The sequence below is a fragment of the Pseudophryne corroboree genome, chromosome 2 (genome assembly GCF_028390025.1).
Source record: "Pseudophryne corroboree isolate aPseCor3 chromosome 2, aPseCor3.hap2, whole genome shotgun sequence".
NCBI lineage: Eukaryota > Metazoa > Chordata > Amphibia > Anura > Myobatrachidae > Pseudophryne > Pseudophryne corroboree.
In genome coordinates, this window is record NC_086445.1 from 78703304 (window position 1) to 78775392 (window position 72089).

The 72089-nt window shown below is 47.2% G+C and overlaps 1 protein-coding gene across 1 annotated transcript; it reads right to left on the reverse strand.

The window, feature by feature from the left end:
• Nucleotides 1–4228: 4228 nt before the first annotated feature.
• LOC134999799 (chymotrypsin-like elastase family member 1) lies at nt 4229–58088 on the reverse strand. The gene is made up of 8 exons (XM_063951451.1): nt 57910–58088; nt 35226–35323; nt 31922–32022; nt 26640–26765; nt 24408–24544; nt 20169–20314; nt 5230–5379; nt 4229–4338 (listed from the first exon to the last, which is right to left on the reverse strand). The coding sequence occupies exons 1-8, from the start codon at nt 57947–57949 to the stop codon at nt 4330–4332; spliced, it is 807 nt and encodes a 268-aa protein (XP_063807521.1). The 5' UTR covers nt 57950–58088; the 3' UTR covers nt 4229–4329.
• Nucleotides 58089–72089: the final 14001 nt, after the last annotated feature.

Here is a 72089-nt window from a genome sequence, read left to right on the forward strand (position 1 = left end):
GGGGATATCGGGAGACCGACTCTACCTCTCTGCCTGCAAAAACACATATCTCCAAACAGCTACATGGAGGGGGCCTCTTTCCGATGGCGTTAATATCGTAAGCCTATCTCTGGTATATTTTAACACTTTGATTTTAGTACAGTTGAGCAGATCGCATTTCCCATTATAGATATGGGAAATGTGATCTGCTTCCAAAATAAAATGTATATTAAGGGCTTGGAGGGAGAATTTTGCTAATTCTCCTCCAATTGCTCATAAGTACATTTAACTGATATTAAAATAATGTGAAAAGGGTGTTAAAACACCCCTTTTCACCTTATTTTAGTAAAAGTAATATTGATAAATATGCCGGCAAGGCATAGTACATAGACCACTGTGTTTGAAAGATGACAGGAGCTGATTGGTTGGCGCTTTATCTTTCTCCAAGCTTTGACAATTCTGCATCATGATTGTATAGGTACTTTAGGGATCTATTTATTAAGCCTTGGATGGAGGTAAAGTGGACGGAGATGAAGTACCAGCCAATCATTTTCCAAACCCAGCCTGTGACATGGCAGTTAGGAGCTGATTGGCTGGTACTTTATCTCCGTCCACTTTATCTTCATCCAAGGCTTAATAAATAAACCCCTTTGTTAGTACATAGGTCCCAACTTGATTCCACTTGTAGACCTGTCCCGGCAGTGCCTAATATTACATATCAGAATACGTGACAAGTTGGTATCAGTATCTGGTTTCTAAATGGCCAGGTATATTGTATATTGGCCCTCATTCCGAGTTGATCGCTCGCAAGGCGATTTTAGCAGAGTTACACACGCTAAGCCGCCGCCTACTGGGAGTGAATCTTAGCTTCTTAAAATTGCGACCGATGTATTCGCAATATTGCGATTACTAACTACTTAGCAGTTTCAGAGTAGCTTCAGACTTACTCTGCCTGTGCGATCAGTTCAGTGCTTGTCGTTCCTGTTTTGACGTCACAAACACACCCAGCGTTCGCCCAGACACTCCCCCGTTTCCCCGGCCACTCCTGCGTTTTTTCCGGAAACGGTAGCGTTTTTTCCCGCACGCCCATAAAACGGCCTGTTTCCGCCCAGTAACACCCATTTCCTGTCAATCACATTACGATCGCCGGAGCGATGAAAAAGCCGTGAGTAAAAATACTATCTCCATTGTAAAATTACTTGGCGCAGTCGCAGTGCGAATATTGCGCATGCGTACTAAGCGGAATTTCACTGCGATGCGATGAAAAATACCGAGCGATCAACTCGGAATGAGGGCCATTGTGTCACACCGCTGACAAGGCAAACAATGTAGACTGGCACACAAGTGCATAAATGCTTGTAAAAGCGATATTACTTATGGCTGGTGCAAATACACTGCATTCCATGAGACTCCTAGGGCTGACTCTCAGGTAGGCTGATTCTCAATTTGGGTGCATTTCTGTATGTGCCTTTATCACGAGGCCTTACAATAGACAATTACATGGCCCAGAGTGGGTACTGTTATTATGCAGTGTAGGGACCACCAGTGTCAGAGAAGCTGTGAAGTGGCCTGGTGGCTTACCATGTATTTGCAAATGCATTGCAACCAAAATCTCTGTATTTGTATTACCGTATAGTTTTCAAGTCTTGTCGCAGGTACAACTCAGAGTGCTGGGGGATACCCCCCCCTTTCTGTTTTCTGTTTAGAATAACCCCTCTCTTCCATGCACCTAATAGTTTTACCAAATTGATTTGAGCAGCTTCCAATTTATAGATTATTTACTGTGAAATTGCTGTGAATGTTACAGTACTGTAGACATTATACCATTGGGCGTATTACATGTTGTTCATGTAATATAGCGATTTATTGGGACTATATCTTACTAGTTAGTCACTGGATATATTACATGTTGCTGGGATGTTTCTAAAAATGTACATACTTTAGTCCCGATTGGCAATTACTGGGAATGTTACATTTTATTAAACAATTACTGGTACTTTTACAACTTGATAAAAAATAGATGATTGATTGGCTGATGATTGGCAGATAGATTGGACATGGGGTACCATGTTGGATTACCACTCAAAGCCCAATGTTATTTTAACCAGCCACTCAGCAAGCAGGATTCTGTTTATTGGCATTTATTTTATTAGCCTACATCAGGCTTTTTCAACCAGTGTGCCGTAGCACACTAGTGTGCCGCGACCAGTTGCAAGGTGTGCCGCTGAGCCAGAGCAGCTTCCTGCACCTTCAGAGTGAACTGTTGGCCCAGGCTCTTCTTAGACGATCAGTCATGCCCCGGCTGTGACCTATGCCTTGAAGACACGGCGGTGTGATATCATAGGTCACGGTTGCCGCATATCACCAGCCAGCCCGCCCGCCTGCATACACATCTTCCAGTTCCCGCCTGCATCCACTGCTTTCCTTGCCCACCCACACCTGCCCGACCGCTGCTCAGTGTTCGCACCACTCCACTATGAACAACCCCCACCACTGAGGGACAGGAAGGAGGACAGCTTACAGGAAGGGGCTAATATTTGCTATGTTATTTCTCCTTTGTGGAGCAATAGGATTTATGGATTTATGGGGGGAACAATGTGAGTTCATGTGGGGAGCAATGTGATTGGCCTATACAAAAAAAAAACAATATATGTGTGGATTATTATTTTTTTACTGTGAGGGCTAATGTGTGTTTTTTGTTTTGTTTTTCTGTGGAGAACTGATGGTGTGCCTTCGCAATTTTAAAATAGTGTTTGGTGTGCCGCGAGTAAAAAGGTTGAAAATCACTGGCCTACATCATTTTGCACTGCAACATGTTATGGTATATGCATATTGGGGGTCATTCCGAGTTGATCGTAGCTGTGTTAAATTTAGCACAGCTACGATCAGGCACTCAGACATGCGGTGGGACGCCCAGCACAGGGCTAGCCCGTCCCGCATGTCAGTGGCTGCCCCCATCCCCCGCAGAAGTGCAAAAGCATCACACAGCGGTGATGCTTTTGCATTTCAGGAGTACCTCCCGGCCAGCGCAGCTCCTGCGGTTGGCTGGGAGAACCTCTTCGCTGCCCGGGTCGCAGTGGCTGTGTGTGACGGCACGCAGCCGCCGCGGCCCGCCCCCCCAATGGTCCAGCCACGCCTGCATTGGCCAGACTGCGCCCCCTAAATGGCGCATTAACGCCGCCGTACAGCCCCCTCCCGCCCATCAACCGCCTCTGCCTGTCAATCAGGCAGAGGCGATCGCTAGGCAAATACGGCCTTCGGCCGTCTGGCATGCGCAGTACTGAACCGATCGCACCGCTGCGATAAACTGCACCGTGCAATCGGGTCAGAATGATCCCCATTGCCTTTAGGAGCATGCATCACAACCATTCTTCTTAATATGGGATTATTTGGGAGAGCTAAATTTATTGAATGTAGTGGAGTCAGTCTATATTTATTTACCTGAACCAACCAGTTTTCTAGTAACTTGTGACATCACTGGGTAATGCAACATTTTTTGCCACTTAATACTGTCTAGTAACAACTGTGAATTGCCAGGCATAGGTTTCATGCATATCATGTATACCAACTGTATTGCTGCTTCCACTTTGTGTACGTTGGTGAAGGTAGCTACATATTTGTGTGCAGGCTTCTTTGAGCAATGGCGGGATTATGGGGGAAGGTAAGAGCCAATGTCCCGGATGGAGAGTATCAACTGGTGTACTAGTAGCCATCAGTGTCGGACTGGGGCATGTAGGGCCCACCGGGGGAATGCAGTGGTAGGGGCCCATGTTAGGGGTGTGGCCAGTCTGCAGAGGGGTGTGGCCTGCCACCTCATTGGTTTGACTAACCATTAGAGAGTGCAACGTCTGGGCCTCTTCATAAATATATACAGTAAATTCAGCTGCTGAATGCATGATAATGTACCAGATTAATAACAACAATGCACTGTAGAAAATACACCATAGTCCTGTATATGGTAACATCTGTATGATGTAAATATAATTCAAGTGCACAGTCTGAAACCTGGTCCTTAGAGCAGGAGGTGGGCCCCCATGCAGTAGGGCCCACCAGTGATTTCCCCTGTACCCCTGTGGGCCAGTCCAAGCCTGGTAGCCATTGTTATATATTGTTGTATACTATTTTAGATCTTTGCTTTAGATTTTATCCTATTCTGTCCATCTCTCCTTTATCATTTTGATATTTTCCCTTTAAAAAGTAAAATAAATGATACACATCTGAAATGAAGCACATATAATAATATTGTCTTTATTGTATCTTTGATTTCATAAAGAGAAATTGAATATTTTCCCTACAGATACTGTATCTTTGATGTTTCCAAATCTTCACTCTGTATCACATCAGGCAAGTTTAGATGTTCTGTGAGATAGACAACATAAAAAATTAATTAAACTTAGATCATAGTTTATTGGCATTGTTGAAATGTTTAACATGGAGCCATATTTCACACATATTATATTTATGCTGTGAACTACTTATGTTGATTCGCCTCTTGCCTTAAGTCAAGTTTAAATATTCTGACTGTAATGCAGTTCTCCACAATTTGTGTCTAGAGCGGTCATGAATACACGCCACGTACAGTATGTCTCTTTTCTCATATTTTCTTGCACCCCATAGAGGCGTGCAGGAAAATGGACAAAGATTGCTCACTGTTGTAAGTGGTAACGGGCTCAGCTAGACATTGCGGTGGCATATCACAGAGAATTCAAATTGCCAATACTGGTTGACAGCATCTTATTCTTGCCTTCTAAATGTTCTAATTATCTAAAGAAAGTAGAATGTTCTAATGGTATAACTGGCTATAGGTTAGTCTAATTCAATGAATTAACTAAGTGTTCGTATTGCCTACAAGTTGGCCTAACTACTGTATGTGAAGGCTCTTTACAGATGGTATTGCTCTCCATCTTTGGTATGCTGCCAAAGGACAATTAGTTGTATTTTGCATACAGTATGAGCTGTGTTGCGGACGCTGATAAACACAGAACGTAGCATACTGCAGATGGAGAGCAATGTCTTTTGTACACATTCTGATACTTCAGCGGGTTATATAGGTTGTGTCTAGTGACTGTACATTCTCCTATATACAGTATAAACACAACCAAATAGGCACTGGCATCCCAAGTAAACTAAACGTTTATGAAGTGACTTCTCCTGTGGGGTTTGTGAGCACATATAAATGAAAATATACATGTAGAACAGGAAATTAATTGCTATGTTCCAGAAACAAGTTATCTATAAGTAAATACTTACACTGTTGATCCAGGAAGTGTAGGCAGATACTCTAGTGAACACTGTTGGTTTAAGGTAGGCGTTGCATCCAAGGGAGGACACGAAGCTAGTCACACCATGGACTTCATATCCACTACCGGCTACACAGTTCAGGGGTCCACCAGAATCTCCCTGAAAAAAAAAAAAATATATATATATATATATATATATATATGAAAAAAAATGTGTTCGTGACATCTGATAATAATTCCATAACTTTTCATTCAATTATTTAATTCAAAGGTATTTTAAACAGTATTGAAATGTATCTAAACTTCATACCTTGCAGTAATCCAGTGACAATAGCTAACTCTTCCAATACTTAATTCAGAACTGTCCAGCTACAGTATTTGAACCTATATCACCTCCCTTCTTAAGGGTGACATTTTTCTACTCTCTATTCCTGGACCTAATGGCCTGGAACCAAAGCCCATATGAACTACTGCCCATTACTTATGAACTATCAAACCATAACACTTCTTTCTGAGCTTAGTAAACTACTGAAAAAAACTGGTAGTCAACCCAATCTGTTGAATATCGCCAGCACTTCATTGTTTAATCATGATCACAACATGGGTTCCACAAAGGCTACACAGTGCCACTACTGCCCTCCTAAAATGAACCAATGCTATCTAGATTGATATGGACTCTTATAGGAGATATTTTTCTAGATGTAACAAAGTCTTCTGCTTTGGTAATCCACACGTTTGTTTTTAAGAAAAAAACGACACTTCACTGGTTTGTCTGCAGGTGCAACAGCATAGTTTAAATACGTGGATATAGGTGTACAGTAGTTTGATGTTTTAACTGTGGACCATCCAATTCAGGGGTGTCCTAAGTGTTGAGGGAGCCCGTGTGCAGTCTCCTTCTGGGTTCCCCCCTCTCTAGCCGACCATCAGCATATTTGTGTTTGGACTGTGACTGTGTGAGGCCGAGTTCTAGCAGACTCTAGCGCTGTGCTAGAGTCTACTGTGCATGTCTCTGGCAAAATGGCAATGCACCAGTTTCTTAGTGCTTTGCAGTGGTGCTGATGCCAGTGCGTGATATGTGCATCACACACACTGCACCCAGTATAAATACACCACTGATCCAATTACACCTTTATAGCTCAGTCACATTCGTCTCAGTCTCTGAATCTTCCCTTCATACACTGTATGGGACAGAGCCTGTAATGCAATGTGCCACGATGCCTCCTCATCCTCAACAGTTTAAGCTTTATTACCAACTCTATTCTGATTTAAACTGGTTTAACTGCTCTAGCTATTGATTCCTAGGGGTAAATTTACTAAGATGGGAGTTCTATTTAATATGGGATGTTGCCGATAGCAACCAATCAGATTCCAGGTATTATCTTCTAGAAGGTGCTAGATAAATGAGAAGTAGAATCTGATTGGTTGCTATGGGCAACATCCCATCTTAAATAGAACTCCCATCTTAGTAAATTTACCCCCTAGTGTTTAGTCCTCTAATTGAAAGTGTCATCAGAGCAGGTCTGTCACTGAGCATTATCTCTCTGTAGCCCTCATATTCTTCTTTTGCAGATTATCATCCACATAACAAACAACTTTTCACATTTCTAAATGCAGAAACAACATGCAGAGCAAGCCTTCTCATATATGATGAGGGTGATTTATCAAAGCTTGGAGAGAGATAAAATACTAACCAATCGTCTTCTGCAATCACACGCAGTCTGTAAAATGACACGAGCTGATTGGTTGGTACTTTATCTCTCTCCAAACCTTGATAAAGTTCCCCCGGGATGTCTCAAGATTGGAACTCTGTGGCTTGCTCAATAAAACATCCAACCAGGTCCATTTTAATATGTGTCCCTGCACCTGTGTGACCTAACATGAACCACTGCCAGTCCAACACAAACTAAACCATGCCCGTTTTATAGGATATAATTTCCTATTTCACCCTTTATATCTTCTCTCCATATGAATGCCATTGTTTCACAATGTCTGGTTTATTTTACACATTTCTATTTCAGATATGGTTTCTTTTAAAAATTTTATTTTATTTAACAAACTCATTTTCTCTAACGTCCTAGTGGATGCTGGGGACTCCGTCAGGACCATGGGGAATAGCGGCTCCGCAGGAGACTGGGCACAAAGTAAAAGCTTTAGGACTAGCTGGTGTGCACTGGCTCCTCCCCCTATGACCCTCCTCCAAGCCTCAGTTAAGATTTTGTGCCCGAACGAGAAGGGTGCAATCTAGGTGGCTCTCCTGAGCTGCTTAGAGTAAAAGTTTAAATAGGTTTTTTATTTTCAGTGAGACCTGCTGGCAACAGGCTCACTGCATCGAGGGACTAAGGGGAGAGAAACGAACTCACCTGCGTGCAGAGTGGATTGGGTTTCTTAGGCTACTGGACATTAGCTCCAGAGGGACGATCACAGGCCCAGCCATGGATGGGTCCCGGAGCTGCGCCGCCGGCCCCCTTACAGATGCTGAAGCAAGAAGAGGTCCATAAATCGGTGGCAGAAGACTTTCCTGTCTTCATAAGGTAGCGTACAGCACTGCAGCTGTGCGCCATTGCTCTCAGCACACTTCACACTCCGGTCACTGAGGGTGCAGGACGCTGGGGGGGGGGCGTCCTGGGAAGCAATGAATTTACCTTAGTTGGCAAAAAATACATCACATATAGCTCCTGGGCTATATGGATGTATTTAACCCCTGCCAGTTTTCCAGAAAAAAGCGGGAGAAGAGCCCGCCGTGAAGGGGGCGGGCCCTATCTCCTCAGCACACAGCGCCATTTTTCCCACACAGCTCCGCTGGTAGGAAGGCTCCCAGAATCTCCCCTGCATCCTGCAACTACAGAAACAGGGTAAAAAAGAGAGGGGGGCACTTATTTGGCAAAATAACAGATATAAGCAGCTATAAGGGATAGACACTTATTGTAAGGTTGTCCCTATACATATATAGCGCTCTGGTGTGTGCTGGCAAACTCTCCCTCTGTCTCCCCAAGGGGCTAAGTGGGTCCTGTCCTCTATCAGAGCATTCCCTGTGTGTGTGCTGGGTGTCGGTACGTGTGTGTCGACATGTATGAGGAGGAAAATGATGTGGAGGCGGAGCAGAGTGTCTGTAACAGTGATGTCACCCCCTAGGGGGTCGACACCTGAGTGGATGTACTGTTGAAAATTACGTGACAGTGTCAGCTCTATATAAAAAAACAGTGGTTGACATGAGACAGCCGGCTACTCAGCTTGTGCCTGTCCAGACGTCTCATAGGCCGTCAGGCAGATGGCAGATACAGACGCCGACACGGATACTGACTCCTGTGTCGACGGTGAAGAGACAACCGTGATTTCCAGTAGGGCCACACGTTACATGATTGAGACAATGGAAAATGTTTTATACATTTCTGATAATACGAGTACCACCAAAAAAGGGGTATTATGTTCGGTGAGGGAAAAACTACCTGTAGTTTTCCTGAATCTGAGAAATAAAATGTGTGATGATGCGTGGGTTTCCCCCCGATAACAATTAATAATTTCTTAAAAAGTATTGGCTGCATACCCTTTCCCGCCAGAGGTTAGGATGCATTGGGAAACACCCCCTAGGGGGGATAAGGCGCTCACACGCTTGTAAGAACAAGGGCTCTACCCTCTCATGAGAGGGCCGCCCTTAAGGATCCTGCTGATAGAAAGCAGGAGGGTATCCAAAAAAAGGTATTTACACACATACTGGTGTTATACTGCGACCAGCTATCGCCTCAGCCTGGAGGTGCAGTGCTGGGTTGGCATGGTCGGATTCCCTGACTGGAAATATTGATATCCTAGATAAGGATAGTATATTATTGCCTATAGAGCATTTAAAAGATGCATTTCTATATATGCATGATGCACAGCGGAATAATTGCCGACTGGCATCAAGTATAAGTGCGTTGTCCAATTCTACCAGTAAAATGGTCAGGTGATGCGGATTCCAAACGTCATTTGGAAGTATTGCCTTTGAAAGGGGACATTTGGGGTCGGTCTTTTAGACCTGGTGGCCACCGCAACAGCTGGGAAATCCACGTTTGTACCCCAGGTCGCCTCTCAAAATAAGACGCCGTATTATCAGGCGCAGTCCTTTGTTGGCAAGCGGACAAAAGGTTCCTCTTTTCTGCTCGTGACAGAGGGAGAGGAAAAAGGCTGCAGAGATCAGCCAGTTCCCAGGAACAGAAACCCTTTCCAGCCTCTGCCAAGCCCTCAGTATGACGCTAGGGCTTTACAAGCTCAGGCACGGTGGGGGCCCGTTCTCAATGAATTTCAGTGCGCAGTGGGCTCACTCGCAAGTAGACCCCTGGATCCTTCAGGTAATATCTCAGGGGTACATATTGGAATTCGAGACGTCTCCCCCTCGCCGTTTCCAAACGACGTCTCCCTCTGACAGGGAGGCAGTTTTGGAAGCCATTCACAAGCTGTATTCCCAGCAGGTGATAATCAAGGTACCCCTCCTGCAACAGGGAACGGGGTATTATTCCACACTATTGTGGTACCGAAGCCAGACGGCTCGGTGAGACCGATTCTAAAATCTAAAATCTTTGAACACTTACATACAGAGGTTCAAATTCAAGATTGAGTCACTCAGAGCAGTGATTGCGAACCTGGAAGAAGGGGACTACATGATGTCTCGGGACATCAAGGATGCTTACCTTCATGTCAAAATTTACCCTTCTCACCAAGGGTACCTCAGGTTTATGGTACAGAACTGTCACTATCAGTTCAGACGCTGCCGTAGGGATGGTCCACGGCACCCCGGGTCTTTACCAAGGTAATGGCCGAAATGATGATATTCCTTCGAAGGAAGGGAATTTTAGTTACCCCTTACTTGGACGATTCCCTGATAAGGGTAAGATCCAGGGAACAGTTGGAGGTCGGTGTAGCACTATCTCAGATAGTGTTGCGGCAGCACGATTGGATTCTCAATATTCCAAAATCGCAGCTGGTTCCGTCGACGTGTCTTCTGTTCCTAGGGATGATCCTGGACACAGTCCAGAAAAAGGTGTTTCTCCCGGAGGAGAAAGCCAGGGAGTTATCCGAGCTAGTCAGGAACCTCCTCAAACCGAGCCAAGTCTCAGTGCATCAATGCACAAGGGTTCTGGGTAAAATGGGGGCTTCCTACGAAGCAATCCCATTCGGCAGATTCCACGCAAGAACTTTCCAGTGGGACCTGCTGGACAAATGGTCCGGGTCGCATCTTCAGATGCATCAGCGGATAACCCTGTCACCAAGGACAAGGGTGTCCCTCCTGTGGTGGTTGCAGAGTGCTCATCTTCTAGAGGGCCGCAGATTCGGCATTCAGGACTGGGTCCTGGTAACCACGGATGCCAGCCTGCGAGGCTGGGGAGCAGTCACACAGGGAAGGAATATCCAGGACTTATGGTCAAGCCTGGAGACATCACTTCACATAAATATCCTGAAGCTAAGGGACATTTACAATGCTCTAAGCTTAGCAAGACCTCTGCTTCAAGGACAGCCGGTGTTGATCCAGTCGGACAACATCACGGCAGTCACCCACGTAAACAGACAGGGTGGCACAAGAAGCAGAAGGGCAATGGCAGAAGCTGCAAGGATTCTTCGCTGGGCGGAAAATCATGGGATAGCACTGTCAGCAGTATTAATTCCGGGAGTGGACAACTGGGAAGCAGACTTCCTCAGCACGACCTCCACCCGGGGAGAGTGGGGACTTCACCCAGAAGTCTTCCACATGATTATAAACCGTGGGGAAAAACTCGACAGGTATTGCGCCAGGTCCAGGGACCCTCAGGCAATAGCTGTAGACGCTCTGGTAACACCGTGGGTGTACCAGTCAGGGTATGTGTTCCCTCCTCTGCCTCTCATACCCAAGGTACTGAGATTGATAAGATGGTGAGGAGTAAGCACTATATTCGTGGCTCCGGATTGGCCAAGAAGGACTTGGTAACCGGAACTTCAAGAGATGCTCACGGAGGATCCGTGGCCTCTACCTCTAAGAAGGGACCTGCTCCAGCAAGGACCCTGTCTGTTCCAAGACTTACCGCGGCTGCGTTTGACGGCATGGCGGTTGAACGCCGGATCCTGAAGGAAAAAGGGCATTCCGGATGAAGTCATCCCTATCCTGATCAAAGCCAGGAAGGATGTAACCGCAAAAACATTATCACCGCAATTGGCGAAAATATGTTGCGTGGTGCGAGGCCAGTAAGGCCCGACGGTGGAAATTCGACTGGGTCGATTCCTACATTTCCTGCAAACAGGAGTGTCTATGGGCCTGAAATTGGGGTCCATTAAGGTTCAAATTTCGGCCCTGTCAATTTTCTTCCAAAAAGAACTAGCTTCAGTCCCTGAAGTTCAGACGTTTGTAAAAGGGGTACTGCATATACAGCCTCCTTTTGTGCCTCCAGTGGCACTTGGGATCTCAATGTAGTTTTTTTGGATTCCAAAAGTCACATTGGTTTGAACCACTTAAATCTGTGGAGTTAAAATATCTCACATGGAAAGTGGTCATGCTGTTGGCCCTGGCCTGGGCCAGGCGCGTGTCAGAATTGGCGGCTTTATTCTGTAAAAGCCCTTATCTGATTTTCCATTCGGACAGGGCGGAATTGAGGACTCGTCCTCAATTTCTCCCTAAGGTGTTTTCAGCATTTCACTTAAACCAACCTATTGTGGTGCCTGCGGCTACTAGGGACTTGGAGGATTCCAAGTTGCTGGACGTAGTCAGGGCCCTAAAAATATATGTTTCCAGGACGGCTGGAGTCAGAAAATCTGACTCGCTGTTTATCCTGTATGCACCCAACAAGCTGGGTGCTCCTGCTTCTAAGCAGACGATTGCTCGTTGGATTTGTAGTACAATTCAGCTTGCACATTCTGTGGCAGGCCTGCCACAGCCAAAATCTGTAAAAGCCCATTCCACACGGAAAGTGGGCTCATCTTGGGCGGCTGCCCGAGGGGTCTCGGCTTTACAACTTTGCTGAGCAGCTACTTGGTCAGGGGCAAACACGTTTGCTAAATTCTACAAATTTGATACCCTGGCTGAGGAGGACCTGGAGTTCTCTCATTCGGTGCTGCAGAGTCATCCGCACTCTCCCGCCCGTTTGGGAGCTTTGGTATAATCCCCATGGTCCTGACGGAGTCCCCAGCATCCACGTTAGGACTAGAGATGAGCGCCTGAAATTTTTCGGGTTTTGTGTTTTGGTTTTGGGTTCGGTTCCGCGGCCGTGTTTTGGGTTCGAACGCGTTTTGGCAAAACCTCACCGAATTTTTTTTGTCGGATTCGGGTGTGTTTTGGATTCGGGTGTTTTTTTCAAAAAACACTAAAAAACAGCTTAAATCATAGAATTTGGGGGTCATTTTAATCCCAAAGTATTATTAACCTCAAAAACCATAATTTACACTCATTTTCAGTCTATTCTGAATACCTCACACCTCACAATATTATTTTTAGTCCTAAAATTTGCACCGAGGTCGCTGTGTGTGTAAGATAAGCGACCCTAGTGGCCGACACAAACACCGGGCCCATCTAGGAGTGGCACTGCAGTGTCACGCAGGATGTCCCTTCCAAAAAACCCTCCCCAAACAGCACATGACGCAAAGAAAAAAAGAGGCGCAATGAGGTAGCTGTGTGAGTAAGATTAGCGACCCTAGTGGCCGACACAAACACCGGGCCCATCTAGGAGTGGCACTGCAGTGTCACGCAGGATGGCCCTTCCAAAAAACCCTCCCCAAACAGCACATGACGCAAAGAAAAAAAGAGGCGCAATGAGGTAGCTGTGTGAGTAAGATTAGCGACCCTAGTGGCCGACACAAACACCGGGCCCATCTAGGAGTGGCACTGCAGTGTCACGCAGGATGTCCCTTCCAAAAAACCCTCCCCAAACAGCACATGACGCAAAGAAAAAAAGAGGCGCAATGAGGTAGCTGTGTGAGTAAGATTAGCGACCCTAGTGGCCGACACAAACACCGGGCCCATCTAGGAGTGGCACTGCAGTGTCACGCAGGATGGCCCTTCCAAAAAACCCTCCCCAAACAGCACATGACGCAAAGAAAAAAAGAGGCGCAATGAGGTAGCTGTGTGAGTAAGATTAGCGACCCTAGTGGCCGACACAAACACCGGGCCCATCTAGGAGTGGCACTGCAGTGTCACGCAGGATGTCCCTTCCAAAAAACCCTCCCCAAACAGCACATGACGCAAAGAAAAAAAGAGGCGCAATGAGGTAGCTGTGTGAGTAAGATTAGCGACCCTAGTGGCCGACACAAACACCGGGCCCATCTAGGAGTGGCACTGCAGTGTCACGCAGGATGTCCCTTCCAAAAAACCCTCCCCAAACAGCACATGACGCAAAGAAAAAAAGAGGCGCAATGAGGTAGCTGACTGTGTGAGTAAGATTAGCGACCCTAGTGGCCGACACAAACACCGGGCCCATTTAGGAGTGGCACTGCAGTGTCACGCAGGATGTCCCTTCCAAAAAACCCTCCCCAATCAGCACATGATGCAAAGAAAAAGAAAAGAAAAAAGAGGTGCAAGATGGAATTGTCCTTGGGCCCTCCCACCCACCCTTATGTTGTATAAACAAAACAGGACATGCACACTTTAACCAACCCATCATTTCAGTGACAGGGTCTGCCACACGACTGTGACTGATATGACGGGTTGGTTTGGACCCCCCCAAAAAAAGAAGCAATTAATCTCTCCTTGCACAAACTGGCTCTACAGAGGCAAGATGTCCACCTCATCATCACCCTCCGATATATCACCGTGTACATCCCCCTCCTCACAGATTATCAATTCGTCCCCACTGGAATCCACCATCTCAGCTCCCTGTGTACTTTGTGGAGGCAATTGCTGCTGGTCAATGTCTCCGCGGAGGAATTGATTATAATTCATTTTAATGAACATCATCTTCTCCACATTTTCTGGATGTAACCTCGTACGCCGATTGCTGACAAGGTGAGCGGCGGCACTAAACACTCTTTCGGAGTACACACTTGTGGGAGGGCAACTTAGGTAGAATAAAGCCAGTTTGTGCAAGGGCCTCCAAATTGCCTCTTTTTCCTGCCAGTATAAGTACGGACTGTGTGACGTGCCTACTTGGATGCGGTCACTCATATAATCCTCCACCATTCTATCAATGTTGAGAGAATCATATGCAGTGACAGTAGACGACATGTCCGTAATCGTTGTCAGGTCCTTCAGTCCGGACCAGATGTCAGCATCAGCAGTCGCTCCAGACTGCCCTGCATCACCGCCAGCGGGTGGGCTCGGAATTCTGAGCCTTTTCCTCGCAGCCCCAGTTGCGGGAGAATGTGAAGGAGGAGATGTTGACAGGTCGCGTTCCGCTTGACTTGACAATTTTGTCACCAGCAGGTCTTTCAACCCCAGCAGACTTGTGTCTGCCGGAAAGAGAGATCCAAGGTAGGCTTTAAATCTAGGATCGAGCACGGTGGCCAAAATGTAGTGCTCTGATTTCAACAGATTGACCACCCGTGAATCCTTGTTAAGCGAATTAAGGGCTCCATCCACAAGTCCCACATGCCTAGCGGAATCGCTCCGTGTTAGCTCCTCCTTCAATGTCTCCAGCTTCTTCTGCAAAAGCCTGATGAGGGGAATGACCTGACTCAGGCTGGCAGTGTCTGAACTGACTTCACGTGTGGCAAGTTCAAAGGGCATCAGAACCTTGCACAACGTTGAAATCATTCTCCACTGCGCTTGAGACAGGTGCATTCCACCTACTATATCGTGCTCAATTGTATAGGCTTGAATGGCCTTTTGCTGCTCCTCCAACCTCTGAAGCATATAGAGGGTTGAATTCCACCTCGTTACCACTTCTTGCTTCAGATGATGGCAGGGCAGGTTCAGTAGTTTTTGGTGGTGCTCCAGTCTTCTGTACGTGGTGCCTGTACGCCGAAAGTGTCCCGCAATTCTTCTGGCCACCGACAGCATCTCTTGCACGCCCCTGTCGTTTTTTAAAAAATTCTGCACCACCAAATTCAAGGTATGTGCAAAACATGGGACGTGCTGGAATTTGCCCATATTTAATGCACACACAATATTGCTGGCGTTGTCCGATGCCACAAATCCACAGGAGAGTCCAATTGGGGTAAGCCATTCCGCGATGATCTTCCTCAGTTGCCGTAAGAGGTTTTCAGCTGTGTGCGTATTCTGGAAAGCGGTGATACAAAGCGTAGCCTGCCTAGGAAAGAGTTGGCGTTTGCGAGATGCTGCTACTGGTGCCGCCGCTGCTGTTCTTGCGGCGGGAGTCCATACATCTACCCAGTGGGCTGTCACAGTCATATAGTCCTGACCCTGCCCTGCTCCACTTGTCCACATGTCCGTGGTTAAGTGGACATTGGGTACAACTGCATTTTTTAGGACACTGGTGAGTCTTTTTCTGACGTCCGTGTACATTCTCGGTATCGCCTGCCTAGAGAAGTGGAACCTAGATGGTATTTGGTAACGGGGGCACACTGCCTCAATAAATTGTCTAGTTCCCTGTGAACTAACGGCGGATACCGGACGCACGTCTAACACCAACATAGTTGTCAAGGCCTCAGTTATCCGCTTTGCAGCAGGATGACTGCTGTGATATTTCATCTTCCTCGCAAAGGACTGTTGAACAGTCAATTGCTTACTGGAAGTAGTACAAGTGGGCTTACGACTTCCCCTCTGGGATGACCATCGACTCCCAGCAGCAACAACAGCAGCGCCAGCAGCAGTAGGCGTTACACGCAAGGATGCATCGGAGGAATCCCAGGCAGGAGAGGAATCGTCAGAATTGCCAGTGACATGGCCTGCAGGACTATTGGCATTCCTGGGGAAGGAGGAAATTGACACTGAGGGAGTTGGTGGGGTGGTTTGCGTGAGCTTGGTTACAAGAGGAAGGGATTTACTGGTCAGTGGACTGCTTCCGCTGTCACCCAAAGTTTTTGAACTTGTCACTGACTTATTATGAATGCGCTGCAGGTGACGTATAAGGGAGGATGTTCCGAGGTGGTTAACGTCCTTACCCCTACTTATTACAGCTTGACAAAGGGAACACACGGCTTGACACCTGTTGTCCGCATTTCTGGTGAAATACCTCCACACCGAAGAGCTGATTTTTTTGGTATTTTCACCAGGCATGTCAACGGCCATATTCCTCCCACGGACAACAGGTGTCTCCCCGGGTGCCTGACTTAAACAAACCACCTCACCATCAGAATCCTCCTGGTCAATTTCCTCCCCAGCGCCAGCAACACCCATATCCTCCTCATCCTGGTGTACTTGAACACTGACATCTTCAATCTGACTATCAGGAACTGGACTGCGGGTGCTCCTTCCAGCACTTGCAGGGGGCGTGCAAATGGTGGAAGGCGCATGCTCTTCACGTCCAGTGTTGGGAAGGTCAGGCATCGCAACCGACACAATTGGACTCTCCTTGTGGATTTGGGATTTCGAAGAATGCACAGTTCTTTGCTGTGCTGCTTTTGCCAGCTTGAGTCTTTTCATTTTTCTAGCGAGAGGCTGAGTGCTTCCATCCTCATGTGAAGCTGAACCACTAGCCATGAACATAGGCCAGGGCCTCAGCCGTTCCTTGCCACTCCGTGTCGTAAATGGCATATTGGCAAGTTTACGCTTCTCCTCCGACAATTTTATTTTAGGTTTTGGAGTCCTTTTTTTTCTGATATTTGGTGTTTTGGATTTGACATGCTCTGTACTATGACATTGGGCATCGGCCTTGGCAGACGACGTTGCTGGCATTTCATCGTCTCAGCCATGACTAGTGGCAGCAGCTTCAGCACGAGGTGGAAGTGGATCTTGATCTTTCCCTAATTTTGGAACCTCAACATTTTTGTTCTCCATATTTTAATAGGCACAACTAAAAGGCACCTCAGGTAAACAATGGAGATGGATACTAGTATACAATTATGGACTGCCTGCCGAGTGCAGACACAGAGGTAGCCACAGCCGTGAACTACCGTACTGTACTGTGTCTGCTGCTAATATAGACTGGTTGATAAAGAGATGTCTATGTAACTATGTATGTATAAAGAAGAAAGAAAAAAAAACCACGGTTAGGTGGTATACAATTATGGACGGACTGCCTGCCGAGTGCAGACACAGAGGTAGCCACAGCCGTGAACTACCGTACTGTACTGTGTCTGCTGCTAATATAGACTGGTTGATAAAGAGATGTCTATGTAACTATGTATGTATAAAGAAGAAAGAAAAAAAAACCACGGTTAGGTGGTATACAATTATGGACGGACTGCCTGCCGAGTGCAGACACAGAGGTAGCCACAGCCGTGAACTACCGTACTGTACTGTGTCTGCTGCTAATATAGACTGGTTGATAAAGAGATGTCTATGTAACTATGTATGTATAAAGAAGAAAGAAAAAAAAACCACGGTTAGGTGGTATACAATTATGGACGGACTGCCTGCCGAGTGCAGACACAGAGGTAGCCACAGCCGTGAACTACCGTACTGTACTGTGTCTGCTGCTAATATAGACTGGTTGATAAAGAGATGTCTATGTAACTATGTATGTATAAAGAAGAAAGAAAAAAAAAAACCACGGTTAGGTGGTATACAATTATGGACGGACTGCCTGCCGAGTGCAGACACAGAGGTAGCCACAGCCGTGAACTACCGTACTGTACTGTGTCTGCTGCTAATATAGATTGGTTGATAAAGAGATGTCTATGTAACTATGTATGTATAAAGACGAAAGAAAAAAAAACCACGGTTAGGTGGTATACAATTATGGACGGACTGCCTGCCGAGTGCAGACACAGAGGTAGCCACAGCCGTGAACTACCGTACTGTACTGTGTCTGCTGCTAATATAGACTGGTTGATAAAGAGATGTCTATGTAACTATGTATGTATAAAGAAGAAAGAAAAAAAAACCACGGTTAGGTGGTATACAATTATGGACGGACTGCCTGCCGAGTGCAGACACAGAGGTAGCCACAGCCGTGAACTACCGTACTGTACTGTGTCTGCTGCTAATATAGACTGGTTGATAAAGAGATGTCGTAGTAGTATGTATGTATAAAGAAGAAAAAAAACCACGGTTAGGTGGTATACAATTATGGACGGACTGCCTGCCGAGTGCAGACACAGAGGTAGCCACAGCCGTGAACTACCGTACTGTGTCTGCTGCGACTGGATGATAAATGATATAAAAAATATATATATATCACTACTGCAGCCGGACAGGTATATATTATATATTATATAATGACGGACCTGCTGGACACTGTCTGTCAGCAGAATTAGTTTTATTTTTATAGAATAAAAAAAAAAACAACACACAAGTGAAGTCACACGACGAGTGTTTAACTTTTTCAGGCAATCACAATATAAGTATACTACTAACTATACTGGTGGTCAGTGTGGTCAGGTCACTGGTCAGTCACACTGGCAGTGGCACTCCTGCAGCAAAAGTGTGCACTGTTTAATTTTAATATAATATTATGTACTCCTGGCTCCTGCTATAACCTATAACTGGCACTGCAGTGCTCCCCAGTCTCCCCCACAATTATAAGCTGTGTGAGCTGAGCAGTCAGACAGATATATAATATATATAGATGATGCAGCACACTGGGCTGAGCCTGAGCAGTGCACACAGATATGGTATGTGACTGAGTCACTGTGTGTATCGCTTTTTTCAGGCAGAGAACGGATATATTAAATAAACTGCACTGTCTGGTGGTCACTCACTATATAATATTATGTACTCCTGGCTCCTGCTATAACCTATAACTGGCACTGCAGTGCTCCCCAGTCTCCCCCACAATTATAAGCTGTGTGAGCTGAGCAGTCAGACAGATATATAATATATATAGATGATGCAGCACACTGGGCTGAGCCTGAGCAGTGCACACAGATATGGTATGTGACTGAGTCACTGTGTGTATCGCTTTTTTCAGGCAGAGAACGGATATATTAAATAAACTGCACTGTCTGGTGGTCACTCACTAGTAAACTCTCTGCACTCTCTACACTTCTACAGTACTCCTCCTAGTCCTAAACTCCAGTAAATCTCTCTCTCTTATAATCTAAATGGAGAGGACGCCAGCCACGTCCTCTCACTATCAATCTCAATGCACGTGTGAAAATGGCGGCGACGCGCGGCTCCTTATATAGAATCGGAGTCTCGCGATAGAATCCGAGCCTCGCGAGAATCCGACAGCGTCATGATGACGTTCGGGCGCGCTCGGGTTAACCGAGCAAGGCGGGAAGATCCGAGTCTGCTCGGACCCGTGAAAAAAACCATGAAGTTCGGGCGGGTTCGGATTCAGAGAAACCGAACCCGCTCATCTCTAGTTAGGACGTTAGAGAAAATAAGAATTTACTTACCGATAATTCTATTTCTCATAGTCCGTAGTGGATGCTGGGCGCCCATCCCAAGTGCGGATTGTCTGCATTACTTGTACATAGTTATTGTTACAAAAATCGGGTTATTGTTGTTGTGAGCCATCTTTTCAGAGGCTCCTTCTGTTATCATGCTGTTAACTGGGTTCAGATCACAAGTTGTACGGTGTGATTGGTGTGGCTGGTAATGAGTCTTACCCGGGATTCAAAATCCTTCCTTATTGTGTACGCTCGTCCGGGCACAGTATCCTAACTGAGGCTTGGAGGAGGGTCATAGGGGGAGGAGCCAGTGCACACCAGCTAGTCCTAAAGCTTTTACTTTGTGCCCAGTCTCCTGCGGAGCCGCTATTCCCCATGGTCCTGACGGAGTCCCCAGCATCCACTACGGACTATGAGAAATAGAATTATCGGTAAGTAAATTCTTATTATTTACAAGTTGACTTTTGTTGTGAAAGTCCCTTTGGGCATTGCTCTGTGTAGTACACCCACACAACAAAAACAAATAACCTAAAAATACTGTTTAAATAATGTAGATGTCTATTTATCGGTATAATTTAGCAAGACAATACTTGTAATAAGAATCAGCATTTTTATAAGCCTTACATTGCATCCAGCCTGGGCTCCATTACCACCAGCACAAACCATAGTGGTCTTGACAGTGCTGCCCCAGTAAGAGCTGGTTGAGCAAGTTGCGTGGGCCACCACGGGCAGAGGAGCCTGCTGGAGGATGGATGGCAGAGATCCACCAGCTGAAACAGAAGAGATGAGAATACAATTATTCACCGCAGCAGACAAGTGAGGATGTACTTAGAGTTTACACTATCTTAGACACTGTGAGTAATATACTCTAAATCAGATGTTGTGCACACCCTTTGCTCTATTGTTATTGCTGAGAACAAAGATGATTTATAAAGATCAAATAGAAAATAAAAACATTAGGAAAAAAAGTAGATTTAATCAATATGAAAAACGCATGTGATATGTATCCACTAGCATGTGGTGCAGTGTGATGTCTAGTTTCCTGCATGGTAAATACAGCATTGCTGGAAAGAGGCAACATTTTGTAGTTCGTTCTTTACATGTAAATAATTGTCAGTAACGGGATCCGGTCTGAAGGTCGACAGTGTCTAGGTCGACCACTTTAGGTCGACAGGGATGGATGGTCGACAGGGTTTCTAGGTCAACATGTGCTAGGTCGACAGGTCAAAAGGACAACATGAGTTTTTTTTGAAAAAAATCTTTTTTTGAACTTTTTCATACTTAACGATCCACGTGGACTACGATTGGGACCTTGCCCGAAGTGCACTAATTGGGGTTCCCGGTCACTCTACGAAGAAAACGACACCCACAAAAAAAAAACTCTCATGTCGACCTTTTGACCTGTCGACCTACCAAATGTCGACCTAGAATCCCTGTCAACCTTCCATCCCTGTCGACCTAGTGACTGTCGACCTATAGTGGTCGACGTAGATACTGTTGATTTGATGATCCACACCCGTCAGTAACACCATGTTACTCTATGTGGCCCCTTTATACACGCTTCATGACTGCCAGTTTTATTTCTCAAATTCCAAAGATGGAAGTATAGAAATTTCATTTCTATTTGTGCACGATAACCCTGACAGCACTCACTCTAATACAGTTTTTTATTTCTTCATCCAGCACCCTACACCCTGTTAAGCAAGCATTCAGCTTTATACTTAACATATATTTATCAAATACCATGGGTAAAATGTAATAGCCTGTGAGAAGAAGCCTGTGCGGGACTTTGTGCAAGTCTGCCAAGAGTTTTAAAGCAGCAATCATTTATATAGCAAAATGAGATTGGTTTTGCCATGTAATTAATTGCTCCTATAAAAATCTGGGCAGACTAGCACGAAGTCCCACACAGGCTATTACATTTTACCCCATATGTCAGTGACGTGTTGTGGGGTGAGGCAGAGCCTTTCCTTTCATACTAACGTTTGTAACAGTGATTTGACTGTATAAAGTATATGAAAAATACAAATAATTTGTTTGAAATATCTTCTTTGTATTATTCTAATCATTTTTATATCCGAAACTCTGGAGTAAAAAGTCTATGGCAGGTGATGCAGTGCCTCCCCTGCCTATCTTTTCCACACATCTCTGATCAAAACTCAGAATATGTCCAGCAGTATGTATGGCGGCACCTGTGTATAATGGCCACATGCACCCAGGGCCGGTTCAAGCCCTTGTGGCGCCCCGGGCAAAAAATAGGGGCATGGCTTCATACGGGGGCGTGGTCAGTTACGCCCCCATTTGTGCCCCCTGTAGCGCCGCTGAAAGAAAAAAATAATAATAATACTTACAATCCCCGCTCCTGATTCCCGATCGCTGCAGACCTCCGCCGGCGCCGCTCCTCTCCTCGGATCTATGGGAGAGACGTCATGACATCTCTCCCATAGCGCAGCATAGACAGACACTAGAGGTCAATTATGACCCCTACGGTCTGTGTCAGTCCCACAATGCTGTGCGGTGCGCGATGACCGCACAGCAAAGGTCCTCTCCACGAAGGGAAACTAGACGCGTAGCGTCTAGTTCCCTTCGCAGCGGGGGACCAGCGGGGGGCACAGTAGTGGATCTTGCCATGGTGCGGCGCCCTCCGGATGGCAAGATCTGCTACTGCATGCACCCTTTGGTTCATATTTTGTGTGTAAATCTGTCTCTGGTGCTAGCCAGTGCCTCCCCAGCCATTTACCTCACCACACGTCCCTGCCATATGTGTACCTTAATTATCTGTGTACACAGTGGCGTCAGAAGGCGGGTGCGGTCCACACCCAGGTATCACCCACGGAAGGGGTGACACCAGGCCTGGCGCTTACTGCTCAGCAAAGGGATGCAGTGCAGGTAGGCGCCAGGGCTAGAGAGGCGCTGTCCCTGCCCTGCATCCCCGCTGCTGCGGCTGGGCCCCCTGTTGCTGCTGCGCCTGTGTGATAGGCACCAGCGCTGGCAGCAGGCAGCTTCAATCTGACCTCCAGTCCTCCTCCCTCACTTGACAGCCGCTGTGTTGGGCAGAAAATGGGGCGGAGCTTAATGGCTAGGAGGGGGCGGAGCTACACGGAACAGGGTTCCAGCTTGAGAGGACAGGACAGAATGCAGTACTCTGCTGATTTTGAGGTACTGTAAGCAGGAGAGGGGGAAAACAGGGTGTTTGTGTGTGTGTGACTGTGTGTGTAGTATGTGTGTTATTGTGTGGGGTGGGGGGGGGGAGGGAGTAGTAAAAACACAGCACTCTCTGGTACTATCTTACCCCCCCCTCCTCCTGCCATCTTACTCCCCTCCTCCTGCCCACCACTCACCCAAGGGGGGTTGTCCTGCAACTTATTAACATCCCTGTCTGGGGGCTGACTGAGGATAAAATCCATGGCTGCCAGTCCTCATTTCCCTGCTCAGGCAGAGAATGCAGCATCTGCTGCTGCATGCAGGGAGGTTTACACTTGTACTGTATGCATACCTCCCAACTGTCCCGATTTTCTCTGTCCCACCCACGGGCCGCAGTGTCCCGCGGTGGGGGGGCATTGGGAGGCTCCTGTCACTCGCTGCCCTGTGTAGCAGAGCAGCTGTAAATAGACGCTGTGCGCATGCGCACAGTGTCTATTCTCGGAGACGAGAGGGACTGGGGGCATGCCAGCAGCTCACAGAGCGCTGGCCATGCCCCCATAGTGACGAAATGTGGGTGTGTGGCTCGCGATCGCAGTACTCCAGTGAAGCCACAACCCATTTTCCATAAACCGCGCCCCTTTTCATACGGGCGCAGCTTCACCGTGCGAGGGTGTCCCAAGTTCCCCTCTATAGAAGTTGGGAGGTATGCTGTATCTAGCCTCCTCCATATTAGATACCATCCTACTATAGACAATGTGGAATACATACTAATTACCGGCGGGCAGGATGCCAGCTGTCAAGATCCCGACAGCAGCTTCCCGGCTGCCAGAATGCCAGCATCTAGGTGAGCATTTTGATTCCCCTTGCAGGCTCAGTGACTCACAACGCTAGCCACAGGTTCTATTCTCACTCTATGGGTGTCATAAACACCCATGAGTGGGAATAGCCTCTGTGCGCCGGTATTCCAGCTGTTTCCATTGTCAGCTATCAGGATTCCGGCGGGATACTATTGTGTGGCCATGCCCCTTATTTTTGAAACCACACTCCCTTTTTTCAATGCTCACTGTCCCTTTGTAAAATATGGGAGGGCGCAAATTTATAGTTTGCAGGGGGGCGCTGAACACCCTACCACCGGCCCTGGGTGACACCAAGTGCTGGCTCTTCTGCAGTGACAGGAGCCGAGTGCTGCAGTGTGATAATCCTCTGCAGCACTCGGCTTCTGTCACAGAAAAGGAGAGCCGGCACTGCGCACTACCTAGTCTCCGGCATTTCCGAAGAAGCTGGATACACCCCTCGGAGTGAAGAAGAGGAGACCTATAAGGCCACGCCCCTTTAAATTAGGCCATGCCCCCTTTTCATCTGCCCACGGCTCCGGTGGAGTGAGTGTGGGAAGGGGGGGTGTAGTAATGCAGAGTGCGCACCAGGTGTACGCACACCTGGTGACGCCTCTGTGTGTACATATTTATTATTATCTCCATATTATCTAATATAACCCATAGTAATGACTACAGTGTCCAAGTCACATTCCTTGGAGCTCTCTGACCCAACCCAAGAAGCAAGGTCTGTACACTGCAGGTAACAAAGGTTAGAGGGCACATGCTGCATTAGCTGGTAGTCCTAGCAGTGGGACCTCCCTATTCTGCAACAACACATGCAATCTGGTTTCTTGGACTATTACATGGACAACCAATTACAAAGCTATCTTGTAGGATAACTTACTAGTGGTTCTTCCCCATCCTGAAATTATGCAGTTGTGGTTGTTGCCAAGAACAACGCCACTAGCGGGCAGGGCAGCCAGTTTCACGTAGCTATTAATAGTAGCGCTGGATGCCAGATGGAGGACAGCAACATCATAACTATATGGGATGAGAGAAATAAACATATAATAAGATCTCATAACTGGTCAAGATTGTTTTTTGCTTGCTTAAACACGTCCCCTTGAAACTTAGACTAAATACATTGCTTTATCTTTCGTCTATGGTTATCTCCATCTATTATATAATCAGCATTTGTTGTTTATGTTTTGCTGCTCTGGACAACAAAGCCCTGTGATACTCTCTGTACATAGGGCCATATTCAGGTTTCTTAGCAAACCAAAAAAGTAAGCAATTGGGCAAAACCATGGGGGTAATTCCAAGTTGATCGCAGCAGGAAATTTTTTTTAGCAGTTGGGCAAGACCATGTGCACTGCAGGGGGGGTTGATATAACATTTGCAGAGAGTTAGATTTGGGTGGGTTATTTTGTTTCTGTGCAGGGTAAATACTGGCTGCTTTATTTTCACACTGCAATTTAGATTTCAGTTTGAACACACCACACCCAAATCTATCTCTCTCTGCACATGTTATATCTGCCTCCCCTGCAGTGCACATGGTTTTGCCCAATTGCTATCAAAAATCCTGCTGCGATCAACTTGGAATTACCCCCCATGTGCACTGCAGGTGGGGCAGATATAGCATGTGCAGAGAGAGTTAGATTTGGGTGGGGTGTGTTCAAACTGAAATCTGAATTGCAGTGTAGAAATTAAGCAGCCAGTATTTACCCCAGAGCCGGATTAGGGAGGGGGGGGGGGGTCTCTGGGCATAAGTACCCCGGCCCCCCCTTTTAAAAGGGCCCCCGCCAGCCATCACAGATTGGATGCTGACCTGTCCAGAGGTGCCCGGGGCTCTCTACTGGAGCCCAGCCTTCAATCCACACCCAGGAGAGAGGCCCCCGACCTGGCCGCCGCGGCCGCACCCGGCTGCACAGATTGGGGCTATCACTGTCTACACCCAGCAGCGCCCCAGAGACTGACCTCCATGACCTACAGGCCTGCTCCTCCGGCTGCTGACTACCCAGTGCGCTACTGCAGTACCAACCCCGGAATCATGAGATTCCCGGGTTCCATTTCCTGACTCCTGCTGGCTGCCCAGGAGGTATAGCAGGACTTGTGCTGGTGCAGACCGGAGAGGCGGGGGTCCTCCCTGTGTTAGGTGCCCCCGGGCCCCCCAAAGGCTTAATCCGGCCCTGATTTACCCTGCACAGAAACAATATGATCCACACTAATCTAACACTCTCTGCACGTGTTACACCTGCCCCACCTGGTTTTGCACAATTGCTAACTTTTATGGTTTGCTAACAAATCTGAATAACCGCCTGGATACAATAATATCCAGAGACCAGCTTTGTGTCATATCCCAGAGAAACAAAGTGAAACAGTGGCCTGATGATATAATCACATGGTTGAAAAACAAAGATGGTGCCAAGAGAAAAAGTTATGTATTTACTATTTAGCAAAAGCTGCAAGAGACTACAAACAAGTTAATGAATGAAAGCCTACTGAAGGAGAAATTCCCCTTCAATGGGAAAGTTTTCCTATTAAAGTACTGAGGTACTGAGGTCCTTTTCTTAAAAAATTTAACTGGAGAGTGGAAAAGGAAGTGTTATTGCTGTTTGTGTACAGTAATACCGATTTCAGATCGCAAATCCCGGATCCCATCCGGTAAGAGAAACGTGTCCTTACCGGGTGGGATCCGGCATTTGCGCTCCTTTGCTGGCTTTCTGACCCGGCAATATACCGGATTGGTTACCATAGTAGCGGGGGGCGCAGCAGCAGCAGGGGCGGGGGAGGAGGCGGCGCTGGGAGATGAGCTCATGTCCTGCGCCGCCTCTTCCTATGCTGTGAATGGGAGCTGTGTCGCATTGAAACGGCTCCCATTCACACTGCGCCTGACCCGGTATTCAACCCGGTAATAACCCTTCTGTTTTACCAGGTTGAATTACCGGGTCAGGCGACCCGATAATTCGCCCAAAGTGCTTTCACATCGCACACTTACCCATTTCGACATGGCAATATGCCGTGTCGATACTGGGTTATTTGTGCGATGTGAAAGGGGTATTAATGTAATTTGGCAAACAGTAAATCTACTCAGGTGCAAACTATATGTTACTCTTAATTTGTGTCAGAAACTTACCCGGCTGCAACATTGTTGGTGTTCCAGGATGCATGAATACGGATGGCTGACACTGAGATAGTTTGCTCTGTTCCATCATTTGCGCTCAGGTTGTGTTCTCCCAAGACCACACGGTAGGTGGCTACCCTAAATAGCAGGGAGAAATAAGCAGACAGCCTTAGGTCACAGTTTATAGAGATACCAGGTCCCAAATATACACTTTCAACAGGAATCCTAAAATAACAGATCAATGCGCCGTTCCCATTAATATAACTGCTTGCGCAACATCGCCATGTATAGTGCTCTGCATTAAATAGAGATACTCTACTTCTTAAAATGAGCTTTTGTAGTAGGATACCGTGAGGGTAATTTACTTTGTCTGAATTGCAGTGAAGCAGCGCAGTGCGGTCTATCTTACAGCGCCTTGTATAAATACTGTCAGTGCATTCTACAGGTGGTCTTTAGTATGCCGAATGTCAGAATCCCGGTGCACAGTATACCGGCGCCGGAATCCCGACACCCGGCATACCGACAGATATTCTCCCTCGTGGGGGTCCACGACCCCCCTGGAGGGAGAATAAATAGCGTGGCGTGCACCGTGCCCGCAAGGGGCTCCTTTGCTCTCACCATGCTGTCGGTATGCAGGCGGTCGGGCTCCCAGCGCCGGTATGCTGGTCGCCGGGAGCCCGGCCGCCGGCACACCATACTACACCCCATTCTACATTGCAATGGGTGAATTAAAAAAAAAATCTCTAGTTACTTCCTACTATTGCATTTATATTCTCTATGAACCTTATTTTTTTCTTCATAGCTGACAACAGTCAGAGATGCAGCTAGGCGCCATGGTGCCCGGAGCAAGGGTATGTTTTGGCGCCCCCCTCCCCTGTACTGAATTGGGGGCCTAGCTAACATGTGTTGGCATGTTACATTTGAAAAGAAACAATATTAAAATATCCTAAATTGGTGACAGGTTCTAGACCTTGTGGAGCTCAGGGCAAAAGTCTCATTTGGGTGCCCCCCATGTTTAAAATAGTCCCTTATACACATTACACTGTGGGTGTCGTGGACATCCACAGAGGGAGAAAAGCCTGTGGTGCCGGTATTACAGCAGCGGCATTTCACCACCTGTCGGGATCTCGTCATTGTCTTTCCTAGTCTCCATGTCCGAGTCAGTGTGCGCCCCCTCTGCTTCTTCTCCTAATGCTCTGCGGTTGCCAGTACAGTGGCCCATGGGAAGGGGGGAGTAATGGGGCGTCAGCGCGCCCCGTAACTGTTTCAGCGCCTGGAGCTCGCGCTCCACCGGATCCACCCTCGCTACACCCCTGCCAACAGTCCAGAATCTAGAAGATCATGTTGGGATTAAAATGTATCAGTGGAGTGTTCAATTATTGTGTCAGTATTTTACCTTGTAATATAGGATATATTATGTATTATGTAACTGATGATGATAACAGGAACTAAGGCTACCTTTATTTTAGTAGATAAGTTGAAGGCAAATTCATTCGTGGTTCGTAAACATTTTTCAAACTTCTCATGCATACAACATGGCCTTAGTAGCTGTGTGCAGAGTACAGTAGCATACCTCCCAAACGTTACGATTTTCAGCCACTGTCACCATGCCCCACCAACAGCCACAGTGGGGAGGTTAAATACCGAATAGATGCCATGTGCATATGCACAGGATCTAATTTAGTGTGGGGGTGTGAGCCTGGGTGCAGCCCAACTGCTTGGGGTGTGCTGGAGCTACCCCAGAATGATGGAACTGTGGGCGTACCACAAGACCTAGCCCTTTTGGCACACACAGGGTCTAAGGCGCAGATGTATTAAGCCTGGAGAAATGATAAAGAAGTGATAAGTGCAAGATGATAACGCACCAGCCAATCGGTTCCTAACTGTCAATATTCAAACCTGTACTGATTGGCTGGTGCGTTATCACCTTGCACTTATCACTTATTTATCACTGCTTTATCACTTCTCCAGGCTTAATACATCTGCCCAGGGGCGGATCCAGAAAAAAATTACAGGGGGGGGGGGGGGCACCATAAGGGGCGTGGTTTCGTTTGAATGGGCGTGGCTTCGTTGGAATGGGCGTGGCATTGCAGGAAAAGACTACCTTATACCCCAGTTTTGCAACCTGCACGCCCAGACGTTGGCCACCACAGGAAAGAAAAATAATCCTGATTCATGCCCCTTACATTATTTGTCATTTTTCCTCCTTATAGTAATGCCCAGTATACATTATGCCACATACTGCAATGGCCCTTAGACATTATGCCACACACAATAATGCACATGACACAGTATGCACACACCGTAATGCCCCCGACACATTATGCCACACACCGTAATGCCCCCGACACATTATGCCACACACTATAATGCCTGTGACACATTATGACAGGAATTGCAATGCCCGTTATACATTATGCTACACACTGCACTGCCCCTGATACATTATAGCACATACAATGTCTGTGACACATTATGACACACACTGCAATGTCCGTGATACATTATACCACACACTGCAATGCCCGATACATTATAGCACATACAATGCCTGTGACACATTATGCCACACACTGCAATGACCTTGAGACATTATACCACAATGCCCGTGATATAGTATACCATACACCGTAATGCCTGTGACACATACCGCAATGCCCGTTATACCCTATGACACACACCGCAATGCCCGTTATATATTATGCCACACTGCAATGACCCTGAGACATTATACCACATACCACAATGCCCGTGATATAGTATACCACACACCGTAATGCCTGACACATTATGACACACACCGCAATGTCCGTGATACATTATGCCACACACTGCAATGACCCTGAGACATTATACCACATATCACAATGCCCGCGATATAGTATACCATACACCGTAATGCCTGTGACACATTATGACACACACCGCAATGTCCGTGATACATTATGCCACACACCGTAATGCCCATTACACATTAAGTCCTACAGTAAGGCTTCTAATTACTTTTCAAATACCTGCTCATTGTCAGGGGTTTCATGCACTGGGTGTCATGCTCGTTGCCAGGGGTTTCATGCTCTTGGTTCCATGCACGGTGCCAGGGGTTTTCATGCTCAAGGTGTCATGCTCGTTGCCAGGGGTTTCATGCACTGGGTGTCATGCTCGTTGCCAGGGGTTTCATGCACTGGGTGTCATGCTCGTTGCCAGGGGTTTCATGCACTGGGTGTCATGCTCGTTGCCAGGGGTTTCATGCACTGGGTGTCATGCTCGTTGCTAGGAGGTAGTCCTTGTTGCTAGGGCTGTGCTCCCAGTGCCACATATGTCCCCAGTGCCAGATATTCCCCCACGGTGCCAGGTACTCACATGCCCCCAGTGCCAAATATAGCCCCCCCCCATGTGCCAGGTACACATATACCCCCCCAGTGCCACATATGCCCCCAGTGCCAGATATTCCCCGACAGTGCCACATATGCCCCCAGTGCCAGATATCCCCCCCCAGTGCTATATATGCCCCCAGTGCCAGATATTCCCCCCCAGTGCCACATATGCCCCCAGTGCCAGATATTCCCCCCCCAGTGCCACATATGCCCCCAGTGCCAGATATTCCCCCCCCAGTGCCATATATGCCCCCAGTGCCAGATATTCCCCCCCCCTGTGCCACATATGCCCCCAGTGCCAGATATTCCCCCCCCCCCCCCAGTGCCATATATGCCCCCAGTGCCAGATATTCCCCCCAGTGCCATATATGTCCCCAGTGCCAGATATTCTCCCCCCCCCCTCCCTGCCAAATATGCCCCCAGTGCCAGATATTCCCCCCAGTGCCAGATATGGCCCCTCAGTGCGTCCCCCCCGCTTCCTCCGCCGCCGCCGCTCCCCCCGCTCCCCTGCTGTTAGGAGGGACACGGAGGGCACAGCGCACGCCTCCCTGTGTCCCTCCTGGGTCTCCGGCCGCCGGAGACCCAGGAGGGACACAGGGAGGCGTGCGCTGTGCCCTCCGTGTCCCTCCTAACAGCAGCGGAGGAAACGAGACCGCAGACTGACATGCGGACGCTCGTCCGCATGTCAGTCTGCACTAAATCAGTGGCGCCCCCGCAGCCCCTCGCCCCCAAGCCACCGCGAGGGCTGCGGGGGCAGGAGTTACGCCACTGTTTTAAACATCCTTCAGGACTAGCAGCAGCAGCCTCATGTCGGGTGGGTGCGCCGCTGCGTGCGCACAAAAGAAAATAAAAAAAAAAATACAAAAATCAACTAAAAATGACAGGGGGGGCACGTGCCTTGGTGCCCCCCCCCTAAATCCGCCACTGCATCTGCCCCTTATTCTAACTCCCAAATGTTGGGAGGTGCGCAGTGGGGGTGTGGAGAGACAAGTCAACAGCGCCCTTTAGAGATGTGTCCTATTTAAACTTATATGTATAAACAAAGTAACCTTTTATTCTCTCGGATTCCCTAGATATGGAGCAATGTCCGAGTTGATGATAACTACAACAGTTTGACCCAGGGCATATCTATAAACTGGATTACAAGTTGCAGCATCCTATGCAGCCAGACATACAGCTGCATGAACACAAGTATACTGATGCATGTTTTATGGGGGGAGTCTGGGGGGTAGTTTCGATATAGATGTGTCCTCTTACGTTTTTACGGCAATGCATACATATCACAGCATACAACTCGTGGCATAGCAGGTCATGTGTCTGCACATGCTCACTCCCGCTGTGCCATACACTGCAATGGGAGCTGAATGTGATGCGTACGCACTGTGATTCCGCTACAGCAAGCTGCTATACATGACAAAGCTGTAGCAGAACACAATAATCTGTAGATTGTGAACACAACATAATGTACTTCTAATTTATAAAACATGTCCTTGTGAACTGATTTGCTGGCTTCAAATGTATTTGTAGAAGCTTTAAATATTATAAAGCCTAGCTAATATCTAGCAGGGGTGGTCTTCTGTATGCCGAATGTCGGGATCCCAGCGCACAGGATACCGGCGCCGGAATCCCGACACCCGGCATACCGACAACTATTCTCCCTCATGGGGGTCCACGACCCCCCTGGAGGGAGAATAACGCGCCACCGTGCCCGCAGCGTGGCGAGCGCAGTGAGCCCACAAGGGGCTCCTTTGCGCTCTCCACGCTGTCGGTATGCCGGCGGTCGGGCTCCCGGCGCCGGTGTGCTGGGCGCCGGGAGCACAAGCGCCGGCATACCGTACGACACCCATCTAGCAGTGTCCTTTAAGAGTCTCAATGAGAAACCTTTTACAATGAACCTGATATTGTTTCAGTGTCTGTTACCTGTCCACACAGTGAGCAGCAGTCAGCACACGGTTAGCACGGATCAGAGTACCTCCACAGGTGTGGTACCAGCTGCTGCCGGAGATGTATTGGAGAGATATCTAGAAGATAGAACATATTTTACAGAACAATTTATAATTATATACTTCCCTTGCCATTTTTAAAGAAAAGCTATTCAATGGGGGGAATTCAAAGGTTTGAAAAGTCGGTTGGGTGTCTGTCTATTAGATAGGAAAAAACAGACTCCCAACGGACTTTTCAAACAATTGAATATCCACCTTTGTATTTAAAATGGATTGGATAGAGGCTTCACTCCACAAAGAGGTACAGTTTAAAGAAAAGAAAATCACCATTTGGGGAAGTTACTGTATATTGATTCTTTATCTGTTGCTACCAAGTACCAAATTCAGACCTGCTCTCAGACCACACAATGGTATGAAACTCATACATTGTTGAATGATCCCCCAGTGCAGATGGGAGAGCTCCTTAATCCCACTGTGTCCCCTGTTGGGTGGGGAAGCGATAACTACAGTACAGTAGTCGCTGTTTTAGATTATTTTTCTCTTTCCACATCTCTCCCTCCCCCCCCCCCCCCCCCTGCCAGTGGCAAATGCAGGATTTGCACGGGGGTCTCCAGAACTGGGTGACATAGTATATGCTGGGTCCGTAAAACTAGTGTGTGTGTGTGTGTGTGTATATATATATATATATATATATATATATATATACACACACATATATATATATATACACACACACACACACACACACACATATACATAGCATATTACACATGCATACATACTGTGTGTATATATATATATACATACACATACAGTACACATATATATACACATTTATATATATATATCATGTGTGTGTTTAATATGTATGTATATACATGTGTATATATGTATGAACATGGATATATATGTACTATAATTAAAATAAAGTAAACTTTTATTAAGCACTTACAAGTGCCACCAGGAAGACAGCAGGCTGCAGAGGACACTAGACAGCCATTAATAATACTCATGCAGCAACAACAACAAAAAAAAAAAATAATAATAAATAATAATAATAATAATAATAATAATAATATATATATATTTATTTATTTTTATTGGTGGAGGGGGGTTTCTGGGTGCTCGGAAACCTCCCCTGCATGCGCCACTGCCCCCACCCCCACAAATATATTTCTCCTTTATTTCTCCTTTTGTATAACCTGAGTTCTTCTTGAGGTTCTCAATTCAGGAATGTATGAAAAGTGCAAAAAGAGAATGGATGATCGCTTTGTTTCTTCCTTTTTACTGGATGACCCTGGGGGCTCTCTTATACATTGCGGTGTGACTCTCAGAATCCCATTTGTGTGTTGTACTTTCCCATAAAAGGTGGCGTACGTTGTTATGACTAATCCGCATGTAATATTTTTGTTTTTTCTGCACTATGGCCTCTGGTTATCATCGTGTTATTTGGCCATTGCTTGCAGTGCCATTTATTCATCCAATAAATATAATGAAAAAAATAATATATACAGTATACAGTTGTTCATGAAACTAGCAGAATTGATAGAATTTATAAACTTTGAAGAATTTATTCTCTATTAACTTTTAACAATGCCATCAGATAGAGAACAATGTCATCATTTTTAAGGCTGCAATACTACCTAGGTAGACGAGTGGAGTGTTATAGCTGTGACTGAAAACCGGGACTGTGTGATGTCTTGGTGGTGGTAGGCAGGCAGTACAGAGCCTGGCTGGGCCTGGATATGTTTCAGGGGGTGTGGCCTAATCACAAGAGGCGGGGCCATGCACCCTTACAAATACAGAAATAAATTGTATTTTATTTTTAAGCGCTTCCCTGGCCACACTGCAGCCCAGCACACTGCAGCGTGTGCTGTGCTGAGGAGAAGAGCTGCAGCTGCTGCTGCCAGTAAAGTAGGGCGTCTCGGCGCCACTGGCAGTAGGATCAACAGCATGACATCACAAATATTGTGGCTTCTCATTTGAGCTTATGCTCTTCCCCTATACCCCCCTGTTCTGCAGCTGTTTTAAAATGGTGAACAAAAATGTTCAGTACTTTATCTAGAAGTGCAGCTTCATCAATTCTACATATTTTGTGCACAGTGTATACAGAGTCCTACTTCTGACCCCAATAGACGCCACCTTCTCCAGTCCAGCAAGACATCCGTGCAGTATCACATGTATCCCAATTACAACCAGAGTAATGTTCATAACATGCTCCCTTGACTAGTACTCAATGGCTTAGGAGGCTGTTTGCTGCAAATGACGATGAGCAGCGGCTAACCACAATCACATGTGTGCAGGTACAAACTAGAATTTATAACAAGCAGTCTGCTTGGAACTGATTTCCACAGCAGACAGCTGGTTAGAGAGTTCTAGTATCTGTGCGTGTACAGTGGCGTATTTACAATGGATGCAGGGGTTAGGGTGCATGGTCCATGGTTAAGGGAAGTGCAGCATCACACACTCTGCATTATGGTGGCCAATCCCGGGATTTAGGGCCAAAAATGGCCGGGATTCAATCCCGGGATTGGAAGCTCCAATCCCGGGGATTGAGGGATCAGCTTTGAGTGTCCACAGGACGCTCAGACGCTGCCCGGCTTCCTTGGTCCGGCTTCCCAGCGCAGCGTGAGAGGTCACGCTGCGCCATCAGCCGCTGCTGGGAGCCACCAGGAGCGTACAAAGTATGTTCCCCTCCCGCCCGCCCGCCCCCGGTATATGGTGAGTTATATGTGCGGGGTGGGGTGGGGCGAGGTGGCGGCCTCCTAGCTAAAAGCCAATCCCGGGTATCCCGGGAATCCCAAGATTGGCCATTTTTCAATCCCGATACCCGGGATTGAAAAAATGGCCTGGGATTGGCTTCCCTACTCTGCATCTAGAACATACTTGGTACTGAGCCATGCAGCGGGCACCCTATTCCTGTTGCAGACTGCACCATATTTCCAGCGATGTCTTCAGAAAGATAACGCCATCAATGCAGATCTGCACCTGCACCAGGCATGAGGGCAAGGGGGCACTGCATGAGGCGTAAGTGTCACCCACTGCACATTGCCACCCCATTATAATAAAATGCCTCTGCACATGTATGATCATTAGACGCCATTGCTGATAGTAATTGTCATCAAGCAGCCTACTCAGTCACCGATTACTACTGCTGTGTGATAATTGGTGCAGGCTTCAGGGGCAGCCCTGACAGAGATTAAGCTAATAAATCACAAATAATCACCATAGTATCCACCCCACACATTATGGCTATAACAGCATTTGGTATAATCGCTCACCTGCCATGGCCAGGCATTTTTGCCTGCATTTGTTCCTCCTACCACACGTGCATTGTCCGCAATGTCCTCAATGTACTGAACATCAGCAGAACAATGTCCTAAAGATCAAAAAGAAAATACATCCTCTGTGTTAACACCTTAATATGGGAGACATGATTAGCTCATTAAGCTGTGCATATTGAAATGTGTCTGCTTACTACTGTATATGGTACAGTACATAGAAGTTCTGCTTAAAAATTGAAAGAATGAGTAGTGAATGGGGGTACCACAGTTACCAAGAGTGCTATGATTAGGGATCAAGAAGTTAGAGGGTCTATTTATCTAATGAATTCCATCTTTACATCATACAGATGGAGCTTCTCTCCATACTACGCCTTGTGAAGATGGCGCAATCTCACTGTCCTCTAAGGGTGTAGCCTGGCCAGAGAGTTGTTGTTGTCTATTAGCATAGTGTAATTTTCAATAGCAGAAAGTGTAGGCTGTAATAATCTGGAACAAAACATAAAATAAAAGGTATAGGGTATAGACAGGGGTGTATCTAGGGGTCTGAGCACCCCTGGCAAAGTAAGGAACTGGCGCCCCCCACCTCCCCCACCCAGGGACACAGAGGGGGGAGTTACAGATAAGCTGAGGTCAGGGACACTGAGGGCGGGATGTACTAATGTACATCGCCGCCCTGCCCCATGATGCTGATCACATATGTACTAACGTATGCGATCAACATTGCGGAGGACAGCTCTTCCGATAAGAGCTGTCCTCCGCGATGCACAGCGGCAGCCTGACTTCCAGGATTCGACCCCAGGAGTCAGTGTGCGCATGCGCGGGGTGACGGGGGCGGCCGCAGGGCATGCTGGGAGGGATCGGATCGCGGAGAGAAGCCCATAGGCTTCTATGGACTATCGCCAGCTAAAGCTGGCGAACCCCACAGTGGCGCTGATCTGGCGGCCGGGGGATAGTACATCAGGAAAATGCGGTTAACAGGGGATTTACCGCATTTTCCGCTTAGTACACCCCGCCCTGAGGGAGAATTACAGGGAGGGTGCGGGTAGGTACAATGAGGTGGAGGGCTTACAGGGAGGCTGAGTTCAGGGACACTGAGGGGTTGTTATAGGGAGGGACACTGAGGGGGAATTACAGGAGTGTGCGGGCAGGGACACTGAGGGGGAATTACAGGAGGGTGTGAGCAGGGACACTGAGGGGGGAGTCACAAGGAGGCCGAGGTCAAATACACTAAGGGGGAATTACAGGGAGGGTTCGGGTAGGGAAAATGAGAGGGAGGGGCAACAGGGAGGCTGAGGTCAAGGACACTTAGGGGCAATTACAGGGAAGGGACACTGAGAGGGAATTACAGGAGTGTACGGGCAGGGACACTGAGGGGGAGAGTCACAGGGAGGCTGAGGTCAGGAATACTGAAGGAGAATTACAGGGAGAGTTGTCAAAGTTGAAAAATATTGCAGTACACACATCACGTACAAACAACACACAGATGGCCTCCGCGAGTGTACTTGTTCTGCTGTGCGTGCACATATTTGCAATTTGCGTATGGTCGCTCCCGCGGTCATGCGCATCAGCGCGTGGTATTGGTATTTACGGTAGAGTTTGTGAACGCATGGAGAGCTATCAAAACACATTACATATTTAATCCAAATAGTGCACATTGTACACATAGTCCCCCTGCACCACACCAGAAAGTAACAGCGGTTTAAATGATTCCAGAACAAAGGGATTCACCTTTACAGAATAAGAGGGGACAGACTAAGGTTATAAGGTGGTGTTTGGTATCCAGCTGTAGGGTATTTTAAGGGTAACATTCCGGTGTTGGTCTGCGGAAGATCGCATGTTCCTGCGGATAGTTATGTGCAGAAGCAGAATATAGATATAAACTGTATTTACTGTATATTATGTATGCGGCGGGAATCCAAAGGAGACCACCCACAAGCGCAGTTGGGAAAGACATCGCCTACCTTTTCAAATCGACCTATGACCTCTCCTGTACTGTAAAAGTGCATTCCGGTGTCCAATGGACAAAGGGATTACAGTATCCATTGTATTTGCTTTTGGAAGAATTGTATAAATAAAGCCTGCTGCAGCCTGGCCTGGCACAAGACTCACAAAGTTATCTATCAGATGACCGGGGACCGGCCGGGTTGCGCAAGCGATTCCAATCACGTATGTACATTGTCTGTAGCCATTATTCTGTTATATTGTCTTGTATTGTAGTGTATGATTTGTATTGTAAACCCCCTTTCAGCAAATATTACGCTGTGGTGTCGGAACCCAGTGGTTTAACTACAAATCGGTGTTGTGTCTTCCTTTTCCTGCTAAGGTTTAAGAGTGTATTAGTAACGCATCGCATTGCTGTATAAGGTTTAAAGTGTATCTCTGGGTGTGTGCGCGCTGTGTGTACTTTGTACCCCCAGCGCGGCGTTTGTACGCTAAGTCCGTACAGTGATACAGGACTCTGTACGCAAACAGTGTATAAAGTACGTAGAGTGGCCCTCATTCCGAGTTGATCGCTCGTTATTTTTTTTTCGCAATGGAGTGATTAGTTGCTAATGCACATGCGCAATGTCCGCAGTGCGACTGCGCCAAGTAAATTTACTATTAAGTTAGGTATTTTACTCACGGCATTACGAGGTTTTTTCTTCGTTCTGGTGATCGTAGTGTGATTGACAGGAAGTGGGTGTTTCTGGGCGGAAACTGGCCGTTTTATGGGTGTGTGCGAAAAAACGCTGCCGTTTCTGAGAAAAACGCGGGAGTGTCTGAAGAAACGGGGGAGTGTCTGGGTGAACGCTGGGTGTGTTTGTGACGTCGAACCAGGAACGAAACTGACTGAACTGATCGCAGTGGCAGAGTAAGTATCGAGCTACTCAGAAACAGCTAAGAACTGTCTTTTTGCAAATCTGCTAATCTTTCGTTCGCAAATCTACTATGCTAAGATTCACTCCCAGTAGGCGGCGGCTTAGTGTGTGCAAAGCTGCTAAAAGCAGCTTGCGAGCGAACAACTCGGAATGAGGGCCAGTGTGTATTAAGTATAGCGGCCGCAGCGGCTAAAGGTTTAAAGTATATTTAAGGTGTGTTTAAGGTATAGCTTTCTTTCCTGTAAGATAATCGACATTATCAATTGGGGGCTCTCCGATTTTCCACATTTTTACTGCCTAACAGGTCACAGCAGACTTCATCTATCAGCATAAGGGTGGACAGGTATCCTACGTATCCTTTTCTTGGTCGGTGGAGGCACTGAAAACCCTACTTAATTGCTGATTAGATGGTGTCTGCTCTGTATGGTTTGTAGAGATGCTGGTAGAACTCGTAGGATAAACAGAAAAAAAAGCTATTTAAAATCTGTGAATTTATTTTTTGGCACCAAATGCGTACACAACAAAAGCGTACACCCATACTCTTTGTACACCCGCTCACATTGTTGCCATAGGACTGATTGCTAGATTCATAATATAAATATTAAGGAAGTAAGTGTAAAACACAAACACAGTCTGGCCTAGTTATAAGGGTTTATACAGAAAAGAAACTGTGTGGCGTGTTAAGTGAGCGATTATAGTTAATATTGCTCACATTTATAGAAATTGTGTGAGTTGTTTAAAATGTTTTATTGCGTCCGCACATAAGTACACGTGGTACGGAACGTGAGGACAGCGTACACAAAACGTGCACGTGGGGCAAGGCCGCACACGTGGCATAGAGGTACGCACGGTTGCGTAATTACGCAAGCTTGTGTAGCGTTGTGTGCGCATAATAAAACCACACGATAGTTTGTTTAGTTTAAAGGTGGGACAGTAGCCACGCTACAATAGCACAAGATTGCCCAGTTTCCAAAGTTTAGTATAAAACTCTTATTTACTGTATTGCCTCTGGGAGTAAAACTGCTTATCTGAATGAATGATAATTTTCTGTACAGAAAAACCAAAAAGTGTATTTGAGTGAACAAACGTAGGAGCGAGTGGAAATTTGAACCCCGGAATTCGGAATCTCGTCGTGTGGTACATCAAGTGAGTGGAGACTTGGTGGCGTGAGGCGGCTGTCTCACGTTAGTATAAGGTTTAATACGTAAGTCGTGAGGAGACTTACAGGAGCGTGGTAGGGAATTGTGAATTGTGTGTGACCCATATAGTTTTTTTTATATATACGCTCCGGCTGAGATTTCGCAGCCTGAAAATAGATTCCAGTGGTCGTACGGCAGATAAGTAACAAGTACCTATACGCTGTGTGATTGGACCGCGCGTTTGTGGGTGCGATATCCTTTTTACGAGCTTTTGCGTAAAATCGCGGTATCATCAGCGCTGTATAGAGCATACGCAAGCGTGATTTGTGTATAATAAAGTGCATAGGGAGTTTTCGCTGGTCTCTCTCAGGAAAATCTCCAACGGCCGATACTTTACTGGAAAGGGTAAGTTATTCCTGAAAACTTCCAGTAAATATAAGTCACATAGGGCCCTAAGTTGGGTACATTGCCTTCGCTATCGACAGTGTATGGTAGTACTGGCCAACGTGGGCGGTGAGCGGGTGAAGAGCGCTCGGAGAACTTTCACCGTTACCTTATATTGAGTATTTTGGTGTTTGTGGGAAAAGGCCCACAATTATGGGAGCCAGTTGCTCAAGTAAGGGACGTTTTGTAACCAGGGTTCAGGTTGAAGAGCCGCGGCCCATGGGGTCAGCGAAGTTTGAAGGAAAAAGTATTGAAGACTTTTTGTCTGAATGGGAACGTATGACTGACAAAGATAGGGTACCATTCCCTAAAGTGGGCAGTTTTGAACCAGAGGTATTGCAGAATTTAAGGATAAGGATATGTTTAATAAAATCCAGAAAACAAAGGATTAGACATACAGATTGTTTAAATTTATGGCAACAGGAGGGGGATATGCAAAGAGAACAAATTCGCAAAACAGGTTCAAAACCTAGCGGGAATGGGAACACAAACACACCATTGTCGACACAGGTCGAAGGGAAAGAGTTGGCTACAGTCAATGGTATATCCATAAATGATAGTAGTATGCAAAAACAATGTATTAACCCTAATTTTTGCAAGATGTATCCTGTTTTGAAGTCTTTTCAAGGTTATAGGTCACAAGAAGATGAAGGATCCAGCCAAATTCCAGCTCTCCTCCAAGCAGTCACTTTGCAGGAAACTCAGGTGGGGCCTGTCCAACCAAGTAGAGCAGTAACAGTATTCCCCAATGAAAGAACTGGTGAGGTCACAGCTACCGGTAAGTGTGAGACAGTTCATTGCACAGAGACAACAACATCTCACAGTAAACAGATTAGGAACGGAACGGTAGGATTACACCCTGTCTTGGAAATAGTAACTCCCAATGGGGGAACCGATAGTCAGGGAGTAGTCCTCACCAGGAATAATGCAATGTACTGCCCGTGGCCCAGAGATGAGCTGCGATCAATCATTTCAGAATTCCCCGACCCTCGGAAGCATTTAGCCAGATGTCAGAAATTCATCAGAGATCTGGGTAATGCGTATGAACTAGAGATGAGCGGATTCGGTTTTACTCGGTTTTACTCGGTTCTCAAAACCGAATCTTATTGGCTATCCAAAACACGTGACATCCGTGAGCCAATAAGATTCGGTTTTGAGAACCGAGTAAAACCGAGTAAAACCGAATCCGCTCATCTCTAGTATGAACCGACAAACAAACATTGGCGGATATTTTTAAAAGCGTGCCTATCCCCTAATATTGACACCCAAAAATGTATCACTGATTGTAGGTTAGAGTCGGATAGTCTTATGACTGACGAAAACAATCAGGAGAACTTAGAACAAATTAATAGACAACTAGAGTTGTGTTTCCCCATTCACGTTAAGTGGAGAAGAATTTTCTCCATAAAACAGAGGGAAAATGAAATGACATCTGAATATTTCCATCGGGCCCTTCAAATAATGGATAGATATATTGGGGTATCAGATACAGGGAACAATGCGAATTATAGAGAAGTGGCTGTCTCTGTGCTAATGGACGGACTCAATAAGACAGTAAGGGACAGGGTACAAACATCTTTGCCTAATTGGAAAGGGGTCACAGTAGCTTGTCTTAGAGAGTGTGCAAATAAACATCACCAGAATATTGTTAGGCGTAGAAAACAACAGGAGAGGCTGAGGATTGAAAGTATACAGGCCCTTACACCAAAGTCTCATCAACCTAAACCCCAAAACACGGATAGTAAGAAAGGACCTAGGATATGCTACACTTGTAGGAAGGAAGGGCATTTTGCCAGAGATTGTAGGTATAGTAGAACACATAGCCAATATAGTAGAGATGAGCGCCTGAAATTTTTCGGGTTTTGTGTTTTGGTTTTGGGTTCGGTTCCGCGGCCGTGTTTTGGGTTCGAACGCGTTTTGGCAAAACCTCACCGAATTATTTTTGTCGGATTCGGGTGTGTTTTGGATTCGGGTGTTTTTTTCCAAAAACACTAAAAAACAGCTTAAATCATAGAATTTGGGGGTCATTTTGATCCCAAAGTATTATTAACCTCAAAAACCATAATTTACACTCATTTTCAGTCTATTCTGAATACCTCACACCTCACAATATTATTTTTAGTCCTAAAATTTGCACCGAGGTCGCTGTGTGAGTAAGATAAGCGACCCTAGTGGCCGACACAAACACCGGGCCCATCTAGGAGTGGCACTGCAGTGTCACGCAGGATGTCCCTTCCAAAAAACCCTCCCCAAACAGCACATGACGCAAAGAAAAAAAGAGGCGCAATGAGGTAGCTGTGTGAGTAAGATTAGCGACCCTAGTGGCCGACACAAACACCGGGCCCATCTAGGAGTGGCACTGCAGTGTCACGCAGGATGTCCCTTCCAAAAAACCCTCCCCAAACAGCACATGACGCAAAGAAAAAAAGAGGCGCAATGAGGTAGCTGTGTGAGTAAGATTAGCGACCCTAGTGGCCGACACAAACACCGGGCCCATCTAGGAGTGGCACTGCAGTGTCACGCAGGATGTCCCTTCCAAAAAACCCTCCCCAATCAGCACATGATGCAAAGAAAAAGAAAAGAAAAAAGAGGTGCAAGATGGAATTATCCTTGGGCCCTCCCACCCACCCTTATGTTGTATAAACAAAACAGGACATGCACACTTTAACCAACCCATCATTTCAGTGACAGGGTCTGCCACACGACTGTGACTGATATGACGGGTTGGTTTGGACCCCCCCCAAAAAAGAAGCAATTAATCTCTCCTTGCACAAACTGGCTCTACAGAGGCAAGATGTCCACCTCATCTTCACCCTCCGATATATCACCGTGTACATCCCCCTCCTCACAGATTATCAATTCGTCCCCACTGGAATCCACCATCTCAGCTCCCTGTGTACTTTGTGGAGGCAATTGCTGCTGGTCAATGTCTCCGCGGAGGAATTGATTATAATTCATTTTAATGAACATCATCTTCTCCACATTTTCTGGATGTAACCTCGTACGCCGATTGCTGACAAGGTGAGCGGCGGCACTAAACACTCTTTCGGAGTACACACTTGTGGGAGGGCAACTTAGGTAGAATAAAGCCAGTTTGTGCAAGGGCCTCCAAATTGCCTCTTTTTCCTGCCAGTATAAGTACGGACTGTGTGACGTGCCTACTTGGATGCGGTCACTCATATAATCCTCCACCATTCTATCAATGTTGAGAGAATCATATGCAGTGACAGTAGACGACATGTCCGTAATCGTTGGCAGGTCCTTCAGTCCGGACCAGATGTCAGCATCAGCAGTCGCTCCAGACTGCCCTGCATCACCGCCAGCGGGTGGGCTCGGAATTCTGAGCCTTTTCCTCGCACCCCCAGTTGCGGGAGAATGTGAAGGAGGAGATGTTGACAGGTCGCGTTCCGCTTGACTTGACAATTTTGTCACCAGCAGGTCTTTCAACCCCAGCAGACCTGTGTCTGCCGGAAAGAGAGATCCAAGGTAGGCTTTAAATCTAGGATCGAGCACGGTGGCCAAAATGTAGTGCTCTGATTTCAACAGATTGACCACCCGTGAATCCTTGTTAAGCGAATTAAGGGCTGCATCCACAAGTCCCACATGCCTAGCGGAATCGCTCCGTGTTAGCTCCTTCTTCAATGCCTCCAGCTTCTTCTGCAAAAGCCTGATGAGGGGAATGACCTGACTCAGGCTGGCAGTGTCTGAACTGACTTCACGTGTGGCAAGTTCAAAGGGCATCAGAACCTTGCACAACGTTGAAATCATTCTCCACTGCACTTGAGACAGGTGCATTCCATCTCCTATATCGTGCTCAATTGTATAGGCTTGAATGGCCTTTTGCTGCTCCTCCAACCTCTGAAGCATATAGAGGGTTGAATTCCACCTCGTTACCACTTCTTGCTTCAGATGATGGCAGGGCAGGTTCAGTAGTTTTTGGTGGTGCTCCAGTCTTCTGTACGTGGTGCCTGTACGCCGAAAGTGTCCCGCAATTTTTCTGGCCACCGACAGCATCTCTTGCACGCCCCTGTCGTTTTTTAAAAAATTCAGCACCACCAAATTCAAGGTATGTGCAAAACATGGGACGTGCTGGAATTTGCCCATATTTAATGCACACACAATATTGCTGGCGTTGTCCGATGCCACAAATCCACAGGAGAGTCCAATTGGGGTAAGCCATTCCGCGATGATCTTCCTCAGTTGCCGTAAGAGGTTTTCAGCTGTGTGCGTATTCTGGAAAGCGGTGATACAAAGCGTAGCCTGCCTAGGAAAGAGTTGGCGTTTGCGAGATGCTGCTACTGGTGCCGCCGCTGCTGTTCTTGCGGCGGGAGTCCATACATCTACCCAGTGGGCTGTCACAGTCATATAGTCCTGACCCTGCCCTGCTCCACTTGTCCACATGTCCGTGGTTAAGTGGACATTGGGTACAACTGCATTTTTTAGGACACTGGTGAGTCTTTTTCTGACGTCCGTGTACATTCTCGGTATCGCCTGCCTAGAGAAGTGGAACCTAGATGGTATTTGGTAACGGGGGCACACTGCCTCAATAAATTGTCTAGTTCCCTGTGAACTAACGGCGGATACCGGACGCACGTCTAACACCAACATAGTTGTCAAGGACTCAGTTATCCGCTTTGCAGTAGGATGACTGCTGTGATATTTCATCTTCCTCGCAAAGGACTGTTGAACAGTCAATTGCTTACTGGAAGTAGTACAAGTGGGCTTACGACTTCCCCTCTGGGATGACCATCGACTCCCAGCGGCAACAACAGCAGCGCCAGCAGCAGTAGGCGTTACACGCAAGGATGCATCGGAGGAATCCCAGGCAGGAGAGGACTCGTCAGACTTGCCAGTGACATGGCCTGCAGGACTATTGGCATTCCTGGGGAAGGAGGAAATTGACACTGAGGGAGTTGGTGGGGTGGTTTGCGTGAGCTTGGTTACAAGAGGAAGGGATTTACTGGTCAGTGGACTGCTTCCGCTGTCACCCAAAGTTTTTGAACTTGTCACTGACTTATTATGAATGCGCTGCAGGTGACGTATAAGGGAGGATGTTCCGAGGTGGTTAACGTCCTTACCCCTACTTATTACAGCTTGACAAAGGGAACACACGGCTTGACACCTGTTGTCCGCATTTCTGGTGAAATACCTCCACACCGAAGAGCTGATTTTTTTGGTATTTTCACCTGGCATGTCAACGGCCATATTCCTCCCACGGACAACAGGTGTCTCCCCGGGTGCCTGACTTAAACAAACCACCTCACCATCAGAATCCTTCTGGTCAATTTCCTCCCCAGCGCCAGCAACACCCATATCCTCCTCATCCTGGTGTACTTCAACACTGACATCTTCAATCTGACTATCAGGAACTGGACTGCGGGTGCTCCTTCCAGCACTTGCAGGGGGCATGCAAATAGTGGAAGGCGCATGCTCTTCACGTCCAGTGTTGGGAAGGTCAGGCATCGCAACCGACACAATTGGACTCTCCTTGTGGATTTGGGATTTCAAAGAACGCACAGTTCTTTGCGGTGCTTTTGCCAGCTTGAGTCTTTTCAGTTTTCTAGCGAGAGGCTGAGTGCTTCCATCCTCATGTGAAGCTGAACCACTAGCCATGAACATAGGCCAGGGCCTCAGCCGTTCCTTGCCACTCCGTGTGGTAAATGGCATATTGGCAAGTTTACGCTTCTCCTCCGACAATTTTATTTTAGGTTTTGGAGTCCTTTTTTTTCTGATATTTGGTGTTTTGGATTTGACATGCTCTGTACTATGACATTGGGCATCGGCCTTGGCAGACGACGTTGCTGGCATTTCATCGTCTCGGCCATGACTAGTGGCAGCAGCTTCAGCACGAGGTGGAAGTGGATCTTGATCTTTCCCTAATTTTGGAACCTCAACTTTTTTGTTCTCCATATTTTATAGGCAGAACTAAAAGGCACCTCAGGTAAACAATGGAGATGGATGGATTGGATACTAGTATACAATTATGGACGGACTGCCACGGTTAGGTGGTATAAAAAAACCACGGTTAGGTGGTATATATTGTAATACAATTATGGATGGACGGACTGCCTGCCGAGTGCCGACACAGAGGTAGCCACAGCCGTGAACTACCGCACTGTACACTGGTTGATAAAGAGATAGTAGTATACTCGTAACAACTAGTATGACTGACTATGACGGTATAAAGAATGAAAAAAAAACCACGGTTAGGTGGTATATATTGTAATACAATTATGGATGGACGGACTGCCTGCCGAGTTCCGACACAGAGGTAGCCACAGCCGTGAACTACCGCACTGTACACTGGTTGATAAAGAGATAGTAGTATACTCGTAACAACTAGTATGACTGACTATGACGGTATAAAGAATGAAAAAAAAACCACGGTTAGGTGGTATATATTGTAATACAATTATGGATGGACGGACTGCCTGCCGAGTTCCGACACAGAGGTAGCCACAGCCGTGAACTACCGCACTGTACACTGGTTGATAAAGAGATAGTAGTATACTCGTAACAACTAGTATGACTGACTATGACGGTATAAAGAATGAAAAAAAAACCACGGTTAGGTGGTATATATTATAATAATACAATTATGGATGGACGGACTGCCTGCCGAGTTCCGACACAGAGGTAGCCACAGCCGTGAACTACCGCACTGTACACTGGTTGATAAAGAGATAGTAGTATACTCGTAACAACTAGTATGACTGACTATGACGGTATAAAGAATGAAAAAAAAACCACGGTTAGGTGGTATATATTATAATACAATTATGGATGGACGGACTGCCTGCCGACTGCCGACACAGAGGTAGCCACAGCCGTGAACTACCGCACTGTACACTGGTTGATAAAGAGATAGTAGTATACTCGTAACAACTAGTATGACACTATGACGGTATAAAGAATGAAAAAAAAAACACGGTTAGGTGGTATATATTATAATAATACAATTATGGATGGACGGACTGCCTGCCGAGTTCCGACACAGAGGTAGCCACAGCCGTGAACTACCGCACTGTACACTGGTTGATAAAGAGATAGTAGTATACTCGTAACAACTAGTATGACTGACTATGACGGTATAAAGAATGAAAAAAAAACCACGGTTAGGTGGTATATATTGTAATACAATTATGGATGGACGGACTGCCTGCCGAGTTCCGACACAGAGGTAGCCACAGCCGTGAACTACCGCACTGTACACTGGTTGATAAAGAGATAGTAGTATACTCGTAACAACTAGTATGACTGACTATGACGGTATAAAGAATGAAAAAAAAACCACGGTTAGGTGGTATATATTATAATACAATTATGGATGGACGGACTGCCTGCCGACTGCCGACACAGAGGTAGCCACAGCCGTGAACTACCGCACTGTACACTGGTTGATAAAGAGATAGTAGTATACTCGTAACAACTAGTATGACTGACTATGACGGTATAAAGAATGAAAAAAAAACCACGGTTAGGTGGTATATATTATAATACAATTATGGATGGACGGACTGCCTGCCGACTGCCGACACAGAGGTAGCCACAGCCGTGAACTACCGCACTGTACACTGGTTGATAAAGAGATAGTAGTATACTCGTAACAACTAGTATGACTGACTATGACGGTATAAAGAATGAAAAAAAAACCACGGTTAGGTGGTATATATTATAATACAATTATGGATGGACGGACTGCCTGCCGACTGCCGACACAGAGGTAGCCACAGCCGTGAACTACCGCACTGTACACTGGTTGATAAAGAGATAGTAGTATACTCGTAACAACTAGTATGACACTATGACGGTATAAAGAATGAAAAAAAAACCACGGTTAGGTGGTATATATTATAATACAATTATGGATGGACGGACTGCCTGCCGAGTGCCGACACAGAGGTAGCCACAGCCGTGAACTACCGCACTGTACACTGGTTGATAAAGAGATAGTAGTATACTCGTAACAACTAGTATGACTGACTATGACGGTATAAAGAATGAAAAAAAAACCACGGTTAGGTGGTATATATTATAATACAATTATGGATGGACGGACTGCCTGCCGACTGCCGACACAGAGGTAGCCACAGCCGTGAACTACCGCACTGTACACTGGTTGATAAAGAGATAGTAGTATACTCGTAACAACTAGTATGACACTATGACGGTATAAAGAATGAAAAAAAAACCACGGTTAGGTGGTATATATTATAATACAATTATGGATGGACGGACTGCCTGCCGACTGCCGACACAGAGGTAGCCACAGCCGTGAACTACCGCACTGTACACTGGTTGATAAAGAGATAGTAGTATACTCGTAACAACTAGTATGACACTATGACGGTATAAAGAATGAAAAAAAAACCACGGTTAGGTGGTATATATTATAATAATACAATTATGGATGGACGGACTGCCTGCCGACTGCCGACACAGAGGTAGCCACAGCCGTGAACTACCGCACTGTACACTGGTTGATAAAGAGATAGTAGTATACTCGTAACAACTAGTATGACTATGACGACGGTATAAAGAAAGAAAAAAAAATACCACGGTTAGGTGGTATATAATTATACAATTATGGATGGACGGACTGCCTGCCGAGTGCCGACTGCCGACACAGAGGTAGCCACAGCCGTGAACTACCGCACTGTACTGTGTCTGCTGCTAATATAGACTGGTTGATAAAGAGATAGTATACAACAATATACTACTATACTGGTGGTCAGGCACTGGTCACCACTAGTCACACTGGCAGTGGCACTCCTGCAGCAAAAGTGTGCACTGTTTAATTTTAAATTAATATAATATTATGTACTCCTGGCTCCTGCTATAACAACCTGCAGTGCTCCCCAGTCTCCCCCACAATTATTATAAGCTTTTATACATTGATGTGCAGCACACTGGGCTGAGCTGAGTGCACACAGACTGAGTCACACTGTGTGACTGCTGTGTATCGTTTTTTTCAGGCAGAGAACGGATATAGCAGAGAACGGATATATTAAATAAAAGTTAACTTAACAACAACTGCACTGGTCACTGTGGTAAACTCTGTCTGCACAATCTCTCTCTCTCTCTCTCTCTTCTAATCTATTCTAATGGAGAGGACGCCAGCCACGTCCTCTCCCTATCAATCTCAATGCACGTGTGAAAATGGCGGCGACGCGCGGCTCCTTATATAGAATCCGAGTCTCGCGAGAATCCGACAGCGTCATGATGACGTTCGGGCGCGCTCGGGTTAACCGAGCAAGGCGGGAAGATCCGAGTCGCTCGGACCCGTGAAAAAAAAAGTGAAGTTCGTGCGGGTTCGGATTCAAAGAAACCGAACCCGCTCATCTCTACAATATAGACCCCTAGACAGAGAAAACAAGCCACGTTATTAAACACATAGACGGGATCAAGGGACATATAGTAAGGAATCACGAGCCATATAGAAAACACAGATTCGGTTAATGGGAAGAACAGAATAAATGCAACTATACCCTTTTGACAGAACTTACTGGGGTTAGGAGGAGGCCTCTAAACTTCTGCTTCTCTCTCTAGCAGAAGTGACCTCTAAGTAACTTAACAGGAGTTTTGTTAGAGATGGTATACATATAGAGTGCTCCCACCCAGGAAGCACAAAATATGTTAGATACCCACGAAGACTAATGTTGCATTTCACTGTTTTAGATGCATGTCCATCACAGGTAGAGGAAATTATCTCAAAGATACCGGGTTCCCATTGAACTTAGAATGGACAAGACACTGGATTGATGGCTGGGATAGTCCCAGTAGAGATATAACACACATAGAATTTTTTTTAGGGGAACAGACCGATTAGGGAATCATTCCCCGTAGTGCCCAATCCAGATGTCAAACTTTGTAAAATCTTCTTTGCCTCTACAAACTTATCTGTTACTAAACTCTGTGATTTGTCTTCAAAGTTTCCTATTCATCTCTTACGTTCACCGACAGGATTACAGATCAAAAGTCACATGCCTACTCGGTCTTTTCAGAGTTCTGCCCAAACCCAGTATATCTCACCAGCATAGGGACACCAGTATCAGTGTGCCTGGTCATGCACAAAGGGTGGAGAATGGGAATTCTGGTGAAGGGAGACTGTGCATAGATACCGATATACATGATTGTGTAACAGCCTGATGGTGAACGCAAATCTGACAAATTTTCTTTTTATTATTTCCCCTCTCTTTTCACTTTCCACAGATGGTTTACTTCACACAACTGATAATACCCAACAGTTAAACACATTGAAATGCAAGATTTATGTTCCCTACAGAAAGGTCGCTGACCCGGAGAGAACTCGTGACAAAGAGCAGAGTGTAGAGAACATCGTATCACTGAAGTGTCTGTTCCGGAAAGGTTGAAAGGCAGGACTGTTGAGACGGCACCTGAGCGCGGAGAACAACAAGACCAGAGGCGGTTGTCGCACCAGTTTTTATTTTTTTTATTTTCTCCATCTCCCACTACCTTCCTTCTCTCCTTCTCTTTCTCCCCCTTCTTGTTTCCCTTCTCTTCCCTTAACAAGATGGACTTACCCCAAGAGACTGCGTTCCGGGTTTTCCTGTTAATCCTTTTGTTGACCAGGACAGTCTGTTTTGGTGAGGGTCCCAGAGAGGTCGAGAAAGGATCTGGAATGGGTTCTGATGGCGAGGATGGATTTGTAGAATCTCAAGAGCAACACATCACTCGAGCAAAGGCGAGTATCAGAAAGCGCTCTGGTAGTCAGGGAGCTCGGAGGCACTGTGAAGGGTTATTGTCTGAGGAAAATTGCATTTGTAGGAATTGTGAGAACATAGTCGAGGATAGGTGCATCCAGAGATGTCAGTCCAGCCTTAATATCGACATGGACCGTCATCCATTGAGTGATTACCACTCACTAGTAGGTAAGGTCTTGAACCAGACAGAATGCTGGGTGTGCTCACAAGTACCTCAAGGTCAGAGCAAGTCAGGATTAGTACCATACCCTTTAGCAATAGATGAGGTACTCGAATTACGGGATGGGAGACCGGTGGACAAGAAATTCAATATTTCTAGGCCCCCTAGCTTGAAGCTCCACCAGTATCATGTAGATAGATCCTTATTATGTTTCAATATTTCCAATTACAGAAAACCGGGAAATTGGGAAGTGACGTGGAATAACCAGACAATGACCTTTTCGCACAGAGCTGATAGGATACCCATAGACTCTGAACTTGTACGCCCAATAGCCAACAGTGGAAGGTATTTCCGGTATAGGTATACTCGAGGAACCAAGACCATGTGGGTTGGAAAAGTATCACCAGGGTACTGTGCTCATATCATCCAGCCCGATACTTGTACTGAGCAGATGGGAGAACTAGGGATTGGGTTTTTCACTTGGAAAGTTTGTAATATGGTAATGTCATATTCTGCTCCCTATGTTCTCCCCGATGATGCCTATTTCATATGTGGGAGGAAGGCGTACAAGTGGCTTGCCCCGAGCTCAGAGGGATTGTGTTATATTGGAAGAGTGTTGCCAGAGGTCATGACCATAACCCATGATAAGATGAAAGATGTTCACCGCAGTGCTCAGGCTCCTTACACTCATACTCACTATGAACACATAATCAAGAGACACCTCATAGAGAGGACAGAGCACGTAGCCTCTGATTTGATCCACGAATCCACCGGGATTCAATTCCTTCTCGCATTAGACATCACCCGTACTGCCAGAGGAATTATAAATTATAGGTATATCCATGCGCTAGCGAACTTGATAGATAATATCACTGAGATGTATGACGACGCCTTCAGGTATACCGGAAGGGAGTTACAAGCTTACAAAAAGGAACTGATTCAGCACAGGATGGTCCTAAATTATATCACGGCCGTGACGGGTGGGTACTGTGTTACTCTGGCAACTCAATATGGTGTGAAGTGCTGTACATATATCACGAACAGCACTGACGACCCCACGGAGATCATCGATCAAAAGATGGACGATATCTTGCAGTTGAAGTGGGAGTTCCGGAAGAGACACAACCTTACCCTGACGGCTGTGGGTAATGAGCTGACCGGCTGGGTCTCATGGTTGAACCCACGAAATTGGTTCTCAGGATTAGGAGAGTGGGCTCAAAATATTATTATGAGTGTAGGGAAGTTTCTCCTTTGTATCCTGGGAGTCATCATAATTATTGGCTTGATATTTAGGTGTGTTCGAATTCTGACGCGGCGCAAGCACGGCACAAATTTGATGAGTCTAGGGAGCGAGGGCATTGTTATAGCAGCAGATTTAATTTACGACCCATCCATAGAGACAGTGTTATGATAAGGATTGCAAATGAATTCCATGGCCTGTTTCTTTCACCCGTTTTTCCTTTGTCTCCCCCTCTGCCCAGATACACCCATCCAGAAAAGACATCAGCCCTACCCAAGAATGTTTATAAAAATGTTATGTGAATGTATTTTAGATATGTGTCTTATCTTCATCTCTACAACCTTCAGTTAATGACACACATAGTCGACAGGAGATATCCACATATACTAGCACTCACATATGTCTCCCCTCCGTGTGTCATCAACTAAATGTGCACCCATTTGTTGGAACAAGAAGCCGAAAAGAGCTCGGTAGTGTTTGTTGGCCCACTTACAGACCCTTAATACGGGATGAGAAGGATTTAATGTATACTTCGCAATACCTCGAAGCTTATTTAGAACATATACGGCACGATGATTCATGCCCCTCAGACATGGATTCATACATACATGCTTTTTACTATCCCACTAGGTCATACCTTTCCTACCTATAACTCTCCTCTGACCATCCAATCGTCTGTAGATATTGTATTGATATTTTTCTGTTTAGTGATTAGATAGTGGCAGTTAATGGTGACTGCCAAAGGGTGGACTGTTAAAGTCGAAAAATATTGCAGTACACACATCACGTACAAACAACACACAGATGGCCTCCGCGCGTGTACTTGTTCTGCTGTGCATGCACATATTCGCAATTTGCGTATGGTCGCTCCCGCGGTCGTGCGCATCAGCGTGTGGTATGGGTATTTACGGTAGAGTTTGTGAACGCATGGGGAGCTATCAAAACACATTACATATTTAATCCAAATAGTGCACATTGTACACATAGTCCCCCTGCACCACATCAGAAAGTAACAAAAGTTTAAATGATTCCAGAACCAAGGGATTCACCTTTACAGGATAAGAGGGGACAGACTAAGGTTATAAGTTGGTGTTTGGTATCCAGCTGTAGGGTATTTTAAGGGTAACATTCCGGTGTTGGTCTGCGGAAGATCGCATGTTCCTGCGGATAGTTATGTGCAGAAGCAGAATATAGATATAAACTGTATTTACTGCATATTATGTATGCAGCAGGAATCCAGAGGAGACCACCCACAAGAGCAGTTGGGAAAGACATCGCCTACCTTTTCAAATCGACCTATGACCTCTCCTGTACTGTAAAAGTGCATTCCGGTGTCCAATGAACAAAGGGATTACAGTATCCATTGTATTGCTTTTGGAAGAATTGTATAAATAAAGCCTGCTGCAGCCTGGCCTGGCACAAGACTCACAAAGTTATCTATCAGATGACCGGGGACCGGCCGGGTTGCGCAAGCGATTCCAATCACGTATGTACATTGTCTGTAGCCATTATTCTGTTATATTGTCTTGTATTGTATTGTATGATTTGTATTGTAAACCCCCTTTCAGCAAATATTACGCTGTGGTGTCGGAACCCAGTGGTTTAACTACAAATCGGTGTTGTGTCTTCCTTTTCCTGCTAAGGTTTAAGAGTGTATTAGTAACGCATCGCATTGCTGTATAAGGTTTAAAGTGTATCTCTGGGTGTGTGCGCGCTGTGTGTACTTTGTACCCCCAGCGCGGCGTTTTGTACGCTAAGTCCGTACAGTGATACGGGACTCCGTACGCAAACAGTGTATAAAGTACGTAGAGTGTGTATTAAGTATAGCGGCCGCAGCGGCTAAAGGTTTAAAGTGTATTTAAGGTGTGTTTAAGGTATAGCTTTCTTTCCTGTAAGATAATCGACATTATCAGAGTGCAGGCAGGGAGACTGAGGGGGAATTACAGGGAGGGTGCGGACAGGGATACTGAGGGGGAATTATGGGAAGGGTGTGGGCAGGGACACTGAGAGGGAATAACAGGAATGTATGGGCAGGGTCACGGAGGGGGCAGTTACAGGGATGGTGCGGGCAGGGACACTGTGGGGGAATTACAAGGAGGGTGCTGGCAGGGACACCAAGGGGATATATGCACACATACATACAGTTAAAAACCCCTCTCTAGGTGTGATGGCACTACATGTCCCAGTAAATCCAGTTGACAAGGTGTGCTGGGACTTGTTGTCTCAACACAGCTGGACAGGCAGTCACTGGTCTAGATACCTCTCCATACAGAGCTCTTTGTAAGCTGTGATCCAGACTGCCAGGATAGACCATGCAGTGCAGCTATGGTACCGCAGAAAATGTACAGGTATGCTCAGGCTGCACTGCTGACTGGTGCTGATTGTAGTGGCTGCTGTTTGGTGACAGATCGCGTGGGACCAATGAGAAGGGGAGCGGATGAGGAAGAGGAGGTGCCTCGCCCCTCCCCATACCTGGAAGTGCCCCGCTCCCCGGCTATATTCACCATCATTTTGACTGTAGTCACAGAGAGTGTCAGAGTTCAGTACACTTCTGAGAGTCCGGCAGTGGATGAGCACTGCTAAGGGATGTACTCGGTGAGAACTACTATGTCATTCTACCCCCTGGCACGTGTGGCACTGCTGGGCGGCGCCCCCCCCCCCCCCCACACACACACACACACACACACCCCCACCCCCTTGGCTGGTGCCCCTGGCAAGTGCCATCCTGGCCAATAAGAAGATACACCCCTGGGTATAGAGCAGTGGTTTCTAAACTGTGTGCCTAGGCACCCTGCGGTGCCGCAAGGCTCTTGCAGGGGTGGCTTGAGTTGGTGGTCCAGAACCAAATCAAATTATTTATGCTCAAAGTGACAGGCAAAACCAGCGCTAGTGGCTGTCAATGATAAAACACGTGGACCATCAGAAGTACAACTGTACACACCACATAACTGACCATAAGGATGACATGCAGGCAGGGCCGGCGCTACCATTAGGCAGCTTTAGGCAGCTGCCTATGAGCGCCGACCACTGGAGGGCGGCACCACATGCTGATGATGAGAAAATGCTTCCTCTACAATCCTGCCGCCCCCCACCTCTGTGATAGCACCTTACATATCCACTTGAGGACTCAAGCATGTTGCCTGCACCCCAATACCCCCCCCCCCCCTCTCCATCGCAATTGAGGACTCGGCCATGATGGCCGCAACCCCCACATGCTGCCTACACCTTCCCCACGATCATGGATTTGGGCATGATGCCCGCACCCCTGCCCCGCGACTTGCAGACTCGGGCATGATGCCCGCACCCCCTGCATGATACCTTCCTACTCTCCTCTCACTCCCCTCCTCCTCTACACCCCCCCCCCCCGCGCGACTTTCGTACTCGGGCATGATGCGCCACCAACCCCGAGCGCGCGCACGCCGATCTATCAGCGCAAATTACCAATGTCACCGGCATACGCCTCAGGTACCCCCACCTGCCAGGCTGACTCCTGCTGCTGACACACCGCAGTGCTGCCATCGGGCTTCAGTCAGGGGTTGCGACAGTGGGTAGCCACGGAGGTTCCGGGTTCAGGGAACTGCTACAGAGCATACAGAAGCTCCTTACAGTGCAGCAGCTTCTGAGTACACTATCTCCTGAGTTTGGATCCGGACACAAGGTGAGGAGGAGGGGTATGGCTGCTGCGCTCTTTGTTTACAGACTACTATATACATGAGATATATATATATATTTATATATATATATATATATATATTTATTTATTTATGTATTTAATATACATGTCTATCCCATTTATACGGACCCCCACCCCCACCCACAAATCCTGCATTTACCCCTGGATGCCCACACAACCCCCCCGCCCCGTACGAATTGCGGACACTCGGGCCTGATGTCCACACCCCTCCACGAATTGCAGACTCAGGCATGATACCTGCACCAGCCTCCTCGCGAACTGCAGACTCGGCCATGATGCCCGCACCTCTCCCTCCCCCCCCCCCGTGGCTGTGGAAATGGCCATGATGCCCACACAAAACACACACACCCATGCACAAATTGCGGATTCGGGCATGATGCCTTCACCCCCCGTGATTGTGGAAACGGGCACGACGGCCACACAACACACACACACCCCTGTATGAATTGTGGAATCTGACATGATGCCTTCACCCCCCCCTTCACGATTGCGGACCCAGGCATGATTCTCGCCCCCCTGCAAATTGCGTACTCGGGCATGATGTCCGAACGCCACTATTCCTCCCCCCTCCCCGATTGCAGACTCCAGCTTGTTGCTCACAACACCCTCAGGATTGCAGAGTCGGGCATGTAGCACGCACCACCAAACCAGCCCCACCCCCGCACGCGATTGCAAACTGGTTCATGGTGTCTGAATACCCCCCCCCCACACACACACACACACACCGGCGCGACTGCAGATTCTGGGATGTTTCCATCTCCACCCTCCACCAGACTCAGGCACCACACCCACGCGATTGCAGACTCCCGCATGTTGCCCACAAACCCCCTCCCCCCCCCCTCCTCCCCACGCCACGGTTGTAGAATCAGGCATGTTGCCCACAAAACACCCCCCCTTCTACTGCAGACTTGGTGATGTTTCCTTTTCCTCCCCTTGCGATTGCAAACTCCCACTTGTTGCCCGCAGACCCTGCCCAAGCGATTGCAGAATCGGGCATAGTGTCCGCATCCCCTCCCCCCCCACACACACCCCGCGATTGCGTGTTTTTGCCTATCACCCCTTCAGCGATTGCAGACTCCCGCATGTTACCCGCTAGCCTCCACCCCCCACAATTGCAGACTCCTTCATGTACGGCATCCACCACGTACCACTGTGTAAGCATGGGGGGGGGGGGGGGAGCAGGCTAAAGTTTTGCCTAGGGTGGCGAGAAACCTTGCACCGGCCCTGCATGCAGGCACAATTTACCTATTTTATTCCCCCAAATATATCAATAATAAACTTTTATCCTAGGGCTACCATAAAAAATTCTGATTTCGTGAAAATTTGGGAACCACTTGTACAGAGTTAAGCTGACACATGCATCTACTTAAGTTGATTCTAAATCTATGATTATATTTCTGTGTTATAATCTGTTTTCAGTATGACTGTAGGTAAAAAGAAAAACAATGATTACATCGCATGCACATTACAGGTTTATGAGACAGAGCACAAGTACGTCTGCATTTTATGAGTAATATAGGATCATTGTAGCAGCATTAGGCACTAATCACATAACACAAACATTTTGATCAGTTTCAAACCTTTTGATGAAAATTATCTATCCATTCTGAGTTGAATATCCACTGATTTGGCCATCAATATTTGGTTGTATTGGATCTATTTGGAAGCTTTTGTTTTGGGGTAAAAACAGTGACCAATGGATGAAATCAAGAATGTGAACGGACGGCACAAGACAAGGGCTCTCATTCAGGGTTGATCGCTCGCTAGCTGCTTTTAGCAGCAGTGCAAACGCCAAGCCGCCGCCCTCTGGGAGTGTATCTTAGCTTAGCAGAAGTGCGAACGAAAGGTTAGCAGAACTGCACAGGAAAAATGTCATGCCGTTTCTGAGTAGCTCCAGACCTACTCCTATCTTGCGATCACTGCAGTCAGTTTAGTTCCTGGTTTGACGTCACATGCGCATGCGCATAAATGCCGATTTTTCACTTGATCGCTGCGCTGCGAAAAATGTCAGCGAGCGATCAACTCGGAATGAGGGTCAATATTACATAAGCTCGTGTGGAAAATCAACACCACTTTACAGTAATGAGATCACCACATGATGCACCAACCACAATACACGTCAGAACGTTATTATTCGTCTTGATGGTAAATGGTCTAACATGCATGTATCATGTACAAGATGTACCATGCTCTTCTGAGCTCATGGATGACAGCTGTGATACTGTAACATTAAAGTAACAATGATGCCCATATAAAAAAATGTGATAATTGACCCTTTTGAAAATGGAAACATTTTGAAGTGTTACTATGTGTTTGGCAAAACATTTAACAACAAGGCTCACAGATAAATCACGGGACAATGAGTGCGTTGAAGACTGACAGACAACGTGCAAGAGAGGTCACACTACAAGATGTATCTTACCAATGAGGACGAGGACAGCCAGTAACAGGAACTTCATCATCTTGGATCCCTTGCAATAGTTGTGCAGTGAAAGTATAACTGGGATTACTCCTTATATACTATACAGTCACTAGGAGAATGCGGTGGGAATATTCTCAGATGTTACTGTAGCTATCTTCGTTCTCATTTTTTGTAACCATTTCTATTTCAAGGATATTCTTATATTTCCATAAGCAGCGCTTACTAGACATGACCAAGGGAAGCAACAGTTTATTACATGTAACAGAAATAGTATTTTTATTACCAGTTGTAAATCAGACGCAGGTAGTGGCTTTATTAGTTCCACCTATACACCCCGAGCGCCTGCCAGCTGCACAGCATGCACTACTGTATGTCTGGGAAAGATCACTTATTACCATATACATACAGTATATTGCAGTAAAGTGTTGGACTTCATAGTGAATATGGGCCCTCATTCCGAGTTGTTCGCTCGCTAGCTGCAGGCGTGCAAACGCTAAGCCGCCGCCCTCTGGGAGTGTATCTTAGCTTAGCAGAACGGCACCAAAATATTTTCGAGCAGTTTCTGAGCAGCTCCAGACCAACTCCTAGCTTGCCATCACTTCAGACTGTTTAGTTCCTGTTTTGACGTCACAAACACGCTCTGCTTTCGGCCAGCCATGCCTGCGTTTCCCCAGGCACGTCTGCGTTTGTATCTGTCACGCCTGCGTTTTTACACACACTCCCCGAAAACGGTCAGTTACCTCCCGGAAACGCTCCATTCCTGTCAATCACTCTGCGGCCAGCAGTGTGACTGAAAAGCGTCGATAGACCTTGTGTGAAACTGCATTGACTTTTGTGAAGGTACGTCACGCGTGCGCACTGCGCCGCATACGCATGTGCAGAAGTGCCGATTTTTAGCCTGATCGGTGCGCTGCGAACAACGGCAGCTAGCGATCAACTCGGAATGACCCCCAATATTCCATGAAAAAAATCAGTAGCATCTCCACCACTTCCAATATCCAAACACCTAAATTGAGGCATGTGGCTGGCAGTTGATAAGGGGCTTTCTACCTCTATGACTGTTTGTTATTACCCAGTTGTGTTTTATTAGTGTACAATTGAAAAGAGCAATGGAATTTGCTGCACTATATAAGAAACAGTCAATAAATAAATAATGTATTATAAATATGAAAGCCCTCACTCACTCACTCATCACTAATTCTCTTACTTCCCGATATGTTAGGAAGATTACATTTAACATAGGTATTCTTCAGGTTGGAAATAGGAAAACTACGTAATTCAAATTTTATTAAACCTCCCTTAAGGGGATGAACAGGGGGTTGACATAATGATGTCATTACCGATGCGTGACTTGCTTTGCGTGAACGATAACAGCCAAATGGAAAATTGGATTAAAATTTGGATTACATCTCCGGTGGGTAGAATTTAATAAACTACAAAAATGGTCCTGTCACTTTTTACTGTAGAACCATGGATTAATATTTACTTACATTAAGACATCTCAAATTTGCATCTCTATAGATTTGCCAAATTTTTAACACTCATTTATATTTACAACTGTGAAAATCAGAAACTCCTGTACAAAGAACGGGTAGATCAGCTAGTCTAAAATATGTACATTGTATTAAATATAATGTTTATGGTTAGATTATATTGTGTTTTCTTTTACTCTAACAAATAACATTTGCGTTTCTGTATGTATTTTTTTTATATTGTGTTATATACATATACCCATGCACTGTTTCTTTTCCCCTTTAATTATTTTTCTATTCATTTTCTGCAACTTTCCACCTTTCTTATATAGTGTCTCTCCCCAATTTCTATATTATGCAGTCTCTACCTGGCAGTGCATTATCTTAACTACACACTACCAAACTTGAAGTGATTCCAGCTACACATAGAAACATAGAATTTGACGGCAGATAAGAACTACTTGGCCATCTACATACAGGGACGGATCTAGACTTTTCTTTAGGGGGGGGGGGGGGCGGTTTACTGTTTAATCTTGACTCCTCCCTCTACAGTCCCAACTCCTCCCATCTGCAATCCTAACTCCTCTCTCAATTCTGACTGAACTTTTTGAGTGAGACTGAGATACTGTAGAGCTTTGTGATTGTTCTATGTACATGTGACTGTGCTATGGGGTAATTGTATTTATTAGCCCTAGTACCTACACACCAGCAAGTGAGGGGCAAATGCTCTGTAACCCTTGCTCTCCTGGCACCTCTGTGCTGCTGTGGTATAAGCTGCAGCACATCGTTCTGCCTCAGGCTCTCCCAGGAGAGCTCTCTTCTGCTCAAAAGTGGGCGTGGCTATGACTGTGTTAGGGGGCGTCGCCCCCACCCCCCACACCCCCCCACCCCCACACCCCCTAGATCCGGCCCTGTCTACATACCTCCCAACTGTCCCGATTTCAGCGGCGTGTCCCTCTTCTAAAGGGACAAAAGTTGGGAGGTATGCATCTAGTCTGCGCCTTTTTTAACCATATTGTTACCTCAAACCTTATTTGATTAGTTCTTTGTAAGGATATCCTTATATCTATCCCAAGAATGTTTACATTGTGCTACTGTATTAGTCTCTACCACCTCTGATGGGAGCTGTGGACAGTGGCGTAACTACTGCCCCCACAGCCCTCGCGGTGGCTTGGGGGCGCAGGGCTGCCACTGATTTAGCGCAGATTTACTGCCCCCGCATGTCAATCCGCGGTCTCCTCCTTCCCTCCGCTGCTGTAAGGAGGGACACGGAGGGCACAGCGCGCGCCTCTCCTGTGTCCCTCCTGGTTCTCCGGCAGGTCTAATAAAGGAAGTGCCGTTCATGAGCTCTGATTGGCTCACGAACCAGCACTTCCTTTAACAGACCCACCGGAGACCCAGGAGGGACACAGGAGAGGCGCGCGCTGTGCCCTCCATGTCCCTCCAACACAAAACAGCGGGGGGACTTATTTGGCACTGGTTGCATATGTGGCACAGGGGGAGGGGGCTTATTTGGCACTGGGAGCATATGCGGCACAGGGGGAGGGGGGGCTTATGTGGCACAGGGGGAGGGGGCTTATTTGGCACTGGGAGCATATGCGGCACAGGGGGAGGGGGGATTTTGTGGCACTGGGGGCATATGTGGCACAGGGGGAGGGGGGCTTATTTGGCACTGGGGGCATATGTGGCACTGGGGGGGTATATGTGTACCTGGCACATGGGGGGGGCTGTATTTGGCACTGGGGGCATGTGAGTACCTGGCGCTGTCGGGGAATATCTGGCACTGGGGGCATATGTGGCACTGGGGGGGGGGGGGTATATGTGTACCTGACACATGGGGGGGGGATATATTTGGCACTGGGGGCATGTGAGTACCTGGCACTGTGGGGGAATATCTGGCACTGGGGGCATCTGTGGCACTGGGAGAGCACAGCCCTAGCAACAAGCACTACCCCCTAGCAACGAGCATGAAACCCCTGGCAACGAGCATGACACCCAGTGCATGAAACCCCTGGTAACGAGCATGACACCCTGAGCATGAAAACCCCTGGCACCGTGCATGGAACCAAGAGCATGAAACCCCTGGCAACGAGCAGGTAATTTAAAAGTAATTAGAAGCCTTACTGTAGGACTTAATGTGTAATGGGCATTACGGTGTGTGGCATAATGTATCACGGACATTGCGGTGTGTGTCATAATGTGTCACAGGCATTACGGTGTGTGGCATACTATATCACGGGCATTGTGGTATGTGGTATAATGTCTCAGGGGCATTGCAGTGTGGCATAATGTATAACGGGCATTGCGGTGTGTGGCATAGGGTATAACGGGCATTGCAGTATGTGTCACAGGCATTACGGTGTATGGTATACTATATCACAGGCATTGTGATATGTGGTATAATGTCTCAGGGTCATTGCAGTGTGTGGCATAATGTATCACGGACATTGCGGTGTGTGTCATAATGTGTCAGGCATTACGGTGTGTTGTATACTATATCACGAGCATTGTGGTATGTGGTATAATGTCTCAGGGTCATTGCGGTGTGTGTCATAATGTGTCACAGACATTGTATGTGCTATAATGTATCAGGGGCATTGCAGTGTGTAGCATAATGTATAACGGGCATTGCGATTCCTGTCATAATGTGTCACAGGCATTACGGTGTGTGGCATAATGTGTCAGGCATTACGGTGTGTGGTATATCACGGGCATTGTGATATGTGGTATAATGTCTCAGGGTCATTGCAGTGTGTGGCATAATGTATCACGGACATTGCGGTGTGTGTAATAATGTGTCAGGCATTACGGTGTGTTGTATACTATATCACGAGCATTGTGGTATGTGGTATAATGTCTCAGGGTCATTGCGATGTGTGTCATAATGTGTCACAGGCATTGTATGTGCTATAATGTATCAGGGGCATTGCAGTGTGTAGCATAATGTATAACGGGCATTACGATTCCTGTCATAATGTGTCACAGGCATTACGGTGTGTGGCATAATGTGTCGGGGGCATTACGGTGTGTGGCATAATGTGTCAGGGCATTATGGTGTGTGGCATAATGTCTAAGGACCATTGCAGTATGTGGCATAATGTATACTGGGCATTACTATAAGGAGGAAAAATGACAAATAATTTAAGGGGCATGAATCAGGATTATTTTTCTTTCCTGTGGTGGCCAACGTCTGGGCGTGCAGGTTGCAAAACTGGGGTATGAGGTAGTCTTTTCCTGCAATGCCACGCCCCTTTATGTGAAGCCATGCCCATTTCAACAAAGCCACGCCCCCTTTTGCGGTGCATGTTTATCCCTTTACTAGTGCCAATTATGGGGGATGGGGGGGGGGGGGGGCGCCGAAGAATTTTTTGGCTTGGGGGAGAAAAATTTCTAGTTACGCCACTGGCTGTGGATACTGTTGGTGGAGCTACAGCAGGGTCGGGCATAAATTGTTGCAGAAAGCGTAAACCAGTTTTAAAGGAAAACTGTCAAAGTTTGGGCTGTGTGTGTGTGTATGTGTGTTTGTGTGTGGGTGGGGGGGGCTGTTATTATAACATGTCCATCTACCATATACGTTATATGATACCCTAGCCCTGCCTCAGTCACCTCAGTGTACAAATATAGCAGCCTCCATGGTTTCTGCAATGCACATGCATACAGAGACGGCACTTCCACTATGCAGCTTTAGGCAGCTGCCTATGGGCGTCGGGACCTGAGGGCGGTTGCTGAGGCTGCCTGGAAGAAAAATGTCTCTGAAAGACCAGGGTTCTATTGGCGTCCACAGGACCAGAGCAGTGTGGATGACCATACAGCTGCTCAGGGAGTCAGACACAAGTGACTCCCAACCTTAGAGATCAGCAACAGCGAGAGAGGACCGATGCAGCGCTGACAGCTTCACAGGCACTGCACCAAAGAGTGAGGAGGACGGTAAGTCATGGTAACATTGCAGATTGCGCATGCACAGAAGCTGTACCATGCCGGCACTGTCTGCTCCTGGAGAGGCGTGTCACTGTCGCTTGTAGTTTGGTGAGTTCTTGTTGGTTACCGCCAAACCGCCCTGACTGGAGCCGCCCACCAAGGACAAGAATAAGACCCAGGGCCACCTGTGGAGCAGGAGAAACTAATACGAGGTGCGGGAAGACACTCCCCCCCCCTCCTTTCCCCGCCTGTACAGTGCAGAACCACCCGCGCAGTGCGGAATCCTGTACAACCTCACACACACTTCTCCCCGATTTTCCCCAGGTCCTGTGTCCCAACTCCCCCTCTTCACCCCACTCATGTCCCCACGTCGTGTGTCATTCCCCCTCATGTTCCAAGGTCTTGTGTCCCAACTCCCTCTCCACACCACTCATGTCCCCATGTCACCAACTTCCCCCTCATGGGCCAAGGTCCTGTGTCAACCCCCCATGTCCTGTGTTACAGCCCCTCATGTCCCCAGGTCCTGTGTCCCTCCTCACCCTCACCCCTTCATTTCTCTAGGTCTTGTCCCCCCACTCCCCATTTCCGATGTCACTCTCTCCCCCCTCATATGCCCAGGTCCTTTGTCACCCTCCTAAGACCTGTGTCGTGTCCCCCCCCCAGAGGCGTAACTAGGGTAGGGCGAGTGGGGCACGTGCCCTGGGCGCCTTGGCAGGCCCAGCAGAGGGGGGCGCCGCCGTAAGCCAGGGCATCATGCCCACTCGCCCCCGTCACGCTGCAATGTGAGGGGAGGAGAGCACAGCATCTCTCCCTCCCCTCAATGTCCTCACCGCTGCTGCTGCGCTGCCAGCAGCGCTGCATGTGTGCGGGAGACCGGCGTTAGCCAATCAGAGCTTGCGGACCGGCTCCTGATTGGCTGCCGGTCCGCGAGCTCTGATTGGCTAACGAACCGGCGCCACATAGCCATAGCCGCCGCCAGAGATCACATAGCCGCCGCCGAAGCGTTGAGGGGAAGGAGAGGCGCTGCGCTCTCCTCCCCTCACATAGCACAGAGAAGTGGTGAGTGATGGGGGGGGCTGGGGGGATCTTATATCTGGCACTGTGGGGCATGTAACTGGCACTGTGGGGCATGTATCTGGCACTGTGGGGCATGTATCTGGCACTGTGGGGCAATGTAACTGGCACTGTGGGGCAATGTAACTGGCACTGTGGGGCATGTATCTGGCACTGTGGGGCATATATCTGGCACTGTGGGGCATTGTATCTGGCACTGTGGGGCATTGTATCTGGCACTGTGGGGCATTGTATCTGGCATTGTGGGGCGCTGAATCTGGCACTGTGGGGCATTGTATCTGGCGCTGTGGGGCATTGTATCTGGCGCTGTGGGGCAATATGTATCTGGCACTGTGAGGCGCTGTATCTGTCACTGTGTATCTGGCACTGTGGGGCACTGTGTATCTGGCACTGTGGGGCAATTGTGTATCTGGCACTGTGTAAAAAGGGGACTCTGCATGCGTACTGTGCAAAAATTGAATGATGGTGTGCTAAGAGACGACACAGGGGATAGGTGATAGTCATGGTGACACACCCCATTTGCAGTGGCCACACCCCTTCTGGTGCGCGCACATACTTCTTTTGGTGTGCGGTTTGTTTTTGTTTTTTGGGGGCGCCACTCTTCATCTTGCCTTGGGCTCCAAAAACCCTAGTTACGCCTCTGCCCCCCCTTCATATCCTCAGGGCCTGTGTCCCTCTCCCCCTCATGTCTTGTGTCACCCCCTACCCCCCTCATTTGCCCAGGTCCTGTGTCCCTCTCCCCCTCATGTCCTCTTGTGTCACCCCCTTTCCCCCTCATTTGCTCAGGTCCTGTGTCACCCCAGAAAGGGCTTCAGCAATACTTCTATATAAGAATGGAATGGGATGCACCGCGCACTACTGCTGCCTTATAACCCCCTCCATACACCGTTACCCCTCTCTCCTTTCCTAGCTGAAAAATTAGTGTGTGGGGGATGGATGGATAGATGGGCATGCAGCGCCCCTGCATGCATTCTAATCACAGCAATGACTAAGTGTGTTCAGCTGGTACGAGTCACACCCACAATTGCATTATAGGAAGTATATGCACAGTGGGTGGAAATATATGCACATGCACTTATACACACACATGCCCTTCAGCAAACATTGCAGGTGTGACTTGCTGCAGCCTAGATGACGGCTCATACTGTACATCTGTACATACACACACACACACACACACACACACACACACACACACACCTAGGTTTGCATCAACTCATGCTTACCCACTTTCTGTCAGCTCTCTCCGGGAGAGAGCTGCCAGGTCGGCTCAGTAGAGGGCCGGGGCGGGACAATGACGAGAAGAGGGGGCGGGGTGGAGGCAGAAAGGGGCTGGGTGGAGGCGGGAAGAAGGCAGGGCAAGGGTGTGGTTACCCATCACAACATTTAAGCCACGCCCCCGCTCTGTAATGCCGATACAACTGGCATTTTACAGCAGGGGGTGTGACTATGATGACATGATTCAACAAGAATCGCTTCATCGACTGTCCGGACTGCCCACTTTACTCTCAAAGTAGGCGGCCGGGCAGGGGGGGAACAGCAAAATCGGGAGACTTGTCTGCTCTTCCAGGGGCCGGGAGGGTCACCCGATTTTCGGGAGCCTCCCGGCCATTCCGGGAGAGTAGGCAAGTATGCATCAACTACCTCTCTCTCACACACCTATACCCAAGCCACCTACTTCACAGGTAAATATATTCCTGCCCCAGTCACCTCCTTCTCACACATACACCCCAGACCTGCCTCATTCACTTCCCTGTCACACACATATCCCTCAGCCACCTACCTCTCACATATATGCTCCTGCCCTTCCATCTCCCTTGCACATCTATGCTGTTAAGCAGCCGGAGTTTCCAGTCTGATAGTTTGCTGTGATTCTATTATATGTGGTTTAAATTGTCAGTTGTTTTGTCTCCTCCATGATGGCCGCCATTATGTTGAGGACATTTATATACAGTTGTACACTCCAGGGACGTGCAGTGAGGTAAATGGCTGAAGAGGCATTGGTTAGTACCAGAGCCAGATTTACACACAATTTATGAGCCAAAGAGTGCATGTGGTCATTACACACAGGTGCAGTAGTATATAATGCTGGAAATTTCGTGAGATTTAATCAGAGATGTGTGCAAAAGGTAGGCAGGGGAGGAACAAACATAAAAAAAACCTTAATAAATTAAATGAAATGCAGCAACATCCACTTCCTATAGAATTTGCCTTATCACTGTATAATAAATAGAACCTTTTGCGTGGATTTGAGTAACTTCTCAGTAGAGATGAGCGGGTTCGGTTCGTCGAGATCCGAACCCCCCTGAACTTCACTTATTTTACACGGGTCCGAGGCATCCTCGGATCTTCCCGCCTTGCTCGGTTAACCCGAACGCAGCCGAACATCATCATCCTGCTGTCGGATTCTCGCGAGATTCGTATTCTATATAAAGAGCTGCGCTTCGCCGCCATTTTCACTCGTTCATTGGAGATTGAACGGAGAGGACGTGGCTACGTTCTCTGCCTGAAAAACTCCATATCTGTGCTCAGTGTGCTGCAAATATCTGTGCTCAGTGTGCTGCAAATATCTGTGCTCAGTGTGCTGCAAATATCTGTGCTCAGTGTGCTGCAAATATCTACGTTCTCTGCCTGAAAAGCTCCATATCTGTGCTCAGTGTGCTGCAAATATCTGTGCTCAGTGTGCTGCATTTTGGTGACCAATAGTATATAGTTGTACAGTACAGTAGGCCATTGCTGTATCTTGCAGCTCCGTGTCACTGCAAGTATCCATTCCATATCTGTGCTGCATTTTTGTGAGCAGTATATATAGTAGTACAGTGCAGCATTTTGGTGACCAACAGTATATAGTTGTACAGTACAGTAGGCCATTGCTGTATCTTGCAGCTCTGTGTCACTGCAAGTATCCATTCCATATCTGTGCTGCATTTTTGTGAGCAGTATATATAGTAGTACAGTGCAGCATTTTGGTGACCAACAGTATATAGTTGTACAGTACAGTAGGCCATTGCTATTGATATAATATTACTGGCATATAATTCCACACATTAAAAAATGGAGTACAAAAATGTGGAGGGTGAAATAGGGAAAGATCAAGATCCACTTCCACCTAGTGCTGAAGCTGCTGCCACTAGTCATGGCAGAGACGATTCAATGCCATCAACGTCGTCTACCAAGGCCGATGCCCAATGTCATAGTAGAGAGCATATAAAATCCAAAAAACTAAAGTTCAATAAAATGACCCAAAAATCTAAATTAATAGCGTCTGAGGAGAAGAGTAAACTTGCCAATATGCCATTTACGACACGGAGTGGCAAGGAACGGCTGAGGCCCTGGCCTATGTTCATGGCTAGTGGTTCAGCTTCACATGAGGATGGAAGCACTCATCCTCCCGCTAGATAACTGAAAAGAGTTAAGATGGCAAAAGCACAGCAAAGAACTGTGCGTTCTTCTAAATCACAAATCCCCAAGGAGAGTCCAATTGTGTCGGCGGTTGCAATGCCTGACCTTCCCAACACTGGACGTGAAGAGGTGGCTCCTTCCACCATTTGCACGCCCCCTGCAAGTGCTGGACACAGTCAAGTTCCTGATAGTCAAATTGAAGATGTCACTGTTGAAGTACACCAGGATGAGGATATGGGTGTTGCTGGCGCTGAGGAGGAAATTGACAAGGAGGATTCTGATGGTGATGTGGTTTGTTTAAGTCAGGCACCCGGGGAGACACCTGTTGTCCGGGGGATGAATATGGCCATTGACATGCCTGGTCAAAATACAAAAAAAATCACCTCTTCGGTGTGTAATTATTTTAACAGAAATGCGGACAACTGGTGTCAAGCCGTGTGTTGCCTTTGTCAAGCTGTAATAAGTAGGAGTAAGGACGTTAACCACCTAGGAACATCCTCCCTTATACGACACCTGGAGCGCATTCATCAGAAGTCATTGACAAGTTCAAAAACTTTGGGTGACAGCAGAAGCAGTCCACTGACAACTAAATCCCTTCCTCTTGTACCCAAGCTCCTACAAACCACACCACCAACTCCCTCAGCATCAATTTCCTCCTTAGACAGGAACGCCAATAGTCCTGCAGGCCATGTCACTGGCAAGTCTGACGAGTCCTCTCCTAACTGGGATTCCTCCGATAGATCCTTGAGTATAACACCTACTGCTGCTGGCGCTGCTGCTGTTGTTGCTGCTGGGAGTCGATCGTCATCCCAAAGGGGAAGTCGGAAGACCACTTGTACTACTTCCAGTAAGCAATTGACTGTCCAACAGTTCTTTGCGAGGAGGATGAAATATCACAGCAGTTATCCTGTTGCAAAGCGGATAACTCAGGCCTTGGCAGCTGTGTTGGTGTTAGACGTGTGTCCGGTATCCACCGTTAATTCACAGGGACTTAGAGAATTTCTTGAGGTAGTGTGTCCCTGGTACCAAATCCCATCTAGTTTCCACTTCTCTAGGCAGGCGATACCGAGAATGTACACAGACGTCAGAAAAAGAGTCACCAGTGTCCTAAAAAATGCAGTTGTACCCAATGTCCACTTAACCACGGACATGTGGACAAGTGGAGCAGGGCAGACTCAGGACTATATGACTGTGAGAGTCCACTGGGTAGATGTATTGCCTCCCGCAGCAACAACAGCAGCAGTGGCACCAGTAGCAGAATCTCGCAAACGCCAACTCGTTCCTAGGTAGGCTACGCTTTGTATCACCGCTTTCCCTAAGAGGCACACAGCTGACAACCTCTTACGGAAACTGAGGAACATCATGGCAGATTGGCTTACCCCAATTGGACCCTCCTGGGGATTTGTGACATCGGACAACGCCACCAATATTGTATGTGCGTTACATGTGGGCAAATTCCAGCACGTCCCATGTTTTGCACATACAATTAATTTGGTGGTGCAGAATCTTTTTAAAAATTACAGGGGCGGACTTCCGGTGGGCGGGCCGAACGGATCGGCTGCTTTTAACAGAGAGCTCTCCGTTCACCTCACCAATATAGCTCCTCATACCGGCTATACTTGGTCCAGGGGCCCCATTTCCACATCTACGGGGCGCGGAGATAATAGGGAGCAAAGAGGTGCTCTCCCCGGCGAGCTCCACTCCTCCTCTGAGCCCACCGAAAGCGGCACACGATTAGTGCCCGGCACAGCGGCGGCCATTTTGGGACTCGCGACCATCCGAGTCCGGCCCGCCTGAAGGATCCCAGAGCAACCAGCAAGTGCTCCGGAGAGACGGACTGGTGATGTCCCCCCTCACTACCCCTCGCGGCAGCCGCCGCTCGAGCTCCGGTCTCCCTCACCACACCGCGGACCTCGGCCGAGGCCCGCGATCCCCTACCTGGGAACACCCCTGATCCACTCCACATTCCACCTGAGCCAGTCCTGGTGCAGCTGAAGGGGACTACGCAGCCAGTCAGCATTACAGAACCACTGGAGAGTCTGACTGACGGCATTCTCCTCCATATCCCCGCTGAGACTGCAGCACCCTGACTGAGGATACCCGGAGGTTTGAGGCCTGTAACACCCCACTCCCAGCAGCTTCTGGCAAACTACAGGTGTGCGGCGCAACCACATCCCCCCGACCCGAAACCACAAGGAAGTGAACCGTCACCCCACGCTGTGGGTCCCACAGGTACCGCGCTGGTCGCTGCCTGAAGCCCACGGCAACGACAGGTGAGCCTTATATTTTGACCCCAAACACGCCTGACAAAATAAACCTACACACAGGGCCCTGCTGACCCCCTTGCCCTCTCTCACCCCCCTGCTGTCTCGTATCCTGAAGTTTCACTGACCATTCTATACCTTCTGCAACGTCTGAATCGCGTTCACACGACAATACATCCTATAGCTCTCATTGCACCTAGCCTGAAGACAAATTTATTATCATGGAAAAGTATGTGGCCAAAACGCTCCGTGCAAATAAAAACTCTCAAAATAAAAACAAACCGGCACCCAAAGAGCAAAGCCCACTCCAACAGAGGTCACCCTCCTCGCCGGGTGAAAGAGATGCAGACGACTCATCATCGACTGACCTCAGTGCCAGCCCGTCTGCCGTACAGAGGGCCAGGGAGATTACGGAAATCATATCACCCTTGTTTGACGCGAAACTGGCACCCTTATTAGAGGCCATCAACTCAGCTGCGGCCCAAATAACACAACACACTCAACGATTAACAGAGGCTGAGGATCGTATCTCTACATTGGAAGATGACCAACATGCGATCCAATCACAATTACAAGCACACGATAACACGCTAACAGCCATGAACGATAAAATTGAAGATTTGGAAAATCGCAACCGTCGGAACCATTTGCGTCTTGTTGGGCTTCCGGAGACGGTCAGGCAAAAGGATTTGATGGACTTAGTCACCCACTGGCTCCCCTCAACCTTAGATCTCCCTTCCTCACCGACCTCATACCTAGTGGAACGAGTTCACCGCATCGGCCTCGAAAGGCAGCCCTCCCAATCTGCTCAATCACGTCCTAGACCGGTAATTTTCAAACTGCTAAATTACCTGGACAAGGTGAAAATTATGGAACTGTACCGCAAGAGTTCCGGTCTCTGCTATGAGGGCTCCAAGATCCTCCTCTTCCAGGACTTCTCCTTCCAGGTCTCCTCGCAGCGAAGGGAATTCTCCCCAATATGCAAGGAACTATTCTCTCGGAACATTAGATTTGCACTCCTATACCCCGCAAAATTGAGAATCTTCCACGCAGGAAAACCAAATTATTTTGATTCCCCAGAAACTGCACGGAAATTTCTCAAATCGCTTGACACTCATGGATCAAACTCCTGTATGGATGACGTGGACTGAGTGTCCTGGAATGACAAGTATCCTTTTGTTATAAATAATCTTCTATATTTTTCTAATGGCTAACACACTACTAAATTTATACAGTCGATTAGTCTGGTTACAGATAAATGTGTTGCTTTTATGTATGATGTTGGGACAGGGGCGGGGGGAGATTGCTTATCCACCCTCTCTGTCTATGCCTACCTTTTTCCCTTTTTCTAATCTTTTCACAGTTTCAGTTACATACAGATGGTTCCTAGAACCATCCTCTTGGGTTCAGATATTTCAAAAATGTTTTGACCGATGGCTTACATTGTTTTTGTTATCACAGTTTATATGTATCATAGTGCATCATTGTTATCTAAATGCTCCCCCACATGCTGCCATATTACACTCCTTTCGTCCTACCTCCACTCGCTGGGACGGGGGGTTGGGCCTTTGCTTGTGGCTTCTCTCTCCAGGTTCCATTAGACTGGGTATTGGATAATGACAGACTCACGAGCAGCTGAGACATCTGTAGATGGCTCAAAGACATCACTCAAGTTAGTCTCATGGAACGTGGAGGGCCTGAACACACCGATTAAGAGGAAGAAAATCCTAAATCATCTTAAAAAATTCCACCCAGATGTGGTGTTTCTACAGGAGACGCACTGGCGTATTTCAGATCCAAATAAATTGAGAGATGCTTGGGTTGGTGATTTTAGAAGCGCCTCATACAGCACCAAGACACGAGGGGTTCTAATACTCTTTCGTAAATCATTACACTATGAAATAAGGGAGGAGTGGATAGACCCGGAAGGTCGATTCTTATTGTTGAAGATGGATATTGAAGGTGAACGATTTACCTTAGCATGTATCTACGCCCCTACTGGGTCAAACACATCCTTCTTCTCAAACATATTTGTTAACCTACAGGGTTG

Coding starts and splice junctions, on each gene's coding strand:
- LOC134999799 (XM_063951451.1), bottom strand. CDS start 57,949: ATGATGAAGTTCCTGTTACTGGCTGTCCTCGTCCTCATTG. Junction 20,315..24,407: donor AGGATGGGGAAGAACCACTA/GTAAGTTATCCT, acceptor CTTCTGTTTCAG/CTGGTGGATCTCTGCCATCC. Junction 5,380..20,168: donor GAGCCCAGGCTGGATGCAAT/GTAAGGCTTATA, acceptor TTTTTTTTTCAG/GGAGATTCTGGTGGACCCCT.